Source organism: Mesoplodon bidens (assembly GCF_964165515.1).
Source record: "Mesoplodon bidens genome assembly, chromosome: 10".
Lineage (NCBI taxonomy): Eukaryota > Metazoa > Chordata > Mammalia > Artiodactyla > Ziphiidae > Mesoplodon > Mesoplodon bidens.
This window is the reverse complement of record NC_138172.1, coordinates 15,388,103-15,460,191: the sequence shown is the minus strand read 5'-3', so window position 1 is coordinate 15,460,191 and position 72,089 is coordinate 15,388,103.

Sequence of the window (72,089 nt, the reverse complement as noted above, 5' to 3'; positions counted from 1 at the left end):
TAGCCTTAGCAACCTTGAGGTTTATAATATAATATTACTATTTATAATTACAGAGCCAAATTCTTGATCTCATATGGAAACTGAGAAAAACTTTCTGACTTTTGTCCACACTGTATCTCTATCATTACCCCTCATTAGTTGCATAGAAGACTGTGCCATTAAATGCTCCAGTTTTGAGAATTTCCAGAGGCACATGCAGGATGTTTATATATAAGAAATATACAGAAATCTTTCATACTTAATAATGTGCTTTCAGCTTTAAAATAAGATGTGCAGATTCAAAAGCTTGACATCTTCATCAAAAAAGGTGATGTGCTACAGTCAGTTATTGAATTCCACCTAAGGTTGGTAGTTCAGTAGTGGATTATGGATTCCAAATGGTGTAAGGAGTTATATCCTGTACCTGGCAGGAGGTCATAGGTTTGGGGCAGCCCATCCAATATGCTCTCTGCAGTCTAGCTGGACAAAGTGTTCTCTATTTTCTATAAATGTGCTAATTTGTTCCTAGTGCTCATCAACAAAAGTTGACTATGCTAGAAAATTGAAGGACAGTATGCTAAAGCAGTATGGTATGATTTGATAATTTGGGATGTTAATAATGACACAACTAAAATTAAATGACAAACAATAAGAAAAAAATATTCATCACTCTAATTGTTCACAATTCTTCCCAAACACTTCTAAGTAAATTCAGGTTTAATTGCAAAAGGTATTTAATAAAGGTGTACCAAATATGAAAAATCATCATACCACTTAATTACTTATAGTTCATTTAAGTAGATTCAGTAAAATATATAGTAAATATGGAAACATAAATATACCATTATGAATATCATTGATTTTATTCAGTTGCCAGAATATACTCAGATTTGTTAACCAGGTTCCAAATTATCTCCAGGTGGACAACGAGTGAGATAATTCAAAACCTTAACTATTTTAAAGGTAGCATATATTCTTCTCTGCTTTGGCCTTCTTACTATGTTTTTCCTTATTACAATTTGAGCACAGTTTAATTTCTGCTCCATTGAAAATCTGTGCTAATTTGATCAGAAACTGGACATAAGGTGTTTTTAGCAGCAAAATATGGCTTGGTAGTAAAGTTAGTATCAAGTTTCGAGTGCAAGTTTCATTCTCTTAAAATAATAAGCAGTTTGTGGGAATTTTGAAGTGTATTTTACCATCAATGTAGTTAACATCTCTGCTTAGTCTGGTATTTTCTCTGTCTATACAGCATGTTTATAGGTTCACTAACAAAGGGTTTCTTTTGCCTATTTCCAATTACTATGTGTTCTTCAATGTAATAAAAATACCTTTGCTTTTTGGTCCAGTAATTAAGACTTTTAACTAATTCAAGCTGACCTTCCTGCAATGGGTGCAAATAAGTGAGATTAAAATGAGATTGCTTGTCTCTGTTCTCCTGGTTTACATGCAACTTTTACTACAGCTCATTAGCTAGCTAGTTCAGTGCAATGAAGTGCTACTTTGTCCTTCTTCAGTGAAAACCTGGTCCTATTAGGCTTAGTAGCTCTTTCTCAGATTTTGAAAATAATTTAAAATTAAAACTGGTTTTATAAAAATTCCTAGCTGGTATTCATTAAATTTCTATCACACGTATAGACCTTAACACAGTATTTAACTCTTTCTTTTTATGTGATTTAAGAATAAAGAAGACACGTGGTTAAAATGTGGCGTATCAGTCAGCACAGGCTGGTTTATGCTGCAGAAACAAACAATCCCCAGATTTCAGTGGTTTGCAATACCAAAAGTTTCTCTTTCACAAGCTCCTTGCCCAACAGGGATTGGCAAGTTGGTCTATTCTCATTGTAGTCACTCAAGGATCCAAGTGCTGAAAACTCCTTTTCTTCCACAATCAATAAAGGAGACATAGTTAGTCAAAACCGGCTTTAAGACTTCTGCCTGAAAAATGACACTTGTAACTTTTTGCTCCTATTACAGTGGCCAAAGCTAAGCTTAATATCAAGGGGGCCAGTTGAGTACAATCCTACCATGTGCCTGGAAAAGAGAAAAACTGGAATAATTATGATTATCCCTATTGACCAGCAAAATCTGCCTCTGGTCACCACATATTTTATATACTCTCCTTTCCTTCCTATATACACACAACAAACATTCACCTGGTCTATGAAGGGAATAACCTATAAGTCATACAGAGTCACAACATCAAGATTAATGTCTAGGATACCTGAGTGGTGGGCTGTAGTTCATGGTAGTTATAAAAAGAACTGGCTATATCTCTTCTTGATCCAGAAACCTCCAAAATTAATGATAAGTTATCTACTCCTACTCACACAAAATATATAATCATGAAACAGTGATAGGATATACATAATAAGTATTTTCACTTTGAAAAAATAAGGAGGCACAAGCCTCTACAACTGACAAAGGACTCATCTCCAAAATTTATAAGCAGCGCATGCAGCTCAATATCAAAAAAACAAACAACCCAATCCAAAAATGGGCAGAAAACCTACACAGACATTTTTCCAAAGAAGATATACAGATTGCCAACAAACATATGAAAAGATGCTTAACATCACTAATCATTAGAGAAATGCAAATCCAAACTACAATGAGGTATCACCTCACACGGGTCAGAATGGCCACCATCAAAAAGTCTACAAACAATAAATGCTGGAGAGGGTGTGGAGAAAAGGGAACACTCTTGCACCGTTGGTGGGAATGTAAATTGATACAGCCACTGTGGAGAACAGTATGGAGGTTCCTTAAAAAACTAAAAACAGAACTACCATACGATCCAGCGATCCCACTACTGGGCATATACCCTGAGAAAAGCATAATTCAAAAAGAGTCATGTACCACACAGTTCATTGCAGCACTATTTACAATAGCCAGGACATGGAAGCAACCTAAGTGTCCACTGACAGATGAATGGATAAAGAAAATGTGGCACATATATACAACGGAATATTACTCAGCCATAAAAAGAAACAAAATTGAGTTATTTGTAGTGAGGTGGATGGACTTTGAGTCTGTCCTACAGAGTGAAGTAAGTCAGAAAGAGAAAAACAAATACTGTATGCTAACACATATATATGGAATCTAAAAAAATAAAATGTTCTGAAGAACCTAGGGGCAAGACAGGAATAAAAACGCAGATGCAGAGGTAGAGAATAGACTTGAGGACACGGGGAGGGGGAAGGTTAAGCTGGGACGAAGTGAGAGAGTGTCATGGACATATATACACTACCAAATGTAAAATAGATAGCTAGTGGGAAGCAGCCGCATAGCACAGGGAGACCAGCTTGGTGCTTCGTGACCACCTAGAGGGGTGGGATAGGGAGGATGGGAGGGAGACGCAAGAGGGAGGAGACATGGGGATATATGTATACGTATAGCTGATTCACTTTGTTATACAGCAGAAACTAACATACCATTGTAAAGCAATTATACTCCAATAAAGATGTTAAAATTAAAAAAAGATATATGCTTCTATAAAACTGAAAACTCACTCTACGGGCCCTCTTCCTTGAAGGTAAGGCATACCCCTTGGTTAAGCTCTGATTCTGTTTTCTGAGAATCCTTTGCACAGTGGTCTCTGTAGCCCCTGGTCTTACCTTCTGAAAGATACTTTCCAATTTATTATCCTTCTTGGCTATATCCATAGGAGAGACTAGGAAATATCCCCTATTAGGAGATGAACAGCTTTCTCAGCCTACCTCCTGTCTGCAACTTTTGAGGCCCTACCTGACTGATTTACATTAGATATCTGTTAAGACCAGTTTCCTACTTTTAGTACCGGTTTTTGTATCAATCTAATCTTAATACAACACAAGTTTATTTCCTGTTACATTTTGAACATGGGGCAGCAGGGAAGCTCTGCTCATGGTATCACGGAGGGACATAGCCAATGGGGGCTCTGTTTTAACACAGGCCTTCATAGGGGCTAAAACAGGTAAAAGGAATGTGGCTAAAGTGGCAATTTTTTTAAAGCTTCTTTCTAAAATGATAATTGTTATTTCCACTACTTTTGTTGGTCAAAGCAGTCACATATTCATGGTATAAGTAAAATATTACCATTTATCTAAAATGATGAAAACAAGAGTTCTAGGTGACAATATTAAATGATTATCACATATGGAAAATATTTATTTAAGATTTTTAGCTATAATTGTGGCATTAAAAAATGAGAAGCTAGTTCTGAAAAGGTTACAGTAAATGTGGGAATATTTCCAAATACTTTGTCAATACATAATTTATATAATCCAATAAAAATTAACTTGTTAGCATAAATCTATATAAAATAAACTCTTAAAACTATTATGTGAATTTGGCAAGGTTACTGTTCATAAGATCAACACAAAAAATAATTACATTTCTATATACTAACAATGATCATGTAGAGAATGAACTTAAAAAAAACCCACAAAACCTTTTGAAAAACAGAAAACTGTTGATCTACAATTGATCCAAGAAAAATCAAATACTTAGGTATAAGTCTAACAAAAGATTTATAAGATTGAAAGAAATTAAATGACGCCTAAATAAATGAAGAGATATATCATGTTCATGGATTGGATGATTCAACATGCAAAGATATCAATTTTGACAAACTGATTTACCTCTTTAGGCATTATTTATTTTTAGTGAGATCTGTGTGTATCAGTGAGATTTGATATAATTTCCATCAAATCCCAGTGAGGCTTTTTATAGACATAGACAAACGTATTCTTAAATTTAATAGCGCCACAATTACTGAAGCCTGCATGCTTAGAACCCATGCTCCACAACAGAGAAGCCACCGCAATGAGAAGCCCACTCTCTGCAACGAAGAGTAGCCCGCTCGCCGCAACTAGAGAAAGCCTGCGTGCAGCAATGAAGACCCAATGCAGACATAAATAAATAAATTTATATTAAAGAAAAAAAGAAAAAGAATTGAATGGGATGAATTATTCTACCTGAATATAGGCCTACTATATAGATACAGTAGTCTGACAGTGTGGTATTGGCAGAGGTATAGGCACATAGAGCAATAGAGCCCAGAATTAGACTCACTCAATGATGTCCCACTGGTTTTTGACAAAGGTAGCACAGCAATCTGATGGAGGAAAGACAGCCTTTTCAACCAATGGTGACTGATTATAGGCAATAAAAATAAAGCTTGACCTAAACCTCCTACCTTACATAAAAATCAACTCAAAATGGACTACAGACTTAAATATAAGAAGTAAAATTTTAAAACTTAAAATAAATAAGCAAAAGCCTTCAGTATCTATAGATAGGCAAAAAGTTCTTAGACTGATATCAAACGTGTTTCATAGAAGTAAAGATTGATAAGTTAGACCACATCAAAACAAAAACAAACACAAAACCAAAAAACAAAACAACAAAAAACTTCTTTCCTGTAAAAGACTCTGTTAAAAGGATGAAAAAAACAAGATACAGACTGGGAGAAAATAATTATAAACCACAAATCCAAAAGAAGACTGGAATCTAAAATACATAAGGAAATTTCAAAATTCAACAGTGAAAAAACAAACAATCCAATTAGAAAATGAGGAAAAGGTATAGAGATATTTCACCAAAGAGAATGTACAGATGATAAATAAGTACATGAAAAGATATTCAACATCAGTAGCTATTAAATAGATGCAGATTTAAAATCCAGTGAGATATCACTACATACCTACATAAGTGACTAAAATGAAAAACAGTAACAACACCAAATGAAGATAAGGATGTGGAGAAACTGTGGGAGAATATCTGCCATATATTATGGGAATGTGAAATGTTACAGAAACTCTGGAAAACAGTTTGGCAATTTGTTATGAAACTATATATCAATTACAACACAATCCAGCAGTAGCACCCTTGGACATTTATCCTAGACAAAAACAAATGTATGATAACACAAGCCTCTGTACACAAATGTTCATGTCAGCTTTATTAAAAATAGTCCCAAACTGGAAACAATCTAGATATCCTTCAGCTGGTGGATAAACATATGGTTATAGATCTGTGGCATGGAAGAGTACTTAGCAGTGAAAAAGAGCAAATTAGTGATACAACAATTTGTATGACTCTCCAGAGAATTATGTTGAGTGAAAAAAAAAGTCAATCCAAACGGTCACGTACTTTATAAATCTATTTAGGTTACATTTGGAAAAGACAAAATTTTTGAACTGGCAAACAGATTAGAGGTTGCCAGGGGTTAGGAAAGGAGGTATGGCAAAGGGTAGGTGGTGGATATGGTTGTATAAGGCAGCATGAGGGATCCTCGTGGTGATGGAATTGTTCTGTATTCTAACTGTGGCGATGGATACACAAACCTACATATGTGATAAAATTGTATAAAACTAAAAAATACACACACATATAAGTACCAGTAAAACTTGAGAAATCTGTATAAGACTGGTGGATTGTACCAATGTCAATATTCTAGCTGTGATACTGCACTATGTAACAGTGGGGGAACCTCGGTAATGAGTATATGGGATTTCTCTGTAGTATTTCTTATAACAGCACATGACTCGGTTATCTCAAAATAAAAGTGCTAATTGAAATTAATTTGGCAATATAACTCAAGATCTTAATTACTTTCAGTTAACTTAAGTGTAAGAATGTCTTACACACAAACACACACAATGCTGATGCAGATCTGTATCAGTCAACATTTGGAAGTAACTTCAAAGTAAGCTAACTGATAAACACCAAGCCTGAAAATATATGCCTAGGTAGATCACATTAGTATAAAACAAGTTGTCTGGGTCTGGTCTGTGTCAGTGAGTGTTCAGCTAAATGGAAACAATCCAATTATCAGTGGTTAATTCTGGTGATTATAATGTGGGGTACTGTAAAGAAAGATGAAGTTTACTTTATATTCAAAGTAATTCTCACTGAGATTTTTATAATGCACATGTGTAAATTTGTAATTAAACTGTTTTCTTTAAGAAGAGTATGTGCTCATAAGGAATAACACTTGCTATGTAACTGAATAAAGCAGAGTACATATTTGCTCATAAAGTGTGGTTTGTGCACTAGATATTAGCTTTTTGGTATTTAGCCATACTTTTTATTAATTCTTAAGTTTCTAATTCATAGTGCCTACTGCAGAAGAAGTCAATAGATACTAATAAATATAGATTGTGTATAACACAACATACATAAAGGAAAGGAGACTGAAGGTGTTCAGTAGATTATAAGGAAATTATTGTTTTAATCATATCTACGGGTGATTTCATTGTTTTTCAAACTTTGGCTGCTCAAGATATCAAAATTCATATGATGAAAAAAAATAGCTCTCAAATCGGTTCATGGTGATCCGATTACTGAAGTATGTAAGAAATACAATCCAGTCATTTTGTCATTAATTTTATTTAAAATAAATAATCCAGCATATTCTCATGTTACATATGACATCAAACAGTGAGGATTATTATGTTCAAAGGAAATATTTGCAAGCTCCTGATATTTTTGAACTTGGCCTTGCCTGGTTTGAAGTACGGATTGAGCAGCAGATTAAAACCTACATGTTCAGTCATATCTCTAAATGATGTTTCAGTTGTTCGATATGTCATGGCATTTCTCTTTAACAGTCTCAGTTAACTTGCTTCTTCAACATATGTACTCATCTTAATCATTCACTCATCCTTGAAGTAGCCAAATTTAAATGCCATGTGTTTTTATTTGCAGAGCATGGAATCAATCTCATTATACTCTTGAATGCACAGCTTTTACTAGGAGATCCTCCTTCTAAGCCAAAAAATCAATTTATGTTTATCCGGAGGAATGCTATCTTCTTCTGTGTGTTGGCAGAGTGGGAAAGAGAGGGAGAGAGGGAACAAGTTCGCTTATTATACGTTAAAATGTAACTCAGCAGCTAACTCCCATGTGCAGGGTGGATCTTGGCAGCTAATTTACCTTGTCAAATCATGTTATTCTCACTTTTAAATTCATTTGTTCTTTCTGTATAATGTAACTGAAGTCGATGTTCTGCAAGGGAAGATGCAAGATCACATTAAATGCATTGATGTGTTAATGTATGACAACATAGTATGATGTAGCCGTAGTCCAGTGTTCACTAGGACTCTTAGGAGTGACTTTGTCTTAAAGATCAGCAAGAGCTGCTTTGTAAGGACTAACCCAGGAGATAATAATTCTACAAGATCAAGGGATTAGTGTGGGGAATGAAAATCCAGAGCTTACATTCACAGCTTCATGGTGAGTTTATATCCAGTTTGCTTTTCTCAATTGTAAGTATGCTAAGATTCAGAAAAGAATTCCCTTTGAGATGTCTCTTGCATGATTTGTGTTGTAGATCAGAGAGCACTCAAGAAATTTGGGGGGCTTCACATGATGATTTAAGATGGAAACACATTAGTACTGATCTTTACAGTTTGACAAAATACTTTCACATCTATAGCTTTAGGTGATGTTAGTAAAAGCCTTGTAAGTAGGCAGATCAGTTATTGACTCCAGAAAGGTTAAAGAGATTGATTAAGATCACACATTTGGAAAAAGACAGCACTGAAATAATAATTTTGCCTATTGATGGAAAGCAATGAATGAATCAATGAATGAATGTAAATGAATCAATGAATGAATGACAAAATAACCAACTCTAGGTCTTTCTTACAAGTAGTACAGCATTGCATCTACTAGCTCATATGGCATATACCATTTAACATTGCGTGTTCCCCCAAAACTTTTTTTATGCATTTGAAGGTAATCCTTTAAAGAGATGGTGTGGACAAGCCTCAATGCAATTATTACTTTTGTGAATAAATATTGGATGTGTCAGTTTAGATATAAAACAGGTTCTGGTAGTTTGCACAGTGTAAAACTCTCAGCTTTGTCTCTATTTGATAAGAAGCAGTGACATCTGGGAGTAATGTCAGAAGGCAGTAAGAATTCCATATTGTTAGATCTACAGAACCACTGTACACAGTGATTTTACCAAGTGATATGAAAAAACATTCTCATTTTTATAATTGTAAAGGACTAAATGTCCTTGAAAAATCTTTTTAATCAAGCAGTGCAAATTTGGAATTATCCATATGTATTCACTTCCTGAATTGAAAACCATCAAAAGGAATTCTGTGTCATATTGATATCATTTTTACTACTGCTACATCAGTGACTAATTGAATTATGTTAATAAACATATTTCATCACTTTTAACACAAATGCTATTTCATTATAATTAATAGGTTTTAGAAACATTGATTTAGTTGACAGTTTGCAATACCATGACGAAATGGGATGAATAAGTCAAGGTATGTTTTATGTCTTAAAATTGACAAAATACAGGTCCATGAGTCTTTTTTGCCTATAACTTTCATTAGTTAATGGTATTTCCATTAGTTATACTGCACATATGTCATGGCAAAAGGAAATAATGAGTGTTTTTATCAAGAAAGAACAAGTTGTAAGTCATGAATTATTTTCTTCCTACTGCAAGCAAAACTTAAGCATAGGCGTTGCCAACTAAGATTTGGTATTGCTCAAGTTTCAGGCTATAATCAGCTCTTACCACAAGTACTATAAGAGCCTCCTAATTTGAATACCTGCACTCACTCTGCCTAGGCTCAAATACACAAATTTTGAAATCTGTAACCACAGGAATTTTGTTTTTAATCAAATATAATGACATCCACTCCATTGCTTAAAACCCTTCAATGGCTCAGAACTTCTCTTAGTATAAGACATTGTATTAGAGAAAGAATAGATGCTGTAACACATAGACCCCAGATTTCACTGGCTTAACACAGTACAAGTTTCTCTTTCATTCATGTTCAGTAAAAAACAGATGTCTCTGCTAGGCGCGATTCAATCTAATTATGATATGAGAACACCAGTTCCATCCCTTAAGGACTCAGAGTTTGCTACATTCTGAAGGAAGAGTGAAGAAAGGGTCAAGAAGTCACATTACTCCTTAATCATGTTATTCCAGACGTGCACATAAATTTTAACACATTCCATTGGCTTGAAATAGTCTGATGGCCATATATAGCTGGACTTATATCTGGGGCTTATGTTCCTTCAATGAAAAGCCACTTCCAGGGAGTTTTCCATCATAAATGGTGAGACAGTTTTCAGTGGATAGTTAACTGTCTCTGCTACAATCCTATCCCCCAAAATGCCATGTAAGACCCTGTATTTCTGGCCTTATCAAGTACCCTGCACTACTTTGGCTCACACAGGTGTTCCTTCTATCTCTTATTTATTTATTTTGCGGTACGCGGGCCTCTCACTGTTGTGGCCTCTCCCATTGCGGAGCACAGGCTCTGGACGCACAGGCTCAGAGGCCATGGCTCACGGGCCCAGCCGCTCTGCGGCACGAACCCGTGTCCCTTGCATCAGCAGGCGGACTCTCAACCACTACGCCACCAGGGAAGCTCTGTTCACTCTTATTTCTAGGCTCTAATGCAGTACTTAGCATAGAGTATGCATTCAATAAGTACTAAATTAATTAATTAATTGACTTTGACCTAGTACTCTTCAAAATGTTTTAAACTGCTACTGAGACCTTCTAAATGCAAACATTCACCAAAAGTGTTTTCTTCCATTTTGACAAAAGTTAATGCCTTAATTTAGGATCTCTCAGAAGCAGACCCTAATTTGAAATATTCAGGTGAATGTAGTTTATTACTGGGAATGGAGAACATGAAGAGAGAAATAGGAAGGTGATACAGGGAAATGCAGGTAACCAATAATGTGTTATTAAACCACAGTGGGTGAATGAAGCTGACTTTCATAGAGAAGACTGGGAAACAATGTAAAAAGACCCAGAAATATCCAACTTAATGGTCAATGGACTTGAGGTATTAATACACTCCTCATCATCATTACTTTAGGAAGAAAGTTGATTTTCCAGCAGGGATAAATCAGAGTGGCCTTCTGAGAAAAGATTCTGGACAAGGATATGCAGATATTGGCAGTTGGAAGTTGTCAGATGCATTGAAAATTTATATATAATTATATGTATATATATAAAATTATATGTGTACATATATACATATTTATATATTTGCGCACAAGACATTTATACCATCTGCTACAGTTTACCTGAGGCTTGGTACTGTTGTGATCATGTAGCTCAAGCCTTTCTCCATCTCACCTTTGACTATTATCTTTCTGGTCTTTAGTTTATGCTCTTCCCCAATCTATCTAGAATACCACTGAGAGATGAATATTTTTAAAGCATGTCATCCCTCATGTTATGTGCTTTCTCAATAGTCCTCAGTAAGTATTCTGTTGTTATAAGATTCAGCCCAAACTCATAGCTTACATTCATATAAGTTAGTTTTATTATGCTTTTTTTCATTCTTGGCATCCATTAACGAGTTTTCTCCTTTGATATGGTCTTGTGCTTTTCTGCATAACTCCCCTTATCCCCACTGCCTGGAATAATCTTGGCTTATTGAATTTCCACTATTCTTTAAGATAGCATTCAAATCTAAGATTTATTTAAACACTGTTTATTAGAATGTTTAATCTTGGAGCTATCTGAATGACCTACTCTAGAAGGTGATCAGTTTGCCATTCCTATACATTTTTAAGTACAAGTTTGGCAAAAACGTGGTGAGGGTTATCCAGGGGAGATTGGATGAGTAATGCATTATATATCTAGACCTCTGAATGCCTTCTTATCCTGTGATTCTATGAACTCCTTCCTAATTAGTTCAACCAGTATTGATCATTTTGTAAAATGCCTGTGACAGGCATAGTTTTAACTAGGCTTTTGGAACTAATCATCTATAGCAATTTTCATACATCAATTTCTCATCTCCCCTACTATATAATAAATTCTCAGAGGGAAGTTATGTTGCATCTCAGAGATGCACCATAATTCAATCTATATCTCAGAGTGCCAGTATTTTGCTTATGGTAAGAACTAAAAGTATCTAAAATGAGCCAATACATTTTCCAGTGACCTTCAGGAAGCTTCATTTTCCTTTCTTGATCCCAACCACCAGTGAGCGTGTAATGAGTATGTAGTGATCCTAGCCCTGTTGACCCTGAGCAGTGTGGTGCTACATAGTTCTACTCTCAGAGTGAATATTTCCCTCAGAAAATAAACTATTAAAAAACCCTTTGATTATCTTGTTTCTAGAAATCATATGTTAGAAATTTCAACATTAATGAATAAATAATGTACATTTTCTTTGGGTGAATTACGCAGGTGAGCTGGAAATGCTTGTATTTATATACTAGAAATACTGTGGGAGTTTTAGTAGTTCCCAGGCCTTGCCCATTACCCTACTCCAAAGTGGTAGCTCCTGTGGACGTGTTCGCGTTATGTGTTTCTACCCATCCCATTTTTTATTGATGGGTCTGGGGTATATATTTGCAAAACAGAGACAAAAATATCTGATCTTTTTACTGTCACTATATATACTGAGTGCAAAAATAAGAGTATTCAGCTATACAGGGAAAAATAGGTATAAAATTCAATGTTACTGAGTAGAAAAAACTCACTTTTAACAGTTCTTTTGCCCTTTGAAATATACTATATTTCCTCAATTCATACACAGGTTTAAATTTTTCTTCTCACCCTTTCTAGCATGCATTCACCCACATACTGCCTCACCACAATTTTATCCTGTTTCTCAGTTCATTATTATGATTAACTGTTGCAGTGATAAATTAAATACACAACTCTAATAATGAGAAAATACACTGCAAATTTTTCTTGTATAGAGTCCACTTGTTTCTAATTTTATTTGCAATGCTAGTGTATTCTTTGTGATTTCTCTCATCGCCACCATCATCATCCCACATACAAGAAACAAAAACTGCAAACTAAAGAGTAAAAGTATTGCTTAAGCTGAATACTGGTCCATTCCAGATCTGGCTCAAAGGCAAATCTTCTAGGCAGGATATAATCTAGAGTCTTGAAAGTCAAAGTTTGATTCTTGAATAATTAGCAATGGTACCACTTGGGAGCTTGTTAGAAGTATAACCTCAGATTCTATCTCAGACCTAATAAACCACAATCTGCAACTTAACAAGTTCCTCAAGTGGGTTATATGCAAGTTTTGGACATCTGAGACCTGGACATTACTGTAGCAGAGATGACTGGATATCTACCAGCAATTCTTTATTTTATGTTTTTTTAAATAAAAGAACCTCCTAGTTTTAGCTGGTTCTAGGTTAACCATCAAGAGAGTACATTTCTCAATTTTTCCTGCAACTTCCTGTAGTGATGGGACAAAGTTCTGCCCAGTGGAATGTGAGTAGAATGTGGTCTGTGATTTTCAGGTCAGGCCTAGAAAGTGAATGTGTGTGAGCCCTGGTTCTGTTCCACATGATGCTGCCTGACAGATGGTGACAATCTGAACAACTAAATTGGACCCAAAAGAGGAAGCCATATATTAAAGATGAGAAAACCAACTTTGGACTGCTAAACTAACCCTAAACTACTCCATGAGAAAGAAAAAAAAAAAGTTTTATCTTGCTCATGACACTCTGTTTTGTCATTTTATTAATATTGTAATTGCACGGATAATATCCAAAAGTTAATTTTATCTTTATCATTCTATTTAAACCACATCTATGACACAAAGTAAGATATAGTGAGTTGTATTTTAGAGTAATGGAAATTGCAAGAGAGAAGTAAATGAGAACCATCGTTAACATGAAATTTAGCCAAATTTGTCCCATCATGACATTTTTAACAGCTGAATCAACTCATTACAATCCAATGATTAATTTAAGTCAGTGATCATCTTTATCTCTTTTGCAACTTTCAAATTTGTGCTACTTAGCAGCCTTTAATTTAAGCATATGTCGCTCTTTCTAACAGGTAAAGTGATCAAAATATTACCAGAAAAAAGTCATAAAACAAGCCCTAAAGTATACAGCATAATCAAACAATTATTTATCTTTCTGATTTTCAATGTTAATTTTGGTCTTATACTTTAAACCCCAGGTAATTGCATTTTTCTGATTATACAGTTTTATACTTGGCAAAACAAACCCTGTTTAACATAGGGACTTACCTTCCTACAACAGGATCCCCTAGAGTTTTAGGACATATTCCTGGCATGATGTTCTGTATGGAGAATATGTTCATTTACACAGTCTTTCCCAACTTTTAAAATATTACTTTCTAAAACAGTTTTAGGTTTACAAAAAAAAAAAAACCAATTACAATGATAGTACAGAGAGTTACCATACATCTAATACCCAGTTTTCCCTATTACAAATATCTTGCATTAGGGTACTGTATTTGTTACAGTTAGTGAACCAATATCAAAATATTGTTATTAACTAAATTTCATAGTCTATTCAGATATCTCTCATTTTTACATAATTGTCCTTTTTCTGTTCCAGAATCCCATCTAGTTTCATTTTGTTGTCATGTCTCCATAAATTCTTTCAGACTGTAACAGGTTCACACTTTCCTTTTTTTTGCTGACCTTGGCTTTTCTTTTTTTTTTTTTTTGGAACACAGGTATTTTGTTGGCTTTCCCTCTATTGCAATTTGTCTGATGTTTTTCTTATTATTGTACTGGCAGTGTGGGTTTTGGGGAGGAAGATCACAGAGATACAGTGCCATTTTTATCACATCATATCAACTATATATACCATCAATATTATTTAGGACTTGATCTTTATCACCTGGCTGAGAGAGAGCTTGTCTGGTCTCTCCATTGCAAAGTTACTTCTTTTCTCTTCTGTTCCCCCTTTCCATACGGTACTCTTTGGAAGGCCCTCATATGCACAGTCTACATTTATGGAGTGGGGAGTTATGTACCTCCTTTCTGAGGGCAGAGTAGCTACATAATTTGAACAGAGTTTTTATGCAATTTTTCTTTACTTTTTATGTTTATCTCCTAAGATAATGCTGTTCTGAATATTTGGTAAACACATTTCAGAAAAGCCTAATTATCCATATCTTTATATCCATGTTTAATATAATGGAGAGAACTAACCTAAATTTATGTGTGCTTTAATTATGGAATAAACTCCTGTGTCTGATATACTGGTTTAAGGAAGATAACACAATACTTTTAACTAATATTTACTGATTGCTCACTGTGTGAAAAGAACTATTCTAAGTGGTTTGCATGTATTATTTAATTGATATTAAACCCCACTCTATTCCAAGGATTATTATTAATCTACCACTGGGGCTCAGAGAATTCAATAATTTTTCCAAGTTTTCACAATTGTTAAGTAGTAGATCAGGGAATTTAGTCTAGTCTTATTCAAGTAAGGTTTAGTGACAGTTATGAGATTGGTATTAGGTATTCAAACGTTATATTAAGGCAAAAACACATTTACTCAGTGAAACTTAGAACACGTATCATTTGAAAATTTCAGCTGTGAAGAATTTTGGTTTCAATTTTTATATAATGATAACTGCATGGCCTAATGCAATCATCCAAAAACCACTCAATTTCAAATGATAATCCACCCACATAGCATTACTCATCTGAGAATATATATAGATTTGGATTTGGAGAATTGCAAAATATGTGGGTGAGTCATGACATCTACAAAAAAAATAGTTTTGTCCTCTTGGTATGTCCTCTAAGAGGATTTTCAATGATTCATAATTGAGCGTGATAGAAAGTAGGTAAGCGTTTTTAAAATTCTGTTGATGGCATGTGAACAGAATTTCATACCCAATTAAAAGCGTTCCATTTGTGATCTGTTGGAGTATACAAGTGTTTCCTATTTTCACTGCATTAATTGTACTAGGATATAAATTGCATAACAAAATTCACAAGCAACTGAGAAAGTTTACAATGATATCATGGCAGGCATAGCATCCTGGAAGCACTTTTGCAAGTATGATATTTAACAGCCATAAAATTTTTACTCTGAATTAAATGTACTTATAACTGGCAGTTAAAGAATTAACAAGACACCAGTCATTTGTACAAGTTTCCAAACACAGTGACATTGATTAGAAATGCCCTTGCTCCAGAGATAGCAAACAGAATGACTTGTAAGACTCTGCTTTAATGGAAACAGTAATGATGCATTTGATAGGTGTTGCATATAGAAAATGAATTAAGGACCACTCTGCCATCATCTCATTTTTTTATAAGAACAGTGCCCTTTGGCTAAATTTCATGTTAACGATGGTTCTCATTTACTTCTCTCTTGCAATTTCCATTACTCTAAAATAAAACTTAGATAAATTCATTGGACTGCCTACTTTGACATACATATTGTAAGCCTGCGAATTCTGGAGAGATTTATATGGCTTTATAACTTGTTTTCAGCTACAATATGATCACACTGTTATCATTTTAAAAGTGTCAGTGTTAGATAACAGGTCTCTGGTGGAATTAAAAGTCAAGGTATCTAACATGTATCTTTTCAACTGAATTGATAAATATGGATCTCAACAATGGCTCAGAGGCATTATTAAGTATGGGAGCTAATATTTCTCTAATATGACTGCATAAAAAAAGTCACCAGTATCTATAATGTTTAACACAATCCTGGTGAAATACAAAATAGGATAGCTCTTTCCCTTAATATGACACCAATAGTTAGTGCATTCATGTTGAGACTTCCTTGATGCAATGTCTCTCATATTGTTTTTCTTTGCTGTTTAAACCATTATTTGAAACTGATTTAGCTTCAATTTGGTTTCACAGATACATATGTCAGGCATTTTATCCTTTTGATGGACACAGGTTTCTGATTATGATTCTATAGCTGTCAAATTTCACATTCAAAATCTGATCCCAAACTACCAAACGTATAGAGTTGAAGCCCTGATTGTAAAATATTAATGATTCAATTCAACTTCTTCACCCTAAGTCAAACAAATCAAAAATTAAAATTTGATACACTTAACTATTTAAAAAACAGACATTGATTAAATAGCCATGGGGTATCTAATCAATAAAATAACCACATGGCCACGAAGAGTGCTATAACAGAAGAAGATGGAATCACACAGAAAAAATGGTTACAATGTATTTTAGGTAAAAAAGGAGTCTATTAAACCTTAAGATCCTAATTTCAAAAAGAAATAGTTGAATACATGAATATATAAACAGGCAGATAGGTATATAGTGGATCAAGGAAAGAAGAGAGAGATAAAAGGATTGAAGGAAACAGAAATGATAAAAATGATATCATCCTTGATTTGTTTCTTTGTGCTTTTTTGCATTTTTTCAAAAATAAATAATAAAGTATATCTGTATGTATTAAGAACAACTCTCTCATTATTAAAACGATTAGGAGTTTTAGTAATCAGTTCATGCCTAATCCCTTTATTTTGAAAGAACTGAGGGCACTGATTTATACCAAGAATTATAGTGTCAGAGCAGAAGCAGAAACCAGAAGCCAGAGCTCTGATCTCCTGGTTAGTGTTGACCTAACTAGACCTCAATGCCTCTCTCCTTCCCCTGCCACTTGGTAACTTACTGGTAGTTCTTTACTAGGCACCTCAGGTGTAGATCTTTCATTGCAAAATGGACTTGAAATGATCTTATAAGAGGGTAAAATAACTTTTCAAATTCTCTGACAGTTTGGGAAATAATGGAGAAATCGTTAAGAGACGTCTGTCATTAAAGGTGGGCTGGGAATGTATATGTGCAAATAATGTATACACAGCCACCTCACAGCTAGGAGTTATAAAAAGACTCCACAAACGTACATTTTGTGTGGCATTCTAAGTGCAAAGTAACATGTTTAAATTCAATTTTGTCTCTCAATTAAAGTGATGGGGCATTTTAAGAGCTTGGCTGACTCATGTGTAGTCAAGCCCATGATATATTGACAGAATGTGGTATACGGAAGTTGTTATTCATTATTAATTATGGTGAAGAAATTAGTGAAGATGTGGGCAGGAATTTTGATGAATACTCCATTTCCTCCTTTCTTGTTGTTTTTCATGGATTGAAAGAATTCAAATGCTTTTGGTGATTATTTTTGCTTATGGTATGAGATGTGGAGCTAAGTTTGTGCTTAAGGTGTGAGATGTGGAGCCAAGTTTACCTTTCGTCGAATGGCTATGCAGGTGTCCCAGTACATGTTATTAACAAGTCTATTTTTATCTCAGTGATTTGAGATGCCATTGTTGTCATACACTAAGTTTCCCAATATATTTAATTCTGGACCTTCTATTCCATTCTTCTGTTTGTCTAGTCATGTGCCAGTAATACACTATTTTAATTGTAGAGACTTTGTAGTATCCTTTAATGTCTGGTAAGACTGGTCTTCCCTGGTATTTCTTCTTTTACAGTGTATTCCTGGGTACTCTTGCATGTTTTTTCTTCCATCTGAACAATAGTATCATGTTATCTAACTTGGTAATTTGTTGGTATTTTGATTAGGTTTGTATTGAATTTATAAAACAACTTAGGGAGAACTTACATCCTTATAGTGTTGAGTCATTTTATGCAAGAACAGGGGGTGCCTTTCCATTTGTTCACATCTTCTTTAGTGTCTTTCAGGAGCATTAAAATTTTCCTCATACATGTACACATTTTTAATTAAATTTATTCCTAAATATTTAGTATTCTTTTTGCTATTGTACATGGGGTTTCTCTTAAGTTCTCTTAACTGTTCATTGTTAGAGACTACATAAAGCCTATTGATTTTTTAATGTTAATTCTATATCCACCTAATTAACTGAAATATCTGATTCCTTGAGTGAGCTCTATTTTTTTTTTTTTTTTGCGGTATGCGGGCCTCTCACTGTCGTGGCCTCTCCCGTTGCAGAGCACAGGCTCCGGACACGCAGGCTCAGCGGCCATGGCTCATGGGCCTAGCCGCTCCATGGCATGTGGGATCTTCCTGGACCGGGGCACGAACCCGTGTCCCCTGCATCGGCAGGCGGACTCTTAACCACTGCGCCACCAGGGAAGCCCCGAGCTCTATTACTGATCCTATGGGGTTTTCCACAACAGCAAATAGAGATAGTTTTACTTCTTCTTTATCCATGTTTTATGTTTCTTATTGATTCCTCTCATCTAATTGAGTTGGCCAACACTATAGAATAATGTGAAATAGTAGTAGTAATAATAAGTATCCTTACCTTGTTCCTAATCTTACTGGAAATGCCTGTTGTATTTCCCCATCAAATAACATACCAGCCTTAAGACCAAGGTAAATATATTTTAGCAGGGTAAGAAAGAATACCTTAATTCATATCTCCTTGAGTGCTTCTGTCATAAATTAGTCATGTTTTCTGCCAAAGGTTTTCTTAGTGTCTATGAAGATAATATAATTCTCCCTTAAATTGTTAATATGGCATATAGTATAAATGATTTTTCTAATATGTAACAAACCTTACATTCCTGAAGTAAATCCTATTTGTTCATAGTGTATTATTTTCTTAATGTGGTGTTGGATTCATCTTACTAATATTTAAGATTTTTACACTAATATTTATGAGTAATATTGACCTGTAGTTTTCTTTCATCATGTGGTATATATCTAATTTAAGTATCACTGTTATAGTTGCTTCATAAGGAATTAAGATATTTTTCTTCCCTTTTAATGCTCTGAAATAATCATATAGCATTGGGACTATCTGGACTTTGAATGTTTAGAAAAATTACCTTGTGAAAGTAACTGGGCCTGGAGCTATTTTGTGTGGTGTTTTCCTAATAGTTTCCTATATTTATTCTATGAAATTGGTCTACTTAAGCATTTTAATTTCAATGGGATCACCTCTGGTAATCTGTATTTCTCTGGGAAATAATTCATTTGCCTAGAATTTCAAGTTTATTTCTGTAGAGATAGAAAAAGTAGTTTCTTATGGTTTAAAATTTTCCTTTGGTTTCAATAATTTGTTTTTTTTGTAATTTCTAATGCTATATATATTTACTTTTTTCTTTTTTATTGATAAAGTGAATGTAGAAATACATTTAATTATCTAAAACTTAAGTTTAAAAGCTAATATTTGGCTTATTTATTAGAAAACTCTCAAGTATATTTGGAAAAACTTGGTATGTGAATTAACTTTTAAAATTGTACATCTTATGAAATCTAAATATAGATCAATAGAATAGTATGAATTAACTGTGTACCTCAAGTGATTACTGCAGCTTAAAGCCATGGATTTGATATTAGACTTTATGTAAATAGCAGTCATATCACATTGTAGACTACAGAAAATGCTTGTTATTTTTTTTCTCAAGGCTTAGAATCTGTACCCTCTATGTTTGGATAATTCACTATTTTAAGAGTCTCAGTAGAAGGCAGAGATTATTTCTTTAAAAGTTGAAAACAGCACGTTCCAGTGTATTCATCCTTCCCCGCACTAGGGCATGGTCAATCAACAAGATGCTTCCAACCAAGTGTCTAAATTGGCAGATAATGATGCAAAAAAAAAAAAAAAAAAAGAGAGAGAGAGAGACTGGCTGAGAATCTATTGCAGAGGTAGACGGGGTGGCATAAATACGTGACTGTCAGGGGTAAGAGACTAAGTGGCTCAGTCGTGGTATCCAGAGGTGGCAGCCATGGCTTTAAGGTCTGTGGCATACACTGCTCCAGAAGACAGGTGTGGTGTCCTCCCTGAATTAGTTTTATGAAAAGTTTTCATTATGATCCTCCCAGCTGCCTATTTCTTTATTGTTTCTGTTCATTTTTGAGTCTAGTTCTCTGGATTTCCTGATAGTACTCTAATCTATTCGATATCCAGTCAATAGATTCTCTTTATTAAGTTCTGCCAGAGTCAATTTCTGTGACTCATAACTGAGGGCTCTCACTGATATAACTCTCTTGGCACAATCAATGGATGTGTAGTATATTGGTTTCTTAGTTTTTTCTTCCCTCCTCTATCTAGAAAAGAAATATTTGTTGAGCCTTCCATACACTATTCCCTTTATGTCATAATTTGAGCTCTCTTCTGATCATCCTTGTGTCTCTTCAATAGTGGAGGGTCCAAACTCAGCACCTGATAGAGTCTGGTAGTTTAAAATCAGCTAAAGACACAAATTTAAAGTCTAAATCTGCTACTTAGTAGTTGTGTGACTTTTAGTAAATCAATGAACCTTTCTTTACTGTAGTAAATCTGTAAATTAGGAAGAATATTACCAGTTCTGTGAATTGTTATAAGAATTAAATGAGGTAATATTAGCAAAGACTCTAACTTAGTACTCACACATAGTAGGCATTCAGTGCAGTTTATGGTAATCACTATTAGTAATTACGTAGTCTCAATACTGTCTATGGACCTACAAGTATCATTTGTATTCACTGTGTTTGAGAAACCAGTCTTTGCAGTCAAATTTCAGCTTGACTTTTATATCTTTCTTGCTTTAATTTTCTCAAAATTATGCCTGTTTACTTAGTTCTCACTTTTAAAATGATATTTGCCCAGGCCTTAACATCTACTAATTAAAAGTATGAGAGAATAAGGATCTTTAAAAACCACTAGAGTATGTTAGGATGGTACTAAGTCCTAAGAGTTTTGGTTTTTTTTTTGCGGTACGCGGGCCTCTCACTGTTGTGGCCTCTCCCATTGCGGAGCAACAGGCTCCGGACGCTCAGGCTCAGCGGACATTGGCTCACAGGCCCAGCCGCTCCGCGGCATGTGGGATCTTCCCAGACCGGGGCACGAACCAGTGTCCCCTGCATCGGCAGGCGGACTCTCAACCACTGCGCCACCAGGGAAGCCCTAAGTCCTAAGAGTTTTATGCTTAAGTAAACAAATAACAATTTACTGCAGCTCATTTAAGTACGATTTTATGTTGTTCCAGAGATGGGAGTCTATAAGCAACTAATAAGAGGAAAGAAGTAACTGTGAAGAAAAACCAGCTGCACCAAACTGCAAGTACCCCATGAATCTGCAGATCCTGCAAGGCACCAAGAGGTGAACCCAGCCAGATGCAGAAGTGGGCAGATTTCTCCAGTGTTGTTTCAAAATATCAATAGCGTTTTATGAACGAAGAGGGCTTTTTAATCATTTGTATGTCAGAATTCCTGCTTATCAGCATTACTTCTTGAGGTTTTTAACCATTAATATTAGTGTATTAAAGATACTGAAACATCACAGAGTAAATAAACCTGTCACATTTTTCTAAAACCTTTATTTCTCCCAACCTACTAACGTAAAATTAAAAAATATTTTGTTTAGATTTGTTTTTACAGAACATTTTGTGATGATCCAAGGTATATAGTTGATATAATTCAATAATGACAAATGAAACTGGAAAGGTAGGACTGACCAATTATGAAGACTCATAAAAAACAGTTTATATATTTGGAGCTTTATCCTCCACGTACAGGAGAGCAATTAAAGATTTTTGAGGTAGAACAATAAGGAATTGGTAAGTTAGAAAGATTAATTGACAATGATATGTAGACTTCATTAAAAATAGAAAACAGATGGAGGCAAGGGAATTCATTAATAAGCTATTATGATGTCTCTATTTTAAGAAAATAATTAAGAATTAGAATGAAGGCAATGAATATAGAAGCCACAAATAGAAGAGATTAATCCACAGGACATGGGGGCTAGTGGATGTGGATGGGAAGGAGAAGAGACTGTAAGAGAAAGTAATTAAAACTGGCAAGAGGGTTCATGCCTGAAAGAGTGAATAAAATATTATAATAAGTAATCCTCAAAAAGATCAAATCAAGAGGGCTTTTGTGGAAAAATACTGAAAATATTTTAGGAGCCTAAAACCTAGGGAATTATTCTGATGTTTCCACTTAAGCTGTTTGGAGTCATAATTTGTCAAGGATTGAATCATGTTCCAACTCTCTATCTTGCATTTTGTAATCTAGTAAAGAGAACTAAAAGATAATAAACACTCCTTCTGACAAGTATTTTGCCATCCTTCACCTACTTGTTATGTAGAAGCATGTCTTACTGAGTATGTGTCACATTTACTGATGATTTACGTGGAAGAAGGATTCAACAACATGATAATCAACAAATCTGGATACTTTAGTGCTTTTTGGTAGAATGTAACATATTATGAATACACAATGTAAAGAAATCAGGAATCCTCCAAGGACAAATGTTCACGAATGATGGGCAAAAGTAAGCTAGGGCAAGACAATTTTTCTCACCCTTATTGAAACGTTCCTATTAACTCCCCATCTTATAATTTGCGGTGTTATCATGCTTGTAAGGAATTTTGCAAGGGAAGAGGGAACATTAAAATATTTGTTCTAAAAACACAACAAACTAGTGAATATAAGAAAAGAGAAACAGACTCACAGATATAGGGAAAAAGCTAGTGGTTACCAGTAGGGAGAGGGCAAGGAGGACGGGAAAAAACAGCGTAGGGGGTTAAGAGGTACAAACTACTATGTATAAAATAAATAAACTGCAAGGATATATTGTACAACACAGGGAATATAGCCAATATTTTATAATAACTATAAATGGAATGTAACCTTAAAAATTGTGAAGCACTATTGTACACCTAAAATTTATATAATATTTTACATCAACTATACCTCAATTTAAAAAGTTTTAAAAATAATAACAAAGTAATGCAAGAAAAAAATAAAATAAATTATTTGTTCTACATTCTTCCAGTTAGACATTAATATCCTATGCTGCTCTAGACTTAATTCTATCAATAATCTTTTCTGGGAGTAAACCACAGTGTCTTGTCTTCCTTTAAGTTATGCCACAGTCCTAAGAACCACACTTGTGAAACTGGTGTCCTGGTACCAGATAGGGTAAATTTGAGAGGGCTGCAGAAATTACCCAATAAAATTTCGAAGATATAGGACTGGGTTCTGAGAAAGAGCAGGGGTGAGGGGGAGACAGAAATATCAGGGCTAAAATTAAACATTTTGGAATCATCAACACAGAGTAAAAATCATATCTTTACATGAAAAATAGAGAATTTCTCCAAAAAAGGAAATATAAGGAGAAGGAGATTGTAATGCTTTAGAAAACCTCACAGGACACCCACAATGGGCTTCCAAAAATAAGGATTACCAGCAATGGAGAATGAGACAGAACACGTACAAATGAAGAGAATTTGATAATAGGAAAGTATAGTTGGTAGAATAATAGGTCCCCAGAGATGCCCACATTCTAATCCTTGAAACCCATGAATATGTTATATTACATGGCAAAGGGGAATTAAGGTTGCAGATGGAATTAGGGTTGCTAATCAGCTGACGTTAAAATGAGATTTTTCTGAATTATCCAAGTAGGACCAGTTTAATCACAAGGCTCTTTTGTATATGGAATTAGGAGGCAGAAAATCAGTATCAGAGCGATGCAATGTGAGAAAGACACCTCTGGCCATCTCTGGCTTTGAAGATGGAAAGGAGTCATAAGCCAAGGAATGCACTTATCTTCTAGAGGGTGGCAAGACAAGAAAACTGATTCTCCAGAAAGGAACAAAGCCATTCTGACATCTTGATCTTAGCTTACTGAGACCGATTTCAGACTTCTGCTCTCCAAAACTGTAATATAATAAGTTTGTGTTGTTTTAAGCCTCTAAATTTATACCAATTTGTTATAGCAGCAATAGGAAACTAATACAGATGGCTATTGTTTACATTGATATGGAGTTTCAGTAAAAAGTATAGAAACCTATTACAAAACCTTACAAATGAAGAATGGAAGCAGCATGGAAGCAGCAGGTGTGGCCATATTTTCAGCAAATTAAGCAGTGGAATAAGGAAGAGAAGTAGGATGACAATGTCTGAGAAATTGTTAATTGGAGAAAAATTCAAATGGATCTAATTAAACAAAAATAACATTGCTTGAGAAAGATGTTCTATTATATTTAGTTCCTTTTTTGTAAGTAATCAGAACATTTCTTGAGATCATATGAACATTATCATCAAAACAAACAAATGAAAACCTCCCAAACTAATGGATGTAATAACTGAGATCTAGAAACTCACAGAAAGCTGTTTCACTTTTTAAAGAATTTTTAAAAAGTAGTCTCTAAATTATATGAAAAAAAAATACTGCCAATTATGAATGAGAAGAAAAGAGATGCTTAAGAAAAAATTCTGGCACCTTATAAAAATGTCCATTTTATATATTAAAAGAAAAAATATAATGCTGAAATGATAAGTGCATTTACAGAGAAAACAAAAATGAGTATGCTAAATCAAGACATACACACAGCAAAATAGAAGACTGGAAAATTGTCAATAAAATCAGTGGATAGAAAAAGTAAACCTGGCTTTTCACAAGGGCTTTTGTAAGAAAGTCTAGGAATATTTAAGAGTAAAAGGTAACTAAGCCTGCCAAATCTACTGTGGACAATACTAAATTTCATGCGCATTTCTTATGCAAAAGTAATTCCATTGTAAAAACACAAAAATGATGAAAAATCTTTTATTTACATAGATTTGACTAAAAGTGAGTTTAAAGCTAATAATGCAGTTTTAAAATAGATTTGTCTAACTCTAGGTAAACAAATTCAACTGTCAAACGAATGATTCAGACCATATACCCTACCAGGTTCCATAGAAAATAATTGTTCTAGGAATTCTAGTGCTGGAGATGTAAGTAAGCATTACTTGTGAAAAGCATTCAGTGATGAGTTGTTTGGTAAATACTTTGTTAAACTTTGCTTCATGCTTTCTCAAGCCCTTTAACAAATACTGCACATACCACATAAATCACAAATACCAGTATACCATCATCCATAGATTAAATCCATAAATTAAATTTATCTATAGATAAATTTAGTTCTAAAATAGAAGTGAAAAATAAAAAGAATAATTTTGACTTCTTTCTAAATATCCACTTTTTGTAGACCTTTTGGATTATAATAGACTGTTAACTCCATTGTTCTACTTCCTAGCAATACATTTGTCACGCCGATTGTCTGGTTATTAACATTTAAAGATTTTCTATCTGAGAAAGTCCTATTGGGTTGTTGAATCAGATCTTTGGGCATTGAGAACTCCTGTTTACTCCATGTTCTTGATTATTTATTTGCCAAGTTATTCTCTACATGCTTTATCACCCTTTGGCCTTCTTTTCTCTTAAATAACAATCAAAACTCCAGCAGTTATTAGTTTGGTACTAATAATACCAATAATTTGCTAAGCACTTAAGATGGAATTAGCTTTTCATGTCTTATCTCACTATTCACAACAACTCTGAGGCAGGTGTTAGTCTCTCCACTATGCAGAAGAGAAACCAAGAATAAAGATTCCATGGCTGGTACATGAAAGAGTCAAGGTTTGAACCCAGGTTTGCTTGTCTCCAAAACGTTCATCTTGATACTACTGTCTCATGATACATTTTCCTGCCCTCTCAGCGCTCCATCATGAAACCCTCATAACTATCTAATTCTTTAGCTAGATTTCCATGAATCGACCCTAGGTATATAGGAGAAGAAGAGGACATTATTTAAGAGAAAATAATTCAAGGACTAGAAACCTGAGGATGACTTCTGAAGGTGATCATCAAACCCAAATCAGAACTCACTCATGCCCCAGGGTGCTTTCCCCCACTGCAGAACCCAACATCAGGCCTTGAAAAATGGTCATGACTTTTTCTTGAAAGCACTTACCTCTACCACTTCCTCTTTCCCAGCTACCCCTTTATGAGGCTCACCCTTTTCACGAGGAACATGGTCTCACACCTGAGTAATTTCTTGCCTCCCTTTTAACTATGTGCCCTCAATCAATAGCCCTTCCTCTTCTCTCGCCACTGATTTTTTCCAGAGGCCTGAAAACGTGATTCCTGTGAGTAACGGAAGCCTTTTCTCATCTGTGCCATTGCCCCCAGATGTTCTCTTTTTCTCCCAGAAGTGTGTTTCATGTCACTCATGCTATCTCAACCCATAAAACCTTATGTTGTACTATATAAAAGTATATTCTTCTAACTTACATAGGGCCCATGAGCTATAGGATGCTATTGTTATCTTTAGGCAATATTATCCCAGATATTTTTTAAATGTGACAATGTTGTCTTTATTTTTCTAACAAAGGGTTTTTTTCCTTCTTATAAAAAAGGGACTTGTTCATGGATTTAATGGGGATCAGATGAGTCCACTTAGAATCATCTGGGAAGCTATATTAAAATGTCAGTGCCTGATTTAAGAGTTTTGGAGAGGTCCTGTGCGTCATTGTTTTTAAAAGCACCCCAGATAATTGCAATGTGCATCTGGGAATGAGAATCACTGTTGTAGGTAGCAGTTCTGAAGTTGGTGTTCTTATATGGGGTAACCATATGTGCTAGTTTGCCTGAATAAAGTCCTGGTATAATTATTAACAATGCTTCTTTCTCTCAATATCTTGACTTTGGATGATTAATCATATGGCTATCCTATTCTTAATAACCATCTGGATAGCCCATTAAAAATTCAGATTATCTTGTCCCATGTCCAAAGATTAAGCTTCTGTAGGACTAATAAGAGGTCTGAGAATCTGCATTAAAAACAAGCACCACTGCCCTAAAGTGATTCTAATGCAGGTGATCCACATACTACATATTTTTTTAATGCACTCTATTTTTTTTAAGACTTTTAGTTTCATAGCAAAATTGAGAGGAAGATACAGAGGCTTCCCATACACCTCTGCCCCCACACATGCAGTCTCCCACAATATCAACACTCCTCACCAGAATGGTATAATTGTTACAATTGGTGAACCTACACTATCACCCAAATTCATAGTTTACATTAGGGCTCATTGTTAGAGTCCTACATTCTATGAGTACGGACAAATGTAATATAATGACATGTGTCCACTATTACTACCACACAGAAAAGTTTCACTGTCCTAAAATCCTCTGTGCTCTGCCTATTGATCCTTCCCTCCCCTCAGACCCTGGCAACCACTGATCTTTTCACTGTCTCCATAGTTTTGCTTTTTCCAGAATGTCATGCAGTTGGAATCACACAGTATGTTGCCTTTTCAGATTGGATTCTTTCACATAGTAATATGCATTTATGGTTCTTCCAGGTCTTTCATGGCTTGGTAGCTCATTTTTTTTTAGTGCTAAGTATTATCCCATTGTCTGGATGTACCACAGTTTATTTATCCATTCACCTACTGTACGTCTTGGTTGCCTCCACGTTTTTTCAATTATGAACAAAGCTGCTATAAAGTACAGTATGCAGACATAAGTTTCCAGCAACTCTGGGTATGTGCCAAGAAACAGGATTTCTGGATTGTATGGTAAAATATGCTTAGTCTTGTGAGAAACCAGCATACTGTCTTGCAGAGTGATTGTAGCATTCTGCATTCCCACCAGCAATGAATGAGAGTTCCTGTTGATACAAATCCTCATTAGCATTTGGTGTCCTCAATAGTTTGGGTTTTCTCCATTCTAATAGGCGTGTAGTAGTATCTCACTGTTGTTTTAATTTGCAATTCCCTAATGACATATGATTAGGAACATTTTTTTTCATATGCTTACTTGCCACCTGTATTTCTTCTTTGGTCAGACGTCCAGGTTTTTTGTCCATTTTTAAACTAGGTTGTTCATTTTCTTATTGTTGAGGTTTTAGAGGTTTTTTGTTTGTTTGTTTGTTTGTTTGTTTGGTGTACTTTGGATAAAAGTCTTTTACTGGATATGTCTTTTGCAAATATTTTCTCCCAGTCTGAGGCTTGTCTTATTCTCTTGACAGTGTCTTTTGCACAGCAGAAATTTCAATTTTAATGAAGTCCAGTTTATCAATTCTTTACTTCATGGATTGATTTGAAACTCACCAAAACCTTGTGAAGCAGACTGTACAAAACCTGCTAATTTAAGCAGATTAAATGATTTATCATCCCTGATGTTATACTGGCAGAGTAACGAAGGCAGTATATGAATATAGGTCTTTTAATTCCATATCTATTTTCTACTCTTTCACTTAATGTAGATTAAATAAGGACCCAATTTTTTCCCACTGTACATTTTTCAGGACCTGTGAGAACTACCATGCTTTAGAATAAAAGCAAAACAAATGTTTACATCTTTTGAAGTAGATGGTAATTTCCTATTGCATGCCTTGGCAACTACTTCTGAAGCTTAAAAACGTACCAGAAAGTCCCATCTCTTCCATTTCTAATAGAAAATCACCCCAGCTGGCTCCCCAACTCCTTTGTAAGTTCTCTCTTATTTATCATATTCATATCTGCAGTCGTGATGCTGTTTTTATGATTGTAATTCATGCTCAACAATCTGCTTCCATTCTCAACTCAGTGAGCTGGCAATCAATTTCTTACTGCTATTTGGGAAGAAAGCAAAATCTAAAAATGAAGCTATTAATATATTACAAGTAAGAACTAAATCTGTTAGGTAGGGGCTGACAGATCACATTAGAATGGGCGCCCTGAGGCATTGTGAGGCATGAGAAAGGACTTGTGATGCATGATACTATTATTGACCTTTGAGTTACACAATTTATCAGAAAGGAAAAAATAGTTTATTTTGTGTAGGTAAAAACCACTAATGGAGCCCTTTACCCTAGATTTCTAGGAGAAGCAAATTGGTCATTGCAAAAGTTCACTAATTAGACTGTTTATTCCCTCAAATCGAAATGGAATTGTTACAACCCAACCAGATTGCGCTTAACATTCATTCTTAGTTTAACATTCATTTTTAGTTTAACATTAGATGGGAAGCCAGAGTAAAAAACACACTGTGTTTTGAAAACAACTGGGAGGGTGGGCCTGCCTTTCAATTAGAGTTTTCCACTACTCTGACCCTTCCGTTTATCTCCATTTTACACACTCACACTGTTATAAACATAAAATTACATTATAATAAACATAACGGTGCTCTACCACTAATAGAGCACCTCCACTAATTTATGCATGACACTTAGCTCTAAATTTGATTTATCTTATTTAATCCTTAAATTTTTTATGATGTAAGTATTATTACTCTCATTGTGCTGATGTAGATATTGAGGCTTTGGTGAGTGAAATGATTTGTCCAAGTTTGCACAGCTAGTAAGTGGCAGAACTGGGACTCAAATCTAAGGTGGATCAGCTCCAACACTCTTTTCTTAAATATTACTTTGCATTGCAATGTAGTGTATTTATTTATTTTTAAAATTGAAGTATCATTGATGTACAATATTATATGTTACAGGTATACAATATAGTGATTCACAGATTTTAAAGGCTATACTCCATTTATAGTTATTATAAAATATTGGCTATATTTCCCATGTTGTACAATATACCCTCATAGCTTATTTTATACATAATAGTTTGTACCTCTTAATCCTGTACCCCTATATTGCCCCTCTCCCCTACCCTCTACCCACACGTAACCACTAGTTTGTTCTCTATATCTGTGACTGTTTCTTTATTGTTATATTCACTAATTTGTTGTATTTTTTAGATTCCACCTATAAGTGATATCATACAGTATTTGTCTTTCTCTGACTTATTTCAGTTAGCATAACACCCTCCAAGTCCATCCATGTTGTAGCAAATGGCAAAATTTTCTTCTTTTTTATGGCTGAGTAGTATTCCACTGTGTGTGTGTGTGTGTGTGTGTGTGTGTGTGTGTGTGTACACCACTTCTTTATCCATTCATTTGTTGATGGACACTCAGGTTCTTCCATATCTTGGAAATTGTAAATAATGCTGCTGTGAACACTGTGGTGCATGTATCTTTTCAAATTACTGTCTTTGTTTCTTTTGAATATATACCCAGGAGTGGAATTGTTGGGTCATATGGTATTTTCTAGTTATCTGAGAAACCTCCAAACTGTTTTACACAGTGGCTGCACCAACTGACATTCCCACCCATGGTGTACAAGGGTTCCCTTTTCTCCACGTCCTCACCAACATTTGTTATTTGTATTCTTTTTGATGATAGTCATTCTGACAGGTGTGAGGTGATATCTCATTGTGGTTTTGATTTGCATTTTCCTGATGATTAGCAGTGTTGAGCATCTTTTCATGTGCCCGTTGGTCATCTGCATACTCTCTTTGGGAAAATGTCTATTCAGTTCTCCTGTCCATTTTTAAATTGGGCTGTTTGTTTTTTTGATATTGAGCTGTATGAGCTATTTTTATATTTTGGATATTAACCACTTATCAGTCATATCATTCATCGCAATGTGTTTTAAACAAGGTGATAGTGACTGCAATTATTTCCTGACATCTGACTCTATATGCAATATATTTAAAATCAGTTGAAAGTACTCCAATCTAATCACTGATATGGTGCCTCCAGGTAATACAATAGTTACATCATTTTCTTATTCATCACTGCTATTTAAAGAGAGACATTCTCTGAGGTTTATCACTTTCACAGATTTCCTGACAACCACAAGCCACGGGACAGTTTGAAAAGTTTATTGAGATGTAATGTACACAGGTTATAATTCACCTTTTGCTATGTGCCCAGTTCTATGAATTCTGACAGAGCTGTGTAAATACCATTAGCGTCAAACACAGATCATGTCCATTACCTGGAAAAAGTTTTATTATTTTTTTAAAATAAACTTTTACTTTAGAATAGTTTTAGATTTACAAAAAAGCTATGAAAAAGTGTACAGAGTTCTCATATAGCCCACACCCAGTTTCCCCTATTGTTAGCATCTTACATTATTATGGAACATTTGTCATTTTATCTGTTCCAGCGTCCCATCCAGGACACCAAATTACATTTAGCCATCATGTCTCCTTAGGCTCCTAGATTGTGACAGTTTCTTAGATGTTTCTTTCCTTGGTTCCGATGACCTTGACAGTGTTGAGGATTATTGGTCAGATGTTTTGTTGACTGTCCCTCAATTGGGATTTGTCTGATGTTTTTCTCATGATTAGATTGGGGTCATGGATTTTTAGGAAGAAGAATACAGAGAGATGAAGCACCATTCTCACATCATGTCAAGAGCACATGCTATCAACATGACTTTTATCACTGTTCACTTGACCTTAGTCACCTAGCCGACAGAGTGTTTGTCAGGTTTCTCTGCTATAAAGTTATTCTTTCCTCTGCTTTCCATAGTGTTTTCTTTAGAAGGAGGTCCTATGTGAAGCTTAAGGAGTGGGAAGTTCTGTTCCACTTCTTTTGGGGAGACAGTATCTACATAAATCATTTGAGATTCTTCTGTATAGGATAATTGTCTACTCCCCTCCAATAATTCATTTATTCAATCATTAATTTATATAAGTATGGATTTAAAGATATTTTATAAATTAGGTTTTAATCTAATGCTATGTTTTAAATTTTGTTGCTCATATGGTTCTAGCTATGGTTATTAGGAGCTCTTTCTATTGACTCCTGTGCCTCTTTGATACATCCCCATCATTGATTTTGTTTGTTTGGTTTGGTTTGGATTTTAGCACTACTTTGCTCTCTGGCAGTACAAGATATTCTATGATAATATTATATATTCCCCATTCAAGCCCTAGAATCAATCATTTCTACAAGGAGTTCTGGTTCCTTTTATTACAGGAGCCAAGATCTGGGTGTAGTGTGCTTATTGCTAGTGGGGTGTGGCTTTGAGGCTCCTGCAGCTCATAGAGAAGGAAATATATGTGTATATACTAACCCAGGTATGTACACATATCTGTAGATAATTCTATATGTATCTATCTATTGGTATCTATTTCATGCTAAACATGAGTTCATGTTCATGTCTTTAATTGCAATTACAACACGGATCATTCTAACCTTCTCCCTTGCTTATCTAGAATCCCCCATGCCAACAGTGAGAAACCTAACTCCCACTGTCTGCCACCCATTTACTCAATTGTTGTATTTCATTTTACGTATATAAGGTTTTCTGAACTGTTAACCTGTACTGGATAGGAAACAACTTTACCAACTAGAGTACAGTACTTATTTGAAGTTCCTTGTGCCTTTGGTCTTATAGTCTCTGCTCACCTCCGAAGTTAATTAGGCAATGTGTGCTGACCTTTTACAGGAAAATATTTGAACTAGGATAAAAAAAAATAAGTTTTATTTAATGTGTAACTACATTATGAAGAGTTTAAAAATCCCTGAGTTACTTGTAATCATGGGTGTATACTATTGAAATAGTTTGAGATCTATAGTTTTCTTTGAATATTCTAACATAGTGGCTATTTTCCAATTCATTTTCCCTAGTTTCTTCTATGTTTTTGGTTTTCTGGTTTCCTTCTAGACTGTGCATTGTTAAAAGTAGAATTCTACAGACAAGGGTTTGATAGTAACAGGAAGTTTAAAATATTTTCTATAGGCTTTCCTTATTATTTATCTTCTCATGGACTTAAAAATATATTATATCTTTAAACATTTTAAACTGGATTCCAGATAGCAATTGGAAACTGGTGACAAAAATGTGACTTTTAGGGCTTCCCTGGTGGTGCAGTGGTTAAGAATCCGCCTGCCAATGCAGGGGACACGGGTTCGAGCCCTGGTCCAGGAAGATCCCACATGCCGCAGAGCTACTAAGCCCATGAGCCACAACTACTGAGCCTGCCCTCTAGAGCCCGTGAGCCACAACTACTGAGCATGCATGTCACAACTACTGAGCCTGCGCTTTAGAGCCCACGAGCCACGACTACTGAAGCCTGCGTGCCTAGAGCCCGTGCTCCACAAGAGAAGCCACCACAATGAGAAGCCCGCACACCACAACGAAGAGTAGCCTCCACTCGCCACAACTAGAGAAAGCCTGTGCCCAGCAACAAAGACCCAACTCAGCCAAAAATAAATAAATAAATACATAAATTTTTTAAAAACGTGACTTTTAAAATGCATCTTTAATAAAAAATTTTAAATGTCTATATTTTTAGTAATAAAATGGTATTCTCCCCCAAATATTAAGCTAATGTGATATTTTATCACCTGAAGTAGAAAACCCCAGCAAATTCAGGGCTATCTTCTACCAGAGGAGTCTTATAAGACCCTATTACCCACTTGAACTTTAAAGAGAAATCTCATCTCAAAATATTCGTTCTGAAATTCTCTTTTGGAAGCCCAAGAAAGTGTTTTTAACACAGTTCAGAAACAATGTAAATCAAAGACAAAAAAAAATTAAATGATTGGACTGCTATATTTTCTATAAAAGTCAGGCTGGATGCCAGGACTGGACTCTAAGTTCTACAAAATCAGTTATATACACATGCTGGAATGGTATCTGAGATTAAGGCAAATAGGATGAGCAGGGCATCAAGGACAAGGCATCCACAAAAGCAAACCTTTCATTGAATATCGGATATAAAACATTTAGGAGCCTACACTGAGGAAATCTTCTTTTGATTACAAATTTATGATTTTTATTTATAAAATGACTAGCTTTGAGGTTTATATATTCATAACTTCAAGGGTTTCTCAGATATTTCAAGTACATTCAAGCTTCTGCAGTGAAGATTCATTTTAAATTAAAGATTTATTCCTTCCAGGAACATTTTAAAGTAGTTTGTAGTATGATGTGGGGCCCCAAAGAGAAACGACCGCCTCAAGAACTCTATCAGGTGGCTCTTCTCTGTCTTAACAGGATTCGAAGGAAATGGATGAGGCCAACTACAATGACTGAAACTGCATGTGACCTTCTCAGGATACAAACATTCATATATGTGTAATAGTTCCCGTTCTTTAAGAGCATGCTTTGATGCATGGTTAAAAACACAAAGGTGACTATGGATTTGCTTTTGAGCCAAACCATAAAGGCCACGGTGTGTGACTCTCTCTTTTCCAGCCGAATAAGCATTTTGCTGAAAGATTTACTATGTGCTTTTGTACTTTCATTGATTTGAATATCCTAGACTAGTCTTCAGTCACACAAATGTAAACCCAATAGGGACAGAGATTTTTTTTTTTTAAACCAGGCTTTTTTGTGTGTTTTTTTAAACCATCTTCTCCACCTTTTTCTGTGTATGTTTGGGAGTGACTTAGGAGTATACCACAAGACCACAATCATTCCTTGAACATTGACTATTTTCTCAACATCCTTGTTCACAATGGCTCTAAGATTTGATAAAAGGAATTAGAGAAGTACACATATATACATTACAGGGAGGTAAAATTAGGTGCCTCTAAAAAGTACACGCCTAAATGCATGTGTAGTCAAAGGAAGGGGGAAAAACATTTTATTATGAGGATTAGGAAAACTTAGGACATTTACTGAATGATATTGCTTTTGAAAACCAAAGGCAGGACAGAATTTTAATGGATTAGGAGGAGTAATAGAGGGTTTAGGCATTCCAAAGAGAGGAGAGTTTCCTGGTGGAGGATACTGCATGCATAAAAACAGAGAGGAAGGGGCTTCCCTGGTGGCGCAGCTGTTGAGAGTCCGCCTGCTGATGCAGGGGACACAGGTTCGTGCCCCGGTCCGGGAGGATCCCACATGCTGCAAAGCGGCTGGGTCCATGAGCCGTGGCCGCTGGGCCTGCGCGTCCGGAGCCTGTGCTCCGCAACGGGAGAGGCCACAGCAGTGAGAGGCCCTTGTACCACAAAAAAAAACCAAAACGAAAACAGAGAGGAAGGAAAGCACACAGAGCAGGACAGAATCTATGAGGCTAAGGTATACATGAAAAATAAATCTAGCTGAAAATAAGTATCAGGACATACTACTGAAGGTCATACATGTCAGGGTGAACAATTTGTTCATAATCTTGAAGGATCAAATAAATTGGGCTTCATATTCTAAGAAAGTAATACAGAAGCATTGTGCATAGATTGGTAAAGGGAAAGACAAGATACACAGGTATCAACTTAAGATTTGTTATAAAAATCCAAGTGAGAAGAAACAAGGACTAAACTAGTTTGATCATTATTAAAATTAGAAGGAAGGGAGTGATAAGCTATATATGATGATGATGTGACCAGCAGAATTTGGTAACAACTACATACTGAAATATGAAATCAAAGATGACAAAGAAATTCTGATTCCAAGTGCCTGGAAGAATGAGAATGCCCTTACATCAAAAAAAAAGAAGTTGCTTCTAGACATGTGGCTAGGGAAGTTATGAGGATGGAAGTCAGTTAGACTTAACAAAGGAATTAGTATTTAAGAGGTTTAGGTGACACTTTGAATTACACAGTGTAAAGGAGAATGGGCCATTAAAATGAAAGGGAGCCTGAGTCCTGGAAAGGATAATCTGGGGAGCAAGGAAACATCAGAGAATCCATGAGAGGAATAAATGAGAGAAGATGAGAGGAAATAATTAATACTGAATACAGAATGACATAGTGTTTTTATTTTTCTTTTGAGGTTTCATTTTTTTCTTCCCTTTTTTCTTTCCTCACTTCCCTTCCTTCTTTCCCTAATGGAATGCTGCCCTAAATTTTGATCCATGGAAATCTATAAGAGAAAACACTAATACTGCTCCTATATTTAGGGAATATTTTGCCTGTCTCTTAGAACAGTTGTAAAGAGTGAATTTGTCTCCAAACTGGTTTGCATTTTTTGTATAAAGATGCTAAATGTAAACAAAGCGCTGCTATTAGAATGATATATGTGAGGTTGCGCATGCACTTTGGCAGAAAAAAATGTTATATAAATGGAAAGTTTTGCATATATTTTAAAAGAACACACAAGTTTATTCCTCAAGGGGAATTGTTGATTTATGTACTGTGCTTGTTCTAAAGGTATGTGCATGATTCATAAATTAATTTATAAGTCATTTTATATTGTAGAAAGAAAACTAAGAGGATACTTAACTGTTCCCAAGTATTTGAAAGATTTATTTTATGATAATCAACTCTTTACCAGTTTATTGTAGAGAAGAAGGAAATCAATTTAAATTTCACCTGTAAAATTTGATGTAAGATACAGACCTTACCTAAGCATCTTCATTTATTGTGGACTCTTGGAAAAGGAAAAATAATTATTTCTTTTGTTTTTCTAGTTCTTTGATCCTATATTCTCTGTTCCTCATGTCTACACTCCTGAATTTTACCAAGTAATTGAAAGAATATTGACTAATTACCTGCAGTAAGACCTTTCTCATATTAGTCTTTTTATAAATCTCCTCAAGATAGCCAATTAATTTTATTTGCTTGATTGTTTTATTTCCACCTTTAACACAGTTGCCTATTCTGGTGTTTAAATATGTACTATGTCAATGACAATTTTAGTCAATCATGAAGTTCGTGAAAGTAACACATCATATGTGTTTATTCTCTACATTTCAAAGAAAAGTCGTTTAAAATATTATAGGTTTAACTGTATCTAGTGGCAATGAGGTTGATAGTTTTTATTTTTTGCTTTTTATCTTTTGTTTTCAGTCAGCAATATCAATCTTTTGTTAAATATTTAAATTATATATATATAAAAAAAACTCGTGTTTCCATATCCTAGCTATTGTAAATAATACTGCAATGAACATTAGTGTGCATATAATTTTTCAAATGACTGTTTCTGTTTTCTTTGTGTAAATACCCAGAAGCAAAATTGCTGGATCATACGGCAGTGGCCATTGATAGATAAATAGATAGGAAGATGGTGTGTGTGTGTGTGTGTGTGTGTGTGTATGTATATAATTGAATGTTACTCAGGCATAAAAAAATGAAATCTTTCCATTTATGACAACATGGGTGGGTCTTCTGGGTATTATGCTAAGCAAAATAAGTCAGGCAGTGAAAGAAAAATACTGTATGAGGTCACTTATGTGTGGAATCCTAAAAACAAAACAAACAAGCAAAACAAAAACAGACTCATAGAGAACAAATGGGTGGTTGCTGGAGTAGGTGACATTTAGGGCACGTAAAATAGGTAAAGAGTATTAAGAGGTATACACCGCTGGTATAAAATGAATAAGCCATGGGGATGTAATATACAGCCTAAGGAAAACGGTCAATAATAGTGTAATAACTTTGTCTGGGGACAGATGGTTACTAGACTTATCGTGATGATCACTGCATAATGTACGCAAATGGCAAATCACTATGTAGTACACCTGAAACTAATATAATATTGTATGTCAACTACATTTCAATACTAGAAAAAAAACTTTGTAGAGTACCTAGATTATCTTTGAGATTGTTATTGTCATGTCATACTTTCATGCTTCCTATTCCTTGTTTTTCTTCTTTTTGATGTACTAAAAAATCCTAAAGTGTTATTATCTCCAAGAAGTAAAGGCATTATTTTTTTCTCCAAGATAATGATCTTCATGCCCCCTTCGCTCCAGCCTTGAAGCCATTAGTTTAATATGCAAATAGAAGGCTGACAAGGCATATTGAAAGACTTAATGACCAGCTAACTTCTACCACCACCACAATTCTCTCCCATGAAGCCAGGGATACTGTGAATTGATGACTAGCATCACCATATGCTTAATGGCAAACAAAACAGGAGGTTCAATTGTGCCACTGACAAAACATGAAGAAAAAAACAATTCCTATCACGTATCCCTGATTTAAAAGTGCTCCAGGCCATCTTTGTTCCACAGCTAGGAGCATAATAAATTAAGAAAAAGTAGTATATGGCTGAGATGAAACCTTGTGGGATATGTGCGTAAACTAACAGGTAGAGAATTTGAGAGAAAAAATATGGTAGCCTTGGGTAAATAAGATAAGAAGCAAGAAAACAAGGTGCCAGGATATTGCACTAATAAGATCATATAATTACAGCTGTGATGTACATTGCTACTGCTGTCTCTGCCTCTTGTATTTCATACTTAAGGAGTTTCTGAAACTACGTAAAGGCATGATAAAGTTGGACTTTATACATGAAAATATGTATGTCACTAATTAGGGGGAAGTTCACAGAAAAGTAACAGGCATTCTGGGAAAAACATTGATTAATGAGAAAGCGAAGTGTGGGGCTGTCTTCACACTTCTTTGGGCTGCCTTCACACTTCTTTGGGCTGCCTGGGGTGCTGACACCACTGCTGCTGCTATTGTGCCTGGGCCAGTAGTGATAGAGGACTGACCAAATAGAAAGACCTTTAGCTCACCTCTTATGGACACACCAAAATCACAACTATCTGCAGAACAACCATTGATGAAAAAGACTAGAACCCACCAAAACACAAAGTGTTCTACAACTAAAGACATAAAGAAGGAACCATGACAAGATGAGTAGGAAGGACAGACCCATAATATAGTCGAGTCCCATAGCCCTGGGTGAGTGACCCACAAACTGGAGAATAATGACATTGCAGAGGTTCTCCCACAGGTGTGAGAGCACTGAGCCCCATGTCAGGATGAATCCCCAGAGCATTTGGCTTTGAAGGCCAGTGAGGCTTAATTTCAGGAGTCCCAAAGGGCTGGGGGAAATAGACACTTTGCTCTTAAAGGGTTCACACAAAATCTCACACACTCCAGGACCCAGGGCAAAAGCAGTCATTTGACAGGAGCCTGGCCCAGACCTACCTGCTGGTCTTGGAGAGTCTCCCAGAGAGGCAGGGGGTGGCTCACCCTGGGGACACAGACACTGGCGGCAGCCATTATTGGGAGCTCCTTCTACGTGGATGCTGGTGCTGGAGGGCACCATTGTGGATTCCTCCCTCAAGCACATTAGCACCAAGACCTGGCTTCATCCAACAGCCCATAACCGGCAGGGACACAGACCCACCCATCAGCAGACAGGTTGACTAAAGACCTCCTGAGCTCCCAGCAGCCTTTGGACATGGCCCTGCCTACCAGAGAGCCCAGGACTCAGCTCTACCTACCAGTGGGAAGCCAATGGTCCCAGAATTCCCTGGGCCCCAGCCCTGCCCTCCAGGGAACCTGCTCTGGCCTCTGGACCAGTATCAACCACCAAAGAGTAGACACCAAACACAAGAAAACCTCAATCTCACTTCCTGCGGATGAGCCTACCCACAGCAGGCCAGAATCTGCCCTGAGACCAGCTGGTCCCTGGCCCTGCCCACTAGCAGGCCACTACAAGCTTTGGGAGAACCTGGATCCCAAATCCAACTGTATCAGGAACCAGTCCTCCCCCAATCCGCGATCTGACACCAGCTCTGGGATTCCTGGGGCCTGCAACCAGACTCTAGGACCTGGCTCTGCCTACCTGTAGTCCAACACTAATTCCAGGAGCTGTCTTCACCCACCAGTAGGGAAGCAACAGCCCTGGAGTCTTCTGGACCCTGACCATGCCCTCTAGCTCACTTCAGCACTAGCCCTGGGGGCCCCCCAGGGCTCTGCAGTCAGCCGCCTCTTGACCTGGTCCCACCAACCAGTAGCGGCAGCCTCTGAACAAGAAAGAGCCTGGCACTCAACCAGACCCAGGGTCAACCAAGCCTACCAGACAACCCACATAGTCAGCCCACCACAACAGAAGGACCCACTCAGACCTCATGGGGGAACCCACAGAGCATGTGCCTTAAGTGATGAGAGGATGAGTGCACTGCTGGGATGCATAGGATGTCTGCTACAGAACATCACTTCTCCAAGGTCGGGAAACATAACAAACCGACCAGTTACATAAAAATACAAACAGCAATTTAGGAAAAATGAGGTGACACAGGAACATGTTCTAGATGAAGGAACAAGATAAAACTCCAGAAGAAAAAATAAGTGGAGATAGTCAATCTACTCAAGAAAGAGTTCAGGGTAGTGATTATAAAGATGATCAAAGAACTTGGAAGAAGAAGGATACACAGAAGGAGAAGTTAGAAGTTTTTTAACAGAGTTAGAAAATATAAAGAACAACCACAGAGAGATGAAAAATACAATAATTGAAATGAAAAATACACTAGAAGGAATCAACAGTAGACTAAATGATACGGAGGGACAAATCAGAGAGCTGGAAGACAGAGTCATGGAAATCACTGATGCTAAACAGTAAGCAAAATAGTAGACAAGAAGTGATATTTACTGAGTGCAGGCAATAGGCATATGATATTTATTTATGATCCTTTACTTTTCCCTATAAGGTAAAGTGTATAACTTTTCATTACATATAAGAAAACTGATGTTCAGACATATTAAATTATATGCTAAACACTGTTGACTCATTTGTTCATTCACCCACTTGACAAACATTTTCATTTGCGTGCAACTTCTTGGATATTAAGGCAAAACATCCTGGATTTTGAAATTAGGCAAAATATGGGTGGCATGTATATATATATATATATATATATTTACACACACACATATATATCACACAGTGTTAAGCAATGCATTTTGTTCAAATCACTTTATTATAAAATATAGGCCCATATCTAGTGAATTTACATATTACATTATAAAACTCTAAGAGTTTGTCTGGTAGAGATACACATAACTCTGACCAGCAATAAATATAGAAGGTTAAGAAACCTTCAAGATGGTGGAGGAGTAAGGTGTGGAGATCACCTTCCTCCCCATAAATATATCAGAAATACATCTACATATGGAAAAACTCCTACAGAACACCTACTAAATGCTGGCAGAAGATCTCAGACTTCCCAAAAGCCGTGTGGCTGACACAGTCTTTCTGCTCCGGCTGGGTGTCAGGTCTGAGCCTCTGAGGTGGGAGAGCTGAGTTCAGGACAGTGGTCCACCAGAAAACTCCAGGCTCCATGTAAAATCAAATGGCGAAAGGTCTCCCAGAGATCTCCATCTCAACGCTAAGACCCAGGTCCACTCAAAGACCAGCAAGCTACAGTGCTGGACAAACCATGCCTAACAACTAGCAAGACAGGAACACAACCCCACGCATTAGCAGAAAGGCTGCCTAAAATCATAATAAGGTCACAGACACCCCCAAATACACCACCAGATGCAGTCCTGCCCACCAGAAAGACAAGATCCACCCTCATCCTCTAGAACACAGGCACTAGTCCCCTCCACCAGGAAGCTGACACAACCCACTGAAACAACCTTAGCCACTGTGGGCAGACACCAAAAACAACGGGAACTACGAACCAGCAGCCTGCAAAAAGGAGAACTCAAACACAGTAAGTTAAGCAAAATGAGAAGACAGAAAAGCACACAGCAGATGAAGGAGCAAGGTAAAAGCCCACCAGAACAAACAAATGAAGAGGAAATAGGCAGTCTACCTGAAAAAGAATTCAGAGTAATGATAGTAAACATGATCCAAAATCTTGGAAATAGAATGGAGAAAACACAAGAAACATTAAACAAGGACCTAGAAGAAATAAAGAGCAAACAAACAGTGATGAACAATACAATAAATGATATTAAAAATTCTCTAGAAGGAATCAATAGCAGAATAACTGAGGCAGAAAAACGGTAAGTGACCTGGAAGATAAAATAGTGGAAATAACTACTGCAGAGCAGAATAAAGAAAAAAAGAATTGAGGACAGTCTCAGAGACCTCTGGGACAACGTTAGACAGACTAACATTCAAATTATATGGGTCCCAAAAGAAGAAGACAAAAAAAAAAGTGACTGAGAAAATATTTGAAGAGATAATGGTTGAAAACTTTCCTAACATGGGAAAGGAAATAGTCAGTCAAGTCCAGGAAGCACAGAGTCCTATACAGGATAAATCCAAGGAGAAACACACCAAGACACATATTAATCAAGCTATCAAAAATTAAATACGAAGAACAAATATTAAAAGCAGCAAGGGAAAAACAACAAGTAACCCAAAAGGGAATCCACACAAGGTTAACAGCTGATCTTTCAGCAGAACCTGTGCAAGCCAGAAGGGAGTGGCAGGACATATTTAAAGTGATGAAAGGGAAAATGCTATGACCAGGATTACTCTACCCATCTAGGATCTCATTCAGATTCGATGGAGTAATTAAAACCTTTACAGACAAGAAAAACCTAAGGGAATTCAGCACCACCAAATCAGCTTTACAACAAATGCTAAAGAAACTTCTGTAGGCAGGAAACACAAGAGAAGGAAAAGACCTATAATAACAAACCCAAAACAATTAAGAAAATGGTAACAGGAACATATATATCGATAGCTACCTTAAATGTAAATGGATTAAATGCTCCAAAGAAGAGGCATAGACTGGCTGAATGGATACAAAATCAAGAGCCATATATATGCTGTCTGCAAGAGACCCACTTCAGACCTACGGACACATACAGACTGAAAGTGAGGGCATGGCAAATGATATTCCATGCAAATGGAAAACAAAAGAAAGCTGGAGTAGCAATTCTCATATCAGACAACATAGACTTTAAAATAAAGACTATTACAAGAGACAAAGAAGGGCACTACATAATGATCAAGGGATCAATCCAAGAAGAAGATATAACGATTGTAAATATTTATGTACCCAACATAGGAGCACCTCAATACATAAGTCAAATGCTAATAGCCATAAAAGGGGAAATCGACAGTAACACAATAATAGTAGGGGACTTTAACACCTCACTTTCACCAATGGACACATCAACCAAAATGAAAATAAATAAGGAAACATATGCTTTAAATGATACATTAAACAAGATGGACTAAGTGTTATTTATAGGACATGCCATCCAAAAACAACAGAATACACTTTCTTCTTAAGTGTTCAAGGAACATTCTTCAGGATAGACCATATCTTGGGTCACAAATCAAGCCTTGGTAAATTTAAGAAAATTGAAATCGTATCAAGTATCTTTTCTGACCACAACACTATGAGACTAGATATCAATTACAGGAAAATATCTGTAAAAAATACAAACACATGGAGGCTAAATAATACACTATTAAATAACAAAGAGATCACTGAAGAAATCAAAGAGGAAATAAAAAATACGTAGAAACAAATGACAATGAAAACACGATGACCCAAAACCTATGGGATGCAACTCTTGAAGAAGTTCTAAGAGAGAAGTTTATAGAACTACAATCCTCCCTCAAGAAACAAGAAACGTCTCAAATAAACATCCTAACCTTATACCTAAAGCACTTAGTCAAAGAAGAACAAAACAGCCCTAAAGTTAGCAGAAGGAAAGAAATCATAAAGAACAGATCAGAAATAAATGAAAAAGAAATGAAGGAAACGATAGCAAAGATCAATAAACCTAAAAGCTGGTTCTTTGAGAAGATAAACAAAATTGATAAAACATTAGCCAGACTCATCAAGAGAAAAAGGGAGAAGACTCAAATCAATAGAATTAGAAATGAAAAAGGAGAAGTAACAACTGCCACTGCAGAAATACAAAAGATCATGAGAGATTACTACAAGCAACTATATGCCAATAAAATGGACAACCTGGAAGAAATGGACAAATTCTTAGAAAAGCACAACCTTCTGGGACTGAACCAGGAAGAAACAGATAATATAAACAGACCAATCACAAGCACTGAAATTGAAACTGTGATTTAAAATCTTCTAACAAACAAAAGCCCAGGACAAGATGGCTTCACAAGCAAATTCAATCAAACATTTAGAGAAGAGCTAGCACCTATGCTCGCAAACTCTTCCAAAATATAGCAGAGGGAGGAACACTCCCAAACTCATTCTGTGAGGGCACAATTACCCTGACACCAAAACCAGACAAAGATGCCACAAAAAAAGAAAACTACAGGCCAATATCACTGATGAACATAGTTGTAAAAATGCTCAACAAAATACTAGCAATCAGAATCTAACAACACATTAAAAGGATCATACACCATGATCAAGTGGGGTTTATCACAGGAATGCAAGGATTCTTCAATATAAGCAAATCAATCAATGTGATAAACCATATTAACAAATTGAAGGAGAAAAATTATATGATCATCTCAATAGATGCAAAAAAGCTGTGGACAAAATTCAACACCCATTTATGATAAAAACTCTCCAGAAAGTAGGCATACAGGAAAATTACCTCAACATAATAAAGGCCAAATATGAAAAGCCCACAGCCAACATCATTCTCAATGGTGAAAAACTGAAACCATTTCCACTAAGATCAGGAACAAGACAAGGTTGTCCAATCTCACCACTATTATTCAACATAGTTTTGGAAGTTTTAGCCACAGGAATCAGAGAAGAAAAAGAAATAAAAGGAATCCAAATCGGAAAAGAACAAAGTAAAACCGTCACTGTTGGCAGATGACATGATACTATACACAGAGAATCCTAGCGATGCTACCAGAAACTACTAGCGCTAATCAATGAGTTTGGTAAAGTAACAGGATACAAAATTAATGCACAGAAATCTCTTGCATTCCTACACACTAATGATGAAAAATTTGAAAGAGAAATTAAGGAAACACTCCCATTTACCATTGCAACAAAAAGAATAAAATACCTAGGAATAAAGCTACCAAGGAGACAAAAGACCTGTATGCAGAAAACTATAAGACACTGATGAAAGAAATTAAAGATGATACAAAGATGGAGAGATATACCATGCTCTTGGATTGGAAGAATCAATATTGTGAAAATGACTATACTACCCAAAGCAATCTACAGATTCCATGCAATGCCTATCAAACTACCAACGGCATTTTTTCACAGAACTAGAACAAAAAAATTCACAATTTGTATGGATACACAAAAGACCCCGAATAGCCAAAAAATTCTTGAGAAAAACGGAGCTGCAAGGGTAAGCTGGGACAAAGTGAGAGTGTTGTATTTACATATATACACTACCAAATGTAAAATAGATAGCTAGTGGGAAGCAGCCACATAGCACGGGAGATCAGCTCGGTGCCTTGTGACCACCTAGAGGGGTGGGATATGGAGGGTGGGAGGGAGGGAGATAAAAGAGGGAAGAGATATGGGGATATATGTATATGTATAGCTGATTCACTTTGTTATAAAGCAGAAACTAACACACCATTGTAAATCAGTTATTCTCCAATAAAGATGTTAAAAGCAAAACAACAACAACAAAATCAGAGCTGCGGGAACCAGGCTCCTGGACTTCAAATTATACTACAAAGCTACAGTAATCAAGAAAGTATGGTACTGGCACAAAAACAGAAATATGGATCAATGGAACAGGATAGAAAGACCAGAGATAAAACCATGCACATATGGTTACCTTATTTTTGATAAAGGAGGCAAGAATATACAATGGAGAAAAGACAGCCTCTTCAATAAGTGGTGCTGGGAAAACTGGACAGCTACATGTAAAAGAATGAAATTAGAACACTCCCTAACACCATACACAAAAATAAACTCTAAATGGATTAAAGACCTACGTGTAAGGCCAGACACCATAAAACTCTTAAAGTAAAACATAGGCAGAACACTCTTTGACATAAATCACAGCAAAATCCTTTTTGACCCACCTCCTAGAGAAATGGAAATAAAAACAAAAATAAACAAATGGGACCTAATGAAACTTAAAAGCTTTTGCTCAGCAAAGGAAACCATAAACAAGATGAAAAGACAACGCTCAGAATGGAAGAAAATATTTGCAAATGAAGAAACTGACAAAGGATTAATCTCTAAAATTTACAAGCAGCTCATGCAGTTCAATACCAAAAAAAAAAAAACAATCCAAAAATGGGCAGAAGACCTAAATAGACATTTCTCCAAAGAAGATATACAGATTGCCAACAAACATATGAAAGGATGCTCAACATCACTAATCATTAGAGAAATGCAAGTCAAAACTACAGTGAGGTATCACCTCACACTGGTGAGAACGGCCATCATCAAAAACTCTACAAACAATAAATGCTGGAGAGGGTGTGGAGAAAAGGGAACACTCTTGCACTGTTGGTGGGAATGTAAATTGATACAGCCACTATGGAGAACAGTATGGAGGTTCCTTAAAAAACTACAAATAGCACTACCATATGACCCAGCAATCCCACTCCTGGGCATATATCCTGAGAAAACCATAATGTAGAAAGAGTCATGTAGCACAATGCTCATTGCAGCTCTATTTACAATAGCCCGGACATAGAAGCAACCTAAGTGTTCATCGACAGATGAATGGATAAAGATGTGGCACATATATATACAAGGAATATTACTCAGCCATAAAAAGAAACGAAATTGAGTTATTTGTAGTGAGGTGGATGGACCTAGAGTCTGTCGTACAGAGTGAAGTAAGTCAGAAAGAGAAAACCAAGTATCATATGCGAACACATATATATGGAATCTAAAAAAAAAGTGGCTTTGAAGAACCTAGGGGCAGGACAGGAATAAAGATGCAGATGTAGAGAATGGACTTGAGGACACAGGGAGGGGGAAGGGTAAGCTGGGACGAAGTGAGAGAGTGGCATGGACATATATACACTACCAAATGTAAAATAGATAGCTAGTGGGAAGTAGCCGCATGGCACAGGGAGATCAGCTTGGTGCTTTGTGACCACCTAGACAGGTGAGATAGGAAAGGTGGGAGGATGACGCAAGAGGGAGGGGATATGCGGTATATGTGTATGTATAGCTGATTCACTTTGTTAAAAAGCAGAAATTACCACACCATCATAAAACAATTATACTCCAATAAAGATTTTTTTTAAATATAGAAGGTTATGGTTTATTGCCCTGTTGGGTATCAATCAGGTCTGTATTTTAGCATTTTCATCTTAACATTCCTTTATTAAATTGTTTACAAATACCTATCTCTTCAAATGTTCTCAGAGCCATTTTTAACATCTTACTTGTTTCCTCATTAATTAATGGGTTGAATAAAACCTTGGAGACATTTCATATTTGCAAAAGACTTAAAAATTGGTACAAAGTCAAATAATGCATAATCAGATAAGTAGCACAAGCACCTTGCCCTTGAGTGCTTGATAGGGAAAACTAATCTTGTGACATTAACTGCAAAAACAAACATTATAGGCTCTAAGAGTAGAGTGGGTGCAGTAAAGACAAAGTTGTAAGTTAAACTTGAGATGAAGCTTGAAAGATGAAAAGACAAAGTCAGTGGTGTGGAAGGGCATTCTGAATAAAGGTGAAAAATAAAATAACTGACAGAGGGAAGACTAAAGCCTATATCTGTCTGACTTCTAGGCACATATTTTTCCCATCATGCTATGCTCTTCCCTATCCTTTTCAGAAGACTTGGGTTTCTAATAGTCTTCCTCAGTTTTTCTGGCCTTGACGTCCCTCATTTAAGATATAGGGGGCTTCCCTGGTGGCACAGTGGTTGGGGGTCCGCCTGCCGGTGCGGGGGGCACGGGTTCGTGCCCCGGTCTGGGAGGATCCCACGTGCCGCGGAGCGGCTGGGCCTGTGGGCCATGGCCGCTGGGCCTGCGCGTCCGGAGCCTGTGCTCCGCAGGGGGAGGGGCCGCAGCAGTGAGAGGCCCACATACCGCAAAAAAAAAAAAAAAAAAAAAAGATATAGGGTTTGGGGGATGAAGGAATGCAACATATTTATGATCACTAAGATTTCTTCTCATTTTAATGTTTGTGAATTACAGAGTGCAAATAATAAGCTCTTGTTTATTACTTTTAGAACATTTTTAAAGTAATGCAAAAGAATTCCCAGTACATTTTTTTCTTGGGTTTGTACAGATACACAATTAAAAACCCCTCTCCTGTGACTTTTATACTTGAACCAACTTCTCCTGATTAAACAAAGTCAATGAGTGTATGATGTTCGATTTAAAATTATTACATCTTTTGAGTTTTGATTCCTGTCTAAAACTAGTGGAAATAGTTTATGTTAATATAAAAATTGCTGTTAAAGGGCTGCGTGTCTTCTGCTTTTCCTCATGTACTCACCAAATCCATCCAATTTTTATTCTGTATATTTAAATCTGTATATTGGGGAATTGATTTCTTTTTGTGAAGGGAGAAAAGAGGGAGGGTAGAAGCAGCACACTTATTGTGCCTTGTCTGTGAAATGTTACCAAATCACATGGTCTTCTCCACCCTCTCCATGTTTATGAGTAGCTAGGAAGATACAAGAAGGATGATGTATTAGGGTCTTATTAAACTAATCTAATCTATCAGCTTTATTCTTTTATTCCCTTTATTCTCTTAGAGCATCCCTTACTTCTCTCTCTTGATACATATTAAAATCAAAAATTTCCATTCATTTACATGGTTATTAAGATTTAGATCCCTCAAGAAGATTATCCTTTCCTTAAGGACAGGAAATGAGTAACAAGCATATATTAGGCACACAAAAAATATTTGGATAAATGAGTAAATGAATGAATAATAAATGAGTGAAAATATCCTCATGCATATGTGTGTGTATGAAATGTAAAATCAATCAAAATATTTGCAAGTGATTCAGTCCCTTAAATTATCTTTTCCACTTCTTGTTCCATGAGATTAGCTCATACATTGTAGTGTTTTAGTATTGTTTCACATATTAATGGCTCTGGAAACTTTCTGAAACCCAGCCATTATTTTCTCTGCATTTTGCTATTTCAAACAAGTTAACTTTTTTTTAAACATAAAATAGGTATTAAAATTTAAATTTTATAAAATCCTGTGAAACTTTTAACATCAACCTAATTGTACTTTCTGTAGTGTATATCTTCCTTTAACGTTACTGAATATCAGGGTTTTCATCTCCACTCACCCTCTTTCTTCCTTAAAGCTTCAAGACTCACATTTTCCTAGTATTCAAAGAACTTTACTTATTTTTCAAATGCTTTTCTTCACTTAATCATTCACTCACTCATTCTTTCATTTATTTAACGAACATTGCGAAACACAAAATATGTTGTATATGACATTGTACCAGACATTGCCAAGGTTCTAAGTATAAATTAGATAATTCCTTGATTTATGGACTGTACAAACTCTTAGTTATAATTAGGTAATCAAATATATAATAAAGATCACTCTTGATACTAAAATAACAGTTTTTAATTATCCAGTTTATGGGATATGATTATATATATATATTTTTTTCTTTATTATAGCACCACTTTTTCCTCTGAACCTTATGCTATACGGACATTTTATATAGTTAGTGTATGAGTATGAATAAAATACTAACAATTTTAACTTTAAATGACCTGGGGAAGTTTTGAAACATAATCAAAACTCTCTGATAAACTTAAAATCATGTAGCTATCTTCAATGACTAGTCAATGCTTCTATCGAGTGAGTGAGAAAGGAGTAAGCGCTAGGCTGCTGAAGTCCTTGAACTTATGATGATATAGTTTCTCAGAGTAATACTATTTGGACAAGTGAAAACCAACGTTTTCCTTTTTCGCTAGCATTATTCCACAAAGGATGGGGAATGCTATTTTGGGTAGTTATTAACCTTTGCCTCTGTAGAAAGGAAAAAGTTTATAACATGGTACAATTTAGTGACAATTCTTATTGAAAAAATATAATTATTTTGGAGGCTGTAAGGCAATACAGTAATGCTACAAATTATTTTTTAAAAACCTGTTGTGTTTGGTAAGGTTTCACTTATGTGCGAATGGGGCAAGAGAGCAATACATGCAGCATTAGGTAACAGTAGCTAGTAAGATGGTGTATTTTAATTTATAAATAAATAATGAAAAAGTCATTGGCAAATACTATCAAAAATCAGTTAAGTAGGGCTTCCCTGGTGGCGCAGTGGTCGAGAGTCCGCCTGCCAATGCAGGGTTCGTGCCCCGGTCTGGGAGGATCCCACATGCCGCGGAGTGGCTGGGCCCGTGAGCCATGGCCACTGAGCCTGTGTGTCCGGAGCCAGTGCTCCGCAACGGGAGAGGCCACAGCAGTGAGAGGCCCGCGTACCGCAAAAAAAAAAAAAAAAAAAAAAAAAAATCAGTTAAGTAATAAGGGGCTCTGGAGAACATAAATGATTTTCTTAGACTTTTGAACAATATTCCAGATGATAAAAATCTTTTTATCTTAAAAAGTAAGATTTTAATTTAACACGCATTGGATGGATAGCAAAATATTTAGTTACATCCTTGAAAAGCAAAAATTTCAGTTACATCCTGTGTGAACTTGAGCAAGTTTACCTCTCCACGTTATGGTTTCTCATTAGGGAACATGGGGGTAATGAGAACTGCCTACCTAGTGTTCATGGCTATTGCGAGGCTTCCTGAGAAAATCGTATATAAGGTGCTTGGAGTCCTTTTGATGAAAAGTGCTACTTCAGTGCTAGGTATTTTTATTGCCTATGAGGTGACATGGTGGATTAATTGCAGTCATTTTTCAGCTTCCAGAGTTCAAAACATTAGAAGAGAAAGTGAGATGGTAGTCTCAGGTTAGCTCCACCACTTGGTATACTACAGATTATTTTAGCAGACTGGACTTCATGGCTAAGAAATGTTGACCAAGGTGATTTGAGGGTAGTAAAAAAGTAATCAGAGTTTAATAAAGGTTTTTATCTCATGTAGATGCAGTTCTGTCTAGAATCATGCATTTATAGAAGATTAACATATATGTACATTTTACAGTTACAAAACTGATTAATGAACTTTGAATATGTGCTCACACAGGAGTGGAACTGTGTGTTTCTGGGTATTGGGGGTGGAGTGGGTGGGCTTGGGCTATAGAAGCTATTATAACATGGGGGAGAGCAGAGCAATTGAATGTATTAATATAAAATGATAATAGCTATTGGCAAAGTAACACTGTGGGAAGTACTTTTGAAATTATTTGTGCTATTATGAAGTGGTTCGAAAGGAATTTATATTTTGTTTTCAAACAAATGCAGGATGTGAATCAGGAGATAGAGATACACAAGATGTAGGTAGATTAAGGAAGTGGGCGATGACATGCCCTAGAATAAATGAAGGGTCATTCCTAGTTGTGCATCTATATTTTAATGCAGAAAGAGGCCCTGATTTGGGGGCTTCCCTGGTGGTGCAGTGGTTGAGAGTCCGCCTGCTGATGCAGGGGACACGGGTTCGTGCCCCGGTCCGGGAAGATCCCACATGCCGCGGAGCGGCTAGGCCCGTGAGCCATGGCCACTGAGCCTGCGCGTCCAGAGCCTGTGCTCCGCAACGGGAGAGGCCGCAACAGTGAGAGGCCCGTGTACCGCAAAAAAAAAAAAAAAAAAAAAAAAAGAGGCCCTCATTTGGGATGAGATTTATTTTGAAAAGAAAAGAAAAGATTAAGGTGGTATCTTTCAACCTTGGCTGCAAATTAGAATCACTGGCAGAGCTTTTAAAAAGGTTCATACTCAGGCCTCAGCTCAAGATGAAATAAGTCAGATTCTCTGACGATTGGGACGCAGGTTTTGATACTCTTAAAGTCTTTCTCAATCATTCCAAAATTCAACCTAGATGCACATGATGATCTAAAAGTGGAAATGCTCCTAGATATCCAACACCATCCCCCATCTACCCATGTGCAAAACACACACTCCTCTGACTGATTTTCTTATGAGGCTACACAAATATCCCAACTGAATGGTATTTTATTTTATTTTTAAAGTAACATTATACTTTTGCTTTGTTTTAATAAGTAAGTTATTCAGAAATGTAGATGTGCCATAAGCAAAAACATTATACCCATATCACCTAGAAATAACTACTATTGATATTTTTATTCATTTCCTTCAAAACACAGATTTAAACAAAAATGTGATTTTATTGCCTATATTTTTGACGTACTTTTAATCTTTAATATATTGAATATTTCTTAATGTCTGTCCATGTACTTCTGTAACATTGTTTTTAATGGATGGGTGCACCGTAGATTTTTTTTTAAGGAACTTTTGTTGGTTATTGGCTTCCTTTCCAATTTCTCAGTATTGTAAAAAATATGTTGTGAATGGAGATGCAGTGAAACATCTCAAGTAAGGTAATTCAGCCAACATACATTTAGTGCTCACCTACTATGTATACATTCTTGTATATATCGTGTAGCTCTGAAGCTTGAGTCTCAGAGTTAAATCTTTCTCGGCCTCCTTCTCTTCTCCTTCCTTTCCTTCATCTCCCTACTTCCCACCCCATCTCCCTCTCTCTCTCTCTTTCTGTCTTTCTGTCATTGTTTCTCTGTCTCTGTGTCTCTCCCTCACTCTCTCTCACATTAATAGCACTGTCATGTGAGGACTTGCAAGGTATATGGGATGAGGCAAATAATCAGGGAGAAGTAGTTGAACATGTCTAAATATGGATATTTTTCTTATTTTCCCAATGGTTTAAGCATTATATTATTTTTAATTAAAATGATAGAGGGCCTCACAACAGCAATGTTAGACTTGATTCTGACCTCCTTAATTGTGTTTTGAGGGTTCTGTGATCGCTAGCTAATTTTAAAGCGAAAAACCTAACCAAACCAAATTAACAAAATTTTCTAAAGGAAATGAAAAAAACACATCCCTATACCTTTCCAAGCCTCTGAGATGGGGTGACACTCAATCACAGATGTTTCTCCGCTGTTTGGTATGTATATATGAAATCTTCTTTTGTTTCAACACATTGTCCCCAAAACTTCTCTACTAATGTATAGTATAACTACATTAAATGAAGTCTGGATTTAAATTCTGACTATCTACTGAGTGATAGTTATGAGAACCTTAATAAAATATTTGATTATATTCTGAAGGCATTGTTCATTGCAGCACTATTTATAATAGCCAAGACATGGAAGCAACCTAAATGTCCATCGACAGATCAATGGATAAAGAAGATGTGGTACATATATAAAATGGAATATCACTCAGCCATAAAAAAGAATGAAATAATGCCATTTGCAGCAACATGGATGTACCTAGAGATTATTTTACTGAGTGAAGTGAGCCAGAGAAAGACAAATATAATATGATATTGCTTGTATGTGGAATCTAAAAAAAATGATACTAAATGTTTATATACTAAACAGAAATAGACCCACAGACACAGAAAATAAACTTATGGTTACCAAAGGGCAAAGGGGGGGGAGGAATAAGTTAGGAGTTTGGAATTAACATATAAATACTACTATATATAAAAGAGATAACCAACAAGGACCTACTGTATAGCACAGGGAACTATACTCAGTATTTTGTAATAACTTATAAGGGAAAAGAATCTGAAAAAGTATATATGTATGACTGAATCGCTGTGCTGTATACCTGAAACTAACACAATGTTGTAAATCAATTATAATTTAAGTTTTAAAAAAAACTTAAGAAAAATAACCAAGGGGCACAATTATGGTTTTGTATATGTGTGTCATTATCTAATTATTTGGAGGTTTCCTAGAACTTTTTTTGAAAGATACTTTGAGCCCATTTCACTTCAATTACTATATAGTAAATATATACCATAATACTATGGCAATCTAGATTTGATTTCAGTAGGAATTTTAAAACATAATATAAGATTTTCTTTTCAATTTTAAAGTAATATAGGCTTCAAACAATTCAAATAATGCAGAGGAATTTAAGGAGCATAAAACAGAATATACTTTCCTTCTTTGCTCCAGACCTAAATCTCTTTAAATAACTTAAAGTAACAGATTGGCACACATAATGCCAGTTTTTCTTCTATGCTTCTAGTAGCACAAATGTATTTTTCTATCTTTTAAAGTTTTTTACACATAAATGTTAATATACTAAAATTATTACTCTGAAACTTGCTTTTATTTTTTAACTTATCACTTTCTAACAGTCAATTTTCCAGGCCAGTTGATATGAATCTAACTTATGAAAAGCATAACTGGTTTATATTCCATGAGAAATATATGCTGTAATTTGCTCAACCATTTCTTACTCAAAAACATTCAAATTATTAGCAATTTGTTTTCTTCAACAAAATTACTATAGCAAACACATTATTACATACACTGGTGGCCTTAGGACATGTGTATTCTCATTTTTATTAAATAAACTGATAATATACAGCTAACTACATTATCTATAATTGACTAATATATAAACACAGAAAAGACTAGCAGGCTTTAGGGGAATGTTAAGTCATTTTGTCTATCTTGATATCATTTTTTTTTCCTGCTTTTTTCCTTCCTTCTGTCTTCCCTCCCTCCCTTCCTTCCTTCTTGCATATTTTCTACATTTTCTTTTATATTTTTTATTTTTTTGTAGATTCAAACCTGTATTATATTTACAAATAAAATTAGTTTTCATAATTAAGGAAATCTCAGATCCTTTGCCTTTTTTTCTTTTTTTTTTTTGCGGTATGCGGGCCTCTCACTGTTGTGGCCTCTCCCGTTGCGGAGCACAGGCTCCAGACACGCAGGCCCAGCAGCCATGGCTTATGGGCCCAGCCGCTCCGCGGCATGTGGGATCTTCCCGGACCGGGGCACAAACCCGTGTCCCCTGCATCAGCAGGCGAATTCTCAACCACTGCGCCACCAGGGAAGCCCCCTTTGCCATTTTTGAACAGAGAAGGAGAAAGAACTTGAACATAATGTATTTACTTACTATGAATTTTTAACAATCAACCAGCTAAAAGACTGGAGATATTGTTTCTGAATGTTAGGATATGAGACAGTAGAGAGTGGTGGAATTACACTTGAAATGAGAATCATAAATCTGGAAACAAGACCTACCAGTATCTTGACCAGCTATGGAATCTTGGGCTCCCCGAGGCAGTGGAAAGAATGTGAGTTTGGCATATGAACACCTGACTTCACATGCTGGCCCCAGTATATTAGTTGTATGACACTACACAAACTATTTAAGTTGTCTTATCTTCAATATCCACACGGTAAATGAGAAGAAATGGTTATCATGGTAATACTGTAAAGTTAAAGTTAGATAATGTATGTTACAATTCATATAAAGTGTATTAAATAAAGGTGTAAATCTATTTGTGACTCTTACTAAACAAATGAGGAGAATGAGACTATCAGAAAACTAATGTTTAATATCACATAAAAGATAAAGAAAGGCTTAAATTTTTACCCTGATCCTTCTTAAATGTATAAAACAGCAAAGCACTGAAAGCTTTTAAAGGGTTTTATTGTTCTGTCTTTGTGCTTGTCTTAAATGAATATTGTTTAGATTATCATTTAAACAGGATAGATGCAAATTGTTGCTATTAGTGTTTTTAATGGTACTTTTTATTTCTTAATTTGGGCACGATTCTTTGCCTCGTAGAAGGGTAAATGGAATGGTTTCTCAATTAAATGCACTGAAAGGAATTCTGTAACAAAAGAAATGCATAGGGCATTCTTCCTGACTGGTTTTTATAATCCACATATTAAGATATTCTTCATTCACTGATAACTATTTATTAAGTTCTATTATGTAGTAGGTCATATACTGGGTATACAATACCGAGTAAAACGGATATGAGGTCTGGCTTCATGGGCTGATGGTTTAGGAGAAGAAAAAGACATTAATCAATCTGATCATTGATTGACAATAATCAATTTATAAATGTATATTTATCAAAAGTTTTGATTATCCAAGGAGAATAAAAGTGGGGCAAACTTGCCCCATATTAAAAGTCTATTATAGTCAAAAGACTGGCACTACTCTCAAAAAAGTATTAGAACAAATGTAATCTCTGCTGAAATTTCCTCAAGTGCCAAGAGAACATTCCATTCAGAACACATATTAAATTATATAGAAAAAGTTGCACACTGAACTGTATTGTTTGATTAAATCATTATTTTGTGTCTCTGTTTCCTATCTGAAAAATAGTGCTACCAGGACGTAAGACTGTAACTGAAAACCATATTTATCCACCTCAGAATCACCAAGAGAGTTAAATCAAGTAGAAAGCCTTATAAAATCCAACAGAAGTGCCCCAATTCTGTTGGGCAGAATTTGAATTGTTGCCTCAATTCAAATTCCTTTGACTATATTCATTATATAATGTGACATCGATAGACAGTTCTGATACTTAACTGTGATAAGTTTCCTGTTCTTTCATGAGACCTCAGAATTTGAAGAAGTGTAGAAAAATGTTCCAAACCCAACACTCTCGCCATCGGAGGATGATTTTGTGCACTATTGCTGGGAGATGGTCCTTCAACGTTTCTGCGAACTTGTCTAGCAAAATAAAATCCATTTACTGTTTCCCTGCCCAACATGGTAGTAAATCACTCCATGATTTCACGAAGTGACTGTACATGGAGAAGTTCTTTATGATCCATTTGTTCAGCAATCATCTGAAGAACTGAAATGAACTAGATTCACCAGAGAATATCTCAAAAACCAGAATGGTAGTTGATTTAAAATTGGAGATTTATGTGGCCTACAACCCAGAACTATTTGTCTTCACGGGCATAACTTTCTGGTAAGAAAATTCATTCAGTTTATCAAATTACAGACCAGAAGGTTGTTTTGTGAGCAAAGGGATTTATAATTATGTAGAAGTGAAGAATTTAACAATCTGACTTATTTCAGTGGTCATTTTTTCCCTTTTGATATTATGTATTTTAAAGCATTTGGAATATATTACTACCTGTTCAAGACTTTCCTCCTTCCCTTCTCAATCAGTCTTATGGTCAGCAGGATAATTGGACGTTTGATTTTTTTTTTTTTTAGTGTATAATTGCTTTACAACGTTGTGTTAGTTTCTTCTGTACAACGAAGTGAATCAGCTATATGTATACCTATCTCCCCTCCCTCTTGTACCTCCCTCCCACCCCCCTCCATCCCACCCATCTAGGTCATCACAGAACACCAAGCTGAGCTCCCTGTGCTACACCACAGGTTCCCACTAGCTATCTATTTTACACATGGTAGTGTATTTATGTCAATGCAATGGAATATTACTCGGCCATAAAAAGGAATGAAATTGGGTCATGTGTAGAGATGTGGATGAACCTGGAGTCTGTTATACAGAGTGAAGTAAGCCAGAAAGAGAAAAACAAATATCTTCTGTTAACTTATGTATGTGGAATCTAGAAAAATGTTACAGATGAACCATTCCAAGGCGGGAATAGAGACATACACGCAGAGAATGGATGTGTAGACACAGAGGGGGAAAGGGGAGGGTGGGATGAATTTGGAGATTAGGACGTTTCATTTTTAACAAAAAAAATTATTTTATTTCTTACCAAAGCTGTTCAATTTTAGCCTTTGGCTGTGTGACTTTAACAGAGGTGTTTGTGAGTTAGAACACCATAGCATGTTTATTTTTGCAATTCATTATAACACTCTGCCCTTGGAAAAATTGATAGTAAACAGTTTATAATTTTTTGTAAACTAAAAAATCATTTGTGACCTAATATTGAAAGGAAAAAATTTAGTGACTTCCCTGTAGAAGCAGACTCATTGTTTGAAAAATCAACACTTGTTAAAATAATTTTATTTTTAATGATCAGATGCATCTGACACATTGTCTTTATCAGTGATCCTGAAAGTGTTACCCTTAGACTACCTGTATAATGAATTGGAAAATGTCTTTAAAAAGTAGATTTTTTTAAACTACTGACCTATGGATTCAGAGTTTATTTTTTTCCTAGCTTTATTGATAAAATTGACATATGACATTGTGTAATTTTAAGGTATATAACATGATGATCTGAAATATGTATACATTGTGAAATGATTACCACAATACAGTTATTTACCACATCTATCACCTCACAGGATCACCGTTTTGTTGTTGTTGTTTGTCTTAAGAATTTCTAAGATCTATTCTCTTAACAACTTTTAAGTATATAATACAGTACTGTTAACTATAGTCACCATGCTGTACATTGGATCCTCAGAATTTATTCATCTTATAACTGGAAGTTTGTACTCTTTAATCGTCTTCAACTTCTTCCTCCACCCTCTCACCCCTGGCAACTACCAATCTACTCCCTATTTCTATGAGTTTGATTTTTTTTTTAGATTTGACATGTAAATGAAATCATATAGTATTTGTCTTTCTCTGTCTGACTTATTTCAGTTAGCACAACTTCCTCAGGTTTCCTCCATGTAGTTGCAAATGGCAAGATTTCCATCTTCTTAATGGGTGAATAATATTCCACTGTAGGGATATATGCGTGTGTGTGTGTATGTGAGTGACAAGAATGGAAGCAAAGAAATCAGTTAGGTGGCTATTTCATAAAGCAAAATAAGAAGTGTTGGTGACTTAGAACAGGATGATAGTGGTGAGAGATATGAAATAACTAAAAAACAGAACAATTAGTATTTGCAGATGGATAGACACAGTGAATTAGAGAAAGAAAGGACTTAAAGATGATTCCAAGTCTCTAACCTGACCAAGTGAAAGGGTGCATGGAAATGACGGAGGAAGGAATAGATTTAAGAGAAAAGTGGAAATTTAGTTCGGGGCATGTTTAGATTGGGCTGCCAATTTTGCATCAAATGGAGATTAGGCAGTTGGATATGTAAGTCTGACTGAAGACAGAAATTTTGGAGTCATCAGTGCAAAAGTATTGAAGGATTTTTAAAGGAATGACTTGGGTTGATCACGTAGAGTGTATTCAGACAGAAAAAGAAGGCATCTCTGGACTAAATCCTGGAGTATTCCTGCATGTAGAGCTTGCTGTTAGATTGGAAGAGAACCGAGGGAGTTGAAAACAAAACCAAATGTGGGTATTTCAGTAGGAGTTTGTGATGAACTCCCTCAAATACATCTTATAGTCATGGAAGATAGCTGAAAATTGGCCATGTAATTTTGCAACATGGAGATCATTGGTGGCATCTGTATGAGCATTTGGTAATGTGGTGAAAATAAAAATCTAATTGCAGTGGTTTTAAAACAATGAAACAAGAGGACATGAAAGAGTAGGAAAAGATTTCTTATAACGGAGCATAGACCGGGAATAATAGATAGCAGGGTATGGGGGTGAAGGAAGGTTTTTGTCCTTGTTTTTACATGAGAGATATTATAGCATGCTTATGTGCTAATGGCAATAATGCAATAGAGAGAAAAATCAAGGATTACTTAGGGTAGAAGAAACAATGGCTGGGTGAGGGTGAGAGGACCTGGGATCCTTTGCAGAAGTGAAGCAGTTGGTCTTTACTGGCACTACCGATGGATGATACATAATAACAGTGGTACTAAATATAGAGGATGCAGGCTATAGATAGAGGCAGACTGGTGGTTGTGGTTATTGGTGCAACTGGAGTACTCTTCTATGTAGTTCTATTTTCTCAGTAAAAGAAGGAAGCAAGGTTGTCAGCTGAAGATGAGGAAAGGGATTGGAACAGAAAGGAGAAACAGGGATTGATAAAGGCGTTCAGGTTTCATGCAAATGAGAGATCGTATTGTTTCATCTTTAAAGCACTAGGATCAATAGAGAAGTCCTGAGAGATTGACAGATTATTGCAGCTGGAGAGATAATGAGTTAATAAGTGGAAAATGCAATAATTGAAACTAAGATTATAGAGGAGGTATAGTTATTAAAAATGAAAATATCTCAACTATGACCATGAGAGTAGGTGGCTGAGATAGTGTGAATGACAAGATTACTGAAGAATGAAGGGTATGAGAAGCCGGAGTCCTGCAAGAACTGCTCAGATTATTATTAAAGTCACCAAGAATTATCACAAAAGTTGGAATGGAAAGAGTAGCAGTGGTTCATACGCTAAAATCTTCAGGAATGTGGAAGAGAGGATTCAAGGGGGTATCATTGTCTAGAACATGGAAGGGAGGCAGATGGTAGAATATGATGACATGAGCTACAAAGCTGGGTATTTTAGGGAACAGAGATAAATCATAATCTGAAAGAAGCTTTGAAGAGCAAAGGTGGTCTATCCTACCTTAAGACTCAGAATTACAAGGATTATGGGAGAGAAAACTGTCACAGCTTAAAGAAGGTCATGGGGAAGCCATGTCCTGAAGAAAGAGCTAGGATTCAATTCCAGCTAAATGGTTAAGGGGATGCTCAGGAAAAAGACTGAAAACATGAGTTAATTTGCTGGAGCCATGAAGTCCACATGGCTGAGCAAGATCAGAACAGCTTTAGGAGTCAAGGAAAGTAGGAGGTAGGTCAGACTGAGATCTTCAGCACTATATAGGGAAAAGAGCCCTGCTGGCAAAGCAGTCTTGCAGTCACTAACAAACAGATGTGTGGGACATGATCACATGAGGTCTGGTCTGAGAGGCAGATGGTGGTGGAACTGCAAATGTGAGTTGGAGGAGAAGGAAGGATGGTGTTATGAGGAAAGCATGATGATCTGGGCTCTCTCTCACTCCTGTTCAGATCTCTGTGGAAACTTTGGGAGGGGACAGTGCTACTGAAACAGGGAACAGTGTGCATATCTCTACTGAAGTATTAACAGTGTTTAACAACATGGTGGCATCATGCATGGCACTTGTGTTATTTCACTTAGCATCTTTAAGTAAGTATTTCTAAAGAATGCATTTTATGGGTTATACATACATATATTACATATGTGGGATCCCATGATATATGTATATATGTATATCCCATAATATTAATATATATGTGTATGTATATGCATATATATTCTCAATTTTTAACTTAAGTTGAAAATATTGGCCTGGATGAGAGAAGACATGGTAAGAGCTCTGAATGTGTAATGTTTTCTCAGGAACAAGTCTTTATATCTCTATTTTACTCCAGCTGTATTTTTTAAATTACTCGGCTAATACTAAACCCACGTTCATAGAGAAAATTATCAACATTTTACCTAATGTTGTTGAAATATAAGACTGAATGGAGTCTAACAATCATATTTACTGATATGTCAGTTGTTAAACACTGAGCAGATGTCTTCATCAGCTTCTCTACAATGATGTCTAAATAGTTTTAGGGAGATTTCTACTAATTGGGAAGCTACATAGTGATTTCCTCCCAATACTGTTCCCTACATCAGAATTTTTACTTCTTAGTTATTTCTTATAACTCTCAGCTCCCCTAACCTGGAAACAATTAGGCTCTCCTTATTTCTTCCCCAGTCTTCAGGGTTATTCACAGGATTATAAGCAGGAGTTCTAGAATTAGGCTCCTGGTGTTTAAATTCCACGGATGCCTAAAATATATGTTTTTTGGCCTCAGGGAATTTACAATGTAATCATTGAAAAGAACCGTGTACACTAGTTTCCTCAGCACAAAATAGAAATGAGTAGCATAAATATAATATTGGCTGAAATCATAGAAAAATATCATGGAGTGAATGACATTTGAATGGGGATTTTATCAATAGTGTGCTATAGGGATAAAAATGGTGTTAGGCAGAAGGGAATTTCAAGCAGAGAAATGACTTTAGTGAAGGTATGAAAATGACAACTGTTCTGATGTTCAGGATGGTGGGAGTATGCATTGAGTTGGGGAGAGTTGAGAGAGACAGTTAAAAATATCTTGGTGGGACATGAATGCCTAATAATTCTGATTTGCTTAACTACCCATATGACTTTACGGATCATTAAAAATAATTTAGTATAAATGTTAATAGCTAGTATAGCTCACTCTAAGGTTGTTTCTGCACTTGAGAGCAACCAGTAAAACATTTTCATTCAACCATTTATTTTACTACCTGTTGCCAGAGAAATAGTTTCCTTGATTTTTTAAAAATATTAAAAATTGACTGAATGCTTTTTAAAATATTTATCGGGGTCTTCCCTGGTGGCACAGTGGTTAAGAATCCACTGCCAATGCAGGGGACACAGGTTCGAGCCCTGGTCCGGGAAGATCCCACATGCGCAGAGCAACTAAGCCCATGCGCCACAACTACTGAGCTGGCAATCTAGAAGCCACGAGCCACAACTACTGAGCCCGAGTGCCACAACTACTGAGGCCATGTACCTAGAGCCCGTGCTCTGCAACAAGAGAAACCACCGCGATGAGAAGCCCACGCACCGCAACAAAGAGTAGTCCCCGCTCACCGCAACTACAGAAAGCCCGGGCGCAGCAACAAGGACCCAATGCAGCCAAAAATAAAATAAATTAATTAAATTATTAATTGGCTTGTTTGAGGCAGGTATAAATGCAAGCTAAACACTTAGCATTTTCGAGTGCATGTATTCACAGTAGGGACAGATATTAAAGTAATTGACATCTACATCTGGCAATTTTTGTTAAATGAACATCCCTCCTCACTAGGGAAGAAATTAATGTTTTATAGAACAAGGGTTAGCAAACTTTTTCTGTAAGGGCCAGGTAGTAAATATTTTAGGCTTTGCAGGCCAAATGGTCTCTGTCACAACTACTCTTCTCTGTTTTTCTAGAGTGAAAGCAGTCATAGACAATATGCAAATGAATGAGCTTGGTTGTCTTCCATTTAAACTTTACTTATAAAGTCAGGCAGTGGGCCAGATTTGGTCTGTGGCTTGTAGTTTGGTGAGCCTGTTCTAGAAGGTTATTAGGATCAGGCATGTAAAAAGTTGAAGTAAATTAATGCAACACTAAGATACCATCACATAAAAATGAATGTTTACCAGATGTTTACTCTGAACCACTAACAGGAATCCATGCAGGGAACAGGCTTTACTGTGGTACAGATACATCTAACTCAGGGCTGAATCCATAGTTAGAAAAAATTCTGTTTTTATATGTCTTTCACTGTTGCAGGGCAAAGGGAAAAATCAATCCAATTTACATAAAAATTAGATATAGTTTAATGATAAATATATCCCACAGAAACATAAGCCCAGAAACTACTATAAACCTGAGTCTCATAAGAAATAAAATTTGGAATAAGCAATGAGCATAGTGCCAGGAACTTTTCTCAATTCCTCCCAGGGGTGATCTTATTTTTTTTTCCAGAAAAACCCTAAATTTAACCAAGAATGTGAAAGACCTATACACTGAATACTATAAGACACTGGTGAAAGAAACTGAAGAAGACACAAATAAGCAGAAAGATATTCTGGAAAAAATTAATATTGTTAAAATGTCCATAGTACCCAAAGCAATCTACAGATTCAAGGCAATCCTTATCAAAATTTCTATGGCATTTTTTGCAGAAACAGAACAAACAATCCTAAAATTTGTATGGAAGCGCAAATGGCCCTGAATAACCAAAGCAACCTTGAGAACACAGAACAAAACTGGAAGCATCAAACTTCCTGATTTCAAACTATATTACAAAGGTAGAGCAATTGAAACAGTATGGTTTTGGCATAAAAACAGACACACAGATTAATGAAACAGAATAGAGAGCCCAGAAATAAACCATATATGCATATATACAAAAGCATATATGGTCAATTTATGTAAAAGGAGCCAAGTATACAATGGGGAAAAGACAGTCTTCAATAAATGGTGTTGAGGGGGAAAATAAAGGAAAGAAAAACACTATGAAGTGAATACTAATATCGTCTCCATTTGATGAATAAGGAAACTGAGGCGCAGACATCTGAAGAATTTTCCCTGGCCACATGGATAGATAATGGTAAAACTAGATTTTTAATCCAGTGAGTCCCTCTCAGGAGCCAATACTTTTAAACACTGACCTAAACTGCCATTAGGTTTAAGTCGATTTGTTCTTTGACATTTGAGCTAGTCTGCAAAAACAAACAGGATTTACCTAATCATAATAGCTAACATTTGTTGGTCACTTAATATATGCTTGAGCTTTTTACAAATTATCTCCTTAATCTTTACAACCCTACTTTGTGGATATAAAGAAGACAGTGTCATCCAAAGCAACAGCAACAGCAATTAGTAGGGCCAGAATGCTAGCCTGGTAAACCTGACTCTGGACCCCGCAGTCTCAATCTTCAGAGCAGGTGAAATGGTCTGAACAAATACAGTAAAAAATGTACAGAGATAAGGCGGCTGCCAGTTGGAGAAGGGAGGTATTAATTGGGGAAAAGTGAGAAAGTGATTTGCTAGGTAGGGTGGCTCCTAGATTATTGGTAAAATAAGCTATTTTTTTGATATAGGAAGCAACTGAGATGCACAGAAGACTTGTGGGTCAAGGAACACAAAATAAAGTTGTGTTTGGGGAGGTTCTATAGCAATAAGCAGAGGAGACTGGAAAGGAAGATGAGAGATGGGGGAACAACAAAAAAATCATGAGGTTTTGTTATTTTGCAAAAGAGTGGGAGGTATAAAAATTGAGAAAAAGGAATGATACACAAATTTCAAAGGAAATTATGATTTGAGACTGATTGGTCACATGAGATATAGAAAAGGATAAAGGGAAGATTAATTCAAATGCTGAGCCTGGGATATTTGACAAAGAGGATAAAGAAAGAGAAAAGCCATTGAGTTCACCATCAGCTACCTCTGCAAGTGCCATTTCCATAGCGTGATGTGAATTAAAGGCCATTTTTCAAAGGAAAACAAGACGATGTCTTGAAACCAAGAGAAACAGCTGAAACTGGAAATTCAGATTCAAGGAGTCATCCACATGACGAGATCAGTGAAATCCTGGGAGTACTTGATTCTTTAATAAAAGGAAGTTCAGAGTGAGAAATGAGGGCAGTGAGCAGGATGGCCTTCCTCTGGAAGTTAGAGGAAATTATTATTTGAGACTGTGATTTGGTCACATGAGATATAGAAAAGGATAAAGGGAAGATTAATTCAAATGCTGAGCCTGGGATATTTGACAAAGAGGATGAAGAAAGAGAAAAGCCATTGAGTTCACCATCAGCTACCTCTGCAAGTGCCATTTTATTTATGGTTAGTTAGCCACCATAAATAAAAATGGCTAATTCTGAAAGCATGAGAGTGTACACAATTCTTGATCATTTCAATTCTGTGAACTCAAACTAGCAACATCAGAGCATTCCATGCAGTTTTTAGCCTCCTTGTCACAAGTTTGCCTCAGAGGAAACTAATCTTGATGGAGAATTCTGCCTGCCTTGGGTGGGAAAAAATGCATATATGTGTGTAATCTCAAGATGAAACTTTAACTCTTATTTTTGTGAAATGTTTGCAACCCAGCTAAGATTACAAGTTTCTCCAAATTGCTACAATGTAGTTTTCATGATGGTATTTTTTTTTTTTTTGGATCTGTGGAACTATTCTCAAACTATTCTATTCTAATGGCCTCATTTTCCTTTTCACCTCACACCCAAAAGACACTACTGTTTGCTGATTATCATTTCTCCTGTATAGAATAAGATTTAATTTTACTGCTCATTGCTCATAATATGTACGTGGAAGCAGAGATCAGGCTTCCCTACCCCATCTCTATTTCTTCTTCAGGTTAATAGGTCTCCCTTTCCCAATCATTGAGTATTGCACACAAGGACAAAAGAGATAAATGTTTACTGAAGCATATTTAGAAGAGGAAAAGAAGGTAAATCCTCACTTAAAATTTTTCTTGCCTTTTCCCTTAGTTCATTTTTTTTAACATCAGCTAGTATATGGAGAATAAGCTTTGACTGATGGATTTGTCTTATATTATAAGGGGTTCTAAAAGATGCATCTTATACGCACTGATCTATTTCATATTTTTAAAGATGATTCCATTAATATTGTTGCTTTTAATCCTAAAATATCTCTTCCATTGCCTGTGTCTCTCACGGTTTCTCTGAAGAGCGTATGCTTGTATGTTGTGTTAGGGTTACTCAGATTGTGAACTCACAGAGAACAGTCAGGAAGCAGCACCCTGTTTGTATAAAAGTGTCATAAGCAGATGGGACTACTACATATATTTTAGTAAAAGTTAAAAATATGTATGAAAAAGTGAAATAATGTCACTTCTGGCCTTTGATATGGGGACTGCCACTTTTTAAGTAGCAGATCAAAGAGAAATCAGTCAACGTTCTTTCGAAGGAAGAACTGACCCCGTACAATTGCTGTTTTCTGGATCTAAACCAAAATCTATGACTATGCAAGTATGTAATGAGGTTTTTCTTTTACTTTATCACATAATCATCCTCTTTTCAAGACAAACCTCCTCTGTGTTGAAATCCAGACTTAAATGGGTGATAACATTAATAATTGAATCCAAAAATCAATCTAATAGGATTATTGGAGGACAATTCAGGGCTGACTTACCAATAATAGTGATTACTCTTAATTATGGCTAGCATTTATTGCAGTCTACAGTACAAAACACTTTAAATGTATTACCTTATTTCACATTCCTAGCAATACTATGTGGTAGATGGTACGAGCCCAATAGATTGGTAAACTGATATTTAAGCACTTAGAAAGTTTGCCAAAAGTCACACAGCTGTTAAATAGTCTCAGACTCATATCCCTTTAATGCCAAAGGCCACACTCTTGACCATGACACTGCTGTGGGTTGGCAGTTCTCATTTACATTTGTGTTTAAACTTATTTAGCAAATATTTCTGAAGTAATTAGTAATTGTTCACTTTGCATGGAACTAGGGTTTCAAAGCTGGCAGAATATGGTTTATAGTTCTTATCATTATGGGTGGTATGAAACATCTAATTAAACATCTCAAATGATAACACTGTCCTGAGAAACTGACTGTTCAATCTTATGCTTTTCTGTAGTACTGCTACCCCAAAATAATAGAAACTATTAAAATAAAATCAAATATATTTACTGGTAATCTGAATTGTTTACCTTCCTTGTTTTCCTCACTATCATTCAAAACAGATTTTAACTCTCTCACGATGAGGTCAAATGTAAATAACAATAACAATAAATGGATTTTTACTTTCTGCTTATATATTTTACCTATATTCTTGGTTTCTTACTATTTAAAAAATATAAAATTTTCAGTAGCATGTATATATGTAGTCAAAAGTGGTATTTGCATAGTAACAAATGAAACTGGTGATTTGATTTAAAAAGATGTAATGTTAAAAAGTCATTTTGTTATGATTAGTGAAATAAGCCAAAGACAAATACTCTATGTTATCACTTATATGTGGAGCCAAAAAATAAAGCAAATGAATATATATAACAAAACAGAAACAGACTCAGAGATGTACATAACAAACTAGTGATTAACAGTGGGGAGGTGAAGGGGGTGCAAGATAGGGGTATGGGATTAAGAGGTATAGATTACTATATATAAAATAGGTAAGCTACGGATATCTGTTGACAGCACAGAGAAGTATAAACCACTATTTTGTAATAACTTTAAATGGAGTATAAGCTATGAAAACATTGAATCACTATGCTGTACACCTGAAACTAAAATAATACCATAAACCAACTATACTTCAATTTTTTTTAAAGTCATTTTGTTTCAGAGTAGGGAGACAATCCATTTAAGTTGACTATTTTTGATTTTCACTTATTACTGTGGCATGTGAAGAGAGCTGGATATTTTCTCCCTCATAATTTTAATATGTGGGTTGTAGTTAGTATATAAATATGATTATTCAGAAAAACATCACTTAAAAGACCTCTATGTATTGTTTTATTACATGCAGCTATTAAGTCTAACAGACTCCGTGTTATTTTTTGATACTATGCAAGCTTTACTGCATTATTCTGAGTTTCTTGGGTAAAATGTTCACTGTAAGTGAAAAGTATTATCATCATCCTTTTCATATCACTGTCATGTGAATATATTCAAATGTATGTCTGTGAACTGTTTAATTAGATTTGTGAGGCTCTTATGAAACTGTCATCAGCAGAAATGAAAATGCAAAACTTGTAAATTATATTTTTTATATGTGTTAAAGTTGAGACTACTATGTTTTGCTAAAGAAATTGCCCTATTAAAAAATAGCAACATGTATCCTTAAAGCAGAGGGTGTGTGATTTATAGGAGTAGCAAGCTTGCCTAGAAATGGGATGCCTGAAGTATCTTTACTGTTTATTTATTCTAGGTGCTTACTGACTTCTCAAGTTGCTGCTGGTATAACATGAATACAAGCTGAAACTCATAATTGTTAAGTTTCAAAATTTGCTAAAGTAATGTTTTTCTCCTGCTACTCTAAATATTTGAAGATGTATTTGAATAGCTCAGTCTCTTTTCATCCATCTTTAAAGCACACATCCAACTCTGTAAATTGTGTTGAGCCTCTCTTTTAATAGGATGGAGATGAGTGAGACTTATTTTCCTGTTTCTGACATGCTTGAACGAGAAAACAAAGCTTCTCCACCATCCCCCAAATGGAAAAACCTCACTATGCTAGATGGGTTTTGAAAAATAAACACACAAATCAAAACCTTCTAACAGCACATCTGTTCTTATTTACAGGAATTAGATGATACAAGTTGCAGCTCAGAATCAGAGGTAAGCATTACATTTAATCTGTCATGCCTGCAGGTTTTTATGGAGTTCAAACATTTAAAAAGGTTTGGCTTGACAAAACTCCCTCATTATGTTTCTTGAGGTAGCACTGTCATTCGTGCCCAGTATCTCACTAACAACATTTCCAGGTCAGCAGGAGCAGACATTGTTCATTGCATTTTATTTGATCTCAGGCTCTTTAATACTAGAAGATGTTGTGTGCACACCATTCCTTTAGGATTTTAAGCCACTGGGTTAAAGGTACACCCAATTATGTTATATCTTTAAGCAACTTGAAAGTGCAGTTATATATAGAAATTTACCACTGAACTATGCTTAAATGAAGTGAAAGTTGTGAAACACACTGACAAAAGATAGGGAATTCAAAGTAAAAAAGGACATTTTGTCCTTCGCTTGTGCAGCTTTAAAAATGAAGGAAGTTGAGTAGAATACAAGATAAACTTGAAGAGATCGGGGATATCAGTTTTTTAAATGCTTCTCTATAGACAGCATCATATACAATTACAAGGTCATAATAATTGTTTATATGATAACATAATAATCATATGTTATATGGGAATTTTAAAAACTCTTTCACATATGTCATTTCATTTGAAACTTAAAGTAGTCCTGTGGTATACATGGAATAGTTTAGGACTAGTCTGTTTTTCCCCTAAAGAATACATGGAGAATCTATGAGTATTTTCTTCACAATTATAATGCCAGTAGGAAATGTAGCTTCATATTGGACCCAGTTCTTTAGACATCAAGGTTGACCCTCTTCATACTACACAGTCACACTACTGCCATAAGGATACGTGTGTGCATACACCAGTACACTCATGTGCAAGCATGCGCACACACACGAAAACAGCAAGAAAAAGAATAAAATCAGAGAGAAAGCAATGTGTATTTGCTGGATGAATTAGGGTGCTCTCTGTCCTGGACAATTCAACTCTAACTCGTATAAACATTAAGGAGATTTATTGATTGATGTAAATATAAAGTCCAGAGCCACTGCTCTCATGAGTCTCCTAGGTTTGTTCTCAAATGTGTCAGATTAACTTGTAGGCGTCCCTTATGTTTGCAAAGGTCAATGGCAGTTTCGAGAAATCTGTGACCTAGAGTTCTCAAGCATAAATCCTGACTTTCCTGTAGGTTGGATCAGACTTGAAATCATCCTTATAGGCAAGGGTAGGACACTTAGATTTAGGTTAGCTACAGTGATCTTTGTTGCAAGGGTGAACAGGAATATCCTGTCTGGAACTGGCCATTTATGTCCTATCCCTTCTACTGGTCCCATTAACCACAAGAATGTTACACAATGGCAGGGGGAGCGGGGAGGTACCATCAATTCTATGGAGACAACCACAATGTATACTACAACTAAGTTTCAGTGTGTAACTGCTCTGTGTTGGGTATGTAGAATTCTAATTATTTGACTGCAGGCATACAGGGATGAATTAATGTAATCCTAAGTACACACAGCTTAATCTTATGTTACAGATAAACAAAACCATTAATTCACTTTTCTTCATTCACTCAGTTTTATCCCTATTCCTCACTTTGCATTATCTTTCCCCTAACAAAGCAACACTTTGAATGCATTTGATAGGTATCTCTTTGTTGATGTATGCTTCATAAAATTTGTTTTGCTGTTTTGCATTTTCATAAATAGTAGTGTTGATCTTATTCCATTTCTCACTTTTGAAGTTCACAATATGTTTCTATAATATACCTATACTTATACAGGTATACCCAGTTCATTGCTTCTTACTGTTGTGCAATTCTCTAATGTGAGCATTTGTTGAATTTTACTTAATCACTTTCTCTGTAATGGATACCCATTTTGCTTCTAGCTTTGCACCATCACTAACATCACTGCAATAAATTCCTGCCAACATCTTCTTATAAACTTGTGTAAGCATGTATCTGACTTACATAGCCAGGACCGGAATTATCTGGAATGTGGTATTCATATACTGACTTTGACTAGGGACTCATGAGTGGCTCTCCAGAATGACTCTATCAGTCTATACTAGGAATCTATGAGACCATCTACCAAACTCAGCAATAGCCAGTGGTTTCAAACAGGTCACATTACAGAAATGGAAATTAATTTTTCTACTTTAGGAGAAGGGGGTTTAACAAAGGTAATTTCCATGCTTTCAAAAAATTATTGAATGGGATACAGAAGCAAGTCTAGGCTGGGTTCCTAGGAATGACACCAGAACGATATTCAAATACCTTTAAAAGGGTAGCTACAACCTCTGAGGCCACCCTGAACTACTGAGATTAAGAAGCTGTTGTACCTGCTATCTGTGTATCAGGAAACTCCAACTAGAAAGAAGGTCCCACCATTACTACAGATGCAAATACTTCTTGGCATCCCCAAAGGATGTTCAGAATGCCAGAGAATGGCACATAGCTGCAGAAACTACTCACAGCTCTTGACTCATTCCTGCTAGCAGAAAGCAGATAAAAAGGCAAGGAGAGGTCCTTTGTCATATTTTCATCTTCCAAATGCATGAGTGTTTACCTTACTGGTAGAACTTAATTTGTTTCCAGAACCTTAGCTGCAAAGGAGTGTGGGAAATGTGATTTTAGCTTTCTGGCTTCTGTAACACAGAAAAGCACATTAAAAGGAGGGTGGAAAGGATTTTGAAAGGACCAATCCACAGCATTTGTCATGCCATCTTTCCATATTTGACCTTCTAATGTGTGTAAAATTAGTTTTAGCTTTTTCTCTATGCATTTTAGAACCTAGAGTTTCCACTTCTATAAAATACCTATTCATATTCTTTTTTGTTTTTCTAGTTGGAATCTTGAATCTTTTGTTGCTTTCATTATATATTCTAGACATAACACACTCTGCCATTTTGTACGGTGCAAGCCTTCTTCTCAAACTGTATGCCTGTTTACTTGTTCATGTACCTATACTGCAAGCAAGATTTCCTTGCAGAGAGTTGGGGCTATGTGACTACATATGGGAAATGGAATGAGAGTAAAGTTATTATGAGTGACTTACAGATTATCTCCAACATATATACCACCTGCCCTGGATTGACCATAACCATTCCTTCCTTCCTTCCTGCTGACTGCAAATGACAATAACTGGAATGACTCCAGAAGCCATGGATCAAGCATGGAAGACCTAAGACACAACCTTGAACTGACCAGAATCTCCCATAAGAAAAAAATGAACTTCCCATTTATTTAAATCACTGAAATTTGGGGTTTCTTCATGACTTCAGTTAAACCTTTATCCCAACTAATAATATTCTTGAAGTTTGGTGGTAAACCCTCATTCATCAGAATGTACTGTAAGTTGTGTAGATGTACTGCTGGATTGGTTTGGCTAATACTTTATTACTGGTATTTGCATTTATATTAATAGCAAAATGTGGCTAAAATTTTATTTTCTTCTATAATCAGTAGTATTTTCTTCTATAATCTGCTATAGATCATGATTTTTTTTTTTTTTTTTTTTTTTTTTTTACGGTATGCGGGCCTCTCACTGTTGTGGCCTCTCCTGTTGCAGAGCACAGGCTCCGGACATGCAGGCTCAGCGGCCATGGCTCACGGGCCCAGCTGCTCCGTGGCATGTGGGATCTTCCTGGACCGGGTCACAAACTCGTGTCCCCCCTGTATCGGCAGGTGGACTCTTAACCACTGCGCCACCAGGAAA